Source organism: Emydura macquarii, unplaced genomic scaffold, assembly GCF_026122565.2.
Source record: "Emydura macquarii macquarii isolate MOO-44397 ecotype Brisbane River unplaced genomic scaffold, CSIRO-AGI_Emac_v2 contig_2481, whole genome shotgun sequence".
In the NCBI taxonomy this organism is placed as follows: Eukaryota; Metazoa; Chordata; order Testudines; family Chelidae; genus Emydura; species Emydura macquarii.
The window spans coordinates 491,034-563,122 of record NW_027132618.1 but is presented as its reverse complement, the minus strand read 5'-3'; the positions used below and the strand labels follow the sequence as shown (position 1 = coordinate 563,122).

At 41.3% G+C, this 72,089-nt stretch overlaps 1 protein-coding gene across 2 annotated transcripts; it reads left to right on the top strand.

Moving 5' to 3' along the window:
* The first annotated feature begins 35,363 nt into the window (after nucleotides 1-35,363).
* SERBP1 (SERPINE1 mRNA binding protein 1) lies at nucleotides 35,364-67,461 on the top strand. 2 transcript variants are annotated; one of them, XM_067563347.1, is made up of 10 exons: nucleotides 35,364-35,871; nucleotides 42,146-42,299; nucleotides 43,210-43,356; nucleotides 43,500-43,571; nucleotides 44,219-44,293; nucleotides 51,344-51,521; nucleotides 55,697-55,744; nucleotides 57,022-57,195; nucleotides 57,842-57,880; nucleotides 59,213-67,461. In XM_067563347.1, exons 1-10 carry the CDS (start codon nucleotides 35,478-35,480, stop codon nucleotides 59,267-59,269), a joined length of 1,338 nt encoding a protein of 445 aa, XP_067419448.1. In that variant the 5' UTR covers nucleotides 35,364-35,477; the 3' UTR covers nucleotides 59,270-67,461. The 2 variants fall into 2 exon arrangements, with proteins under 2 accessions (XP_067419448.1, XP_067419447.1); XM_067563346.1 differs by having other exon boundaries at nucleotides 43,476-43,571.
* Nucleotides 67,462-72,089: the final 4,628 nt, after the last annotated feature.

Here is a 72,089-nt window from a genome sequence, read left to right as displayed (position 1 = left end):
AAATATCGTGCTTTTAAAGGTGAGAGACTAATGGAGTAGCAGAGGCACATGCTAGTTTTATTGTCACATAAAACTAGAGTTGCTAACAATTTATAACCGCTAATTAATCTGAAGTTTGCCTCTTCTATTCATGAGCTGTCTGCCAGCAGACTGCAGTTTTTTCCAATTTATTTGAAATTACTCCTGTAACAATTATCATTATTGCAAGAGTAAGTTCAAATAAATCAGATAAAACTATATTCTTGTTTGTTTCGCCTTCCTCTGCAGCATGGGTCACTTGTTGGTGGAGTCTCTGTACCTTGAAGTCTTTAAATCATTGTTTGAGGACTTCAGTAACTCAGTCTTAGGTTAGGGGTCTGTAACAGGGGTGGGTGAAATTCTGTGGCCTGTGTCGTGCAGTAGGTTAGACTAGATCATAGTTTCTCAACCTGTGGTACACGTATCTCTGGGGGTATGCGAGACACAGGCAGGGGGTACGCAGCAAAAAACCCAGTAAAGGGAGGCAGGTGGTAGCCACCGGCTTCTGGGGGAAGCGGGCAGCAGCCTCCGGCTTCCTGCCGGGTCCCACCTCCTAGCTGGGAGGTAGACAGCAGCCGCCATACTCCTGGGAAACTGGGCAGCAGCAGCTGGCTTTTTGGGAAGCCGGGCGGCAGCCGCCCGCATCCTGCCCGGTCCCAGCTCCCAGGTGGGAGCCTCCTGTACCCGGTGAGGTGGGCTCACAGCTGGGTGGCTGCCACTCATTCCCCGGCTCTGAGCTGAGAGACAGCCTCCCATGCCCTGGCTTGAAGATGGGCAGCAGCTGCCTGCCGCCTGCCCACTTCCCCAGGTCCCAGCCTGCGCAGCCTCCTCTGCCCTACCTCAGAGCAGGTGGCAGTCGCCCACCTCCTGGGCTGGCAGCCAGGTGGCAGCCACTTGCAACTTGCCCAGGTGGCAGCTCCCATCCCTGACTCAAAGCCCAGTGCCCAGAAAGCCACGCAAAGAGACCAGCCGCTTGCCCGGTCCTGGAGCTGGGCTCTGCCCGCAGGCTTACTTGTCAATTGACAACTATGACAGCCCCAGATTTTACCAGTATAAAAATCTTAAGAGGGGCCCACACACTGTGATTAGCCCCAGGCCCGCACCCCCCTAGGGACGGCCATGGGGAGCGCTGCTATCCACTCTGGTGGGCTGCTAGTGCCTACTCATACCTCACAAGTTCCCGCCTGTGTGAGGAGACGCACGTGACCCCTCCATCAAGCCATAGTGATTAGCTGGCATTGACCTTTGCTCCTATATGGAGGAAGGGGAGAGGGAAGGGGGGGGGGAGAAACAACAGGGGGTTTTGTGATCTGCCACAGCCACACAGCATTGCAGAACTCAGAACTCTCCTGCTTTACGAGAAATACAGTCATCCAGCGGTAAAGGGGGAAAAGATTGTATTTCTCAGAGTGGAAAACGGAGTGTTGGGGTACTTATTACAATTTTCAGAAGTTGGGGTACTTGCTACTTAAAAGGTTGAGAAACACTGGACTAGATGATCATAATGGTCCCTTCTGACCTTAGAGTCTGTGAGTCTATGAGTGCAAGCAGAGGCCCCAGGTGGGATTATGGACCCATTGTGCTAGACATTCTACAAGTATATCGTTTCAGTCCATTTTTGGTCTGTAACTTGTTCATGAGCATTTAGTTGTAAGTGTTTGATATCTGCTATTCAGACTCTCTTGAATAGATACATAGGTCACATAGAATGTTTCTCTTACCTTACTGGATGAGTGCATTTGAAAATTCAACATTTACTTCCTGCAAATATTCTCCAATATTAAAAAACTTGTTTTTTTCACAATCATTCTTGCCACTAACCATGTTTGCTAGAATATTTGCCGAAAGCAAACCTAAAATGGGGCAAATACAGTTGTAACATATGTGGTTTAAAAACTCAAGCAAATATTACATTTTTTTCATTATTGGTCCAGCTCATCTTATTTCAGTAGTTAAACATATGTGCACACTTGTGTGCACGAGTGTACACACACAAAATCGGCAGAAGGAGGAAAGCAGAGGGTTAGAAACTATGGCCCTAATTCAGCACAAAGTTAAACACATAGTTAACTTTAAATAAATTGATAATGGCTAACTGGCTTCAATGGGACTACATGTTTTGATGAATCAGGTTCTACAGCAGAAATTATTGTCCTGCAGGTGAAAAAAGAGCTGACAATGAGGGCAACTGCTTGAAGTCATAGACTGAGGGCTTTACTGCCAATCATAGATTCCTTTCTAAACTCAAGAAATAAAAGTTTGGGTGATAAATTAGAACAATGATCCTACCTAATATTTTTTTTCCTACCACTATGCAGTTAATATGGGCTGGATATTTAAAAGTATTAGGTACCTGTGTGCCTATATGAAGGCCCATTGCCAGAGAATTCCCTCCAGCATTTTTACCTCCTCTGTCAGCCTTTTTACAGAAGTGTCACATCTTATCACTTAGTCGTTTGATTTAAGGATAATAATATAGTATTAATAATACTTTGTACTTAGTTACTTTCATCTGAGGAACTCAAAGCATTTATAAGCAGCAATAAGTTCTTACAAGACATCTCTAATGAAGGCAAGCATTATTCTTCCTAATTTACAGATATGTGAACTCAAGCAGGGTGAAGTTGTGATTTGCCCAAGGTCTCACAGCAGGTTAGAAGCAGAACTAGGCATAAACCCCAGTAATCCTAGTTCCCAGTGCTGTGTTCTAAGCCATGGACCACAGTTCTAACAAGCAGGTATTTTAGTTGGTACCTCCCAACCCAAGTGGCAGCAGATGGGTGCTTAGGGTTTTGAGAATTATTTTTAAGTGAGATTTGTTGGATCTCTGCCCATTTCTCATATATTCCAGTATTGTAATATGCACTGGATGAAATCCTGGCTCCATTGAAATCAATGGCACAGCTTCCCTAGATTTCAATGGGACCAGGACTTCACACATTTTCTTTATGTCATTTCAGCCAGAAAACAGCATCTAAGCCTGATTCTTCCCCCAGTCCTAAAAAGTCTCTTGTTTAATGATTCCATGCGCTAACATGGTTAATTGGAACATGTCTCAGCTGGTTTGTCCAAAACTATATTACTCAATGTGAAGTAATGGATAAGCCCACTGTTACATTTGTCCCCTTATCAAAGAAAGCAGGTCTGGAAGCCTTACGTTATTATTCGTTCTCATTATAAATAAGATTCTTTAGGGATCTGCTGCACTAATATTTCTTGTATCATCTTATCTAAACCAGCAGCCACTTCAGTTTTCCACTTATTTGTCTCTTTATCTAAACTAGCAGCAACTGTGACCTTAAAGCACACTCAAACTGCTGTGTTAAAGTAATATTAAGATTATGATGGAAAACAAAATAAGGGAGTTTGTGTGCAAAGCTGAAAATTCATATGTAAGTGCAAAATGTATTGGCTGCCTCCCCAGTATTTATGTACAGCAGGGCAGTGATGGGGATACATAATTCTGGCTAGAGCTTCCTGTATTCGTCTTATTTGGTCAACATTTTTTATACCCAACTCAGGCCAAGTTTGGGATAAACTAGCATAGCAGATGCGGTGCATATGCACAGCAGGTTGCAAAGGGAGCCAGATTGTTCTCCTTCCATGGTAAAACCTGCAGGAAAGGATTGCAGGGGTGGAGAATTCACTGGTCTGACTTTGGAGGATACGTCCATACACTCAGTAGTGAAGGGTTTTTCAGTCCCCCATATGCAAAAGACAGAGTCTGATCTTTGGATAACTCCTCCCACTGATGGGCCCCTCCAGAATTTTCTCTGACTTCAAAGTGAAGCCGATTAAGAGCCAGGTTCTCCATAGACTGTCCATAACCTGATAATTTTTTCTTCTCCCCCTTTTTTTCCACCCGCAGGACCTGTTCCCTCATCTCCCCACTCTTTCAAGTTCAGGGCTACTGACTTTTTAATAGGCAGGCCATTTGTCTGGTTTTAAACTGGACAGTCCTCTTTTTGTCCAGTGCTTTGTCCCCTATCCAATAATGAGACAAAACCGAATGTAGTTTTGTCCGGTATTGGATGGGGGATGCCATTTTGAAGAGCTCACTGCTCCGCCCCTACTGGCATGATCTTGCAAACACAGTATGTGGGAAGTCACTCTGGCAGGGGTGGAGCGGCACTGTCTGCAAAATGGCATGTTCGGTGCAGTGTGACCTTGTTTGCACCATCCATGTGAGGTTATGCTGGTGATGGTGGGGTCACACTGGAGGGGTGAGCCCACACCATTCCTGGAAATACTGGACTGTCCAGTATTCTGGGAATTGCATGAGGGCCCATCCTACTTTTTAAAGGCTGTTTAAATTTGCTCTGCTGACCTCTGGGCAATTGCAGGGAATTCACCAAGTTCTCTCCTCACATTAGTCCCTGGTAATAGCTGAAAGTGCAAAAAAAGAAGGGGAAGGGCAAAGCCATTTGCTTCCCTAACCTTGATGCCACTGTGGTGGGAAAGCAGGCTGCTGGCTCACCCCAGTGGGACATCACGGTAGTGGCTATGGAGAAACAAGGGGCCCTGATGAAAAGGGGCTCAGGACAGGGGGGGCTCACTCTGCAGCCACTGATGCAGACCAGGCCCCATCACCAAGTGTCCCACCCCCAAGGGGTGGACTGTGGAGACCCCAGGAACTCCAGTCAACAGAATCTGTGCAGGGTAGTTCCTTGGGGCTTCAGTTAGCTTCCCTCCCCCTCTCCACCTGTCAGAGCACTGCAACAGGGGGCTGCACATGTTGCCAGGAACTGCCCGTGCTTCCTGCCAGCAGGGGTGCTGTAGTCAGGGCACCCACTCCATTTCTCAGAGGTCCTGAGAATTGCTGAACCAGTGGGTCTGCCACAGCGCCACCTCTTCATTGCAGGGTCATGACAGCCTTTTTGGAGCTGGGAGCATGAGCTCCTCAGAGGGTGGCCATTTTAGAATAGGCTGCTGACACAGCCTCTTGGTGGCCATCTTAGAGTCCTCATCTTGTAGAAAAAATGGGGCATAGGAGGAGACATAGAGGCCATTCCTCTTCCAGTTTCTCCTCTCTGGAGCCCAGAAAAGGGGAAAAGAGACCTAAAAGCAGGCACAAAGCACAGAAAACTTCTAAGATTAAACACCCCTCCTCAAAACAAGATTAACTTTCAGAATCCAAGGCAGAGGAAACCCAAGGGGATCTGCAGGAACTCTTATTCTCCGCACAGTTTTGCAAGTCTATTTTGAGAAAGGCAATTGCCTTCTTGGGTATCTCCCCTCAGCATTCAGCCAAAAAGGATAATAAGGACGTGAGGAGGAGGAGAAGGTCAAAGAGACAGGTAGTACCCGGAAGTATTTTCCAACAAACTCTAACAGTGACCCTGTCATTCCCATCCTGGCTGCCATGCTTAAGGCCACAAAGGCAGATTGGGAAAACCCAGGAAGACAAAATGTCTAATCAAAAGAGTGCAAAAAAAAAAAAAAAAAATTCTAAGACGTCCACCAGTCAAAGGTGTTCTTGGGTGCTTTACCTACAATGGACATGGCCCTGTCAGCCATCATCAAGGACACTGTCCTCCCTGCTGAAGAGTGGAATCAACTCTCTGCAGGGGTTATGACGTGGCCTCAGCAGCTCTCAGAGCCTCTGCGGTGGCCATCTTTTTTGCCAGAGCATTACTGGCTTATACTGAGTCCCTGCTCTCTGACAATCCCATGAAGGTGAAAAGGACTATGGGGCTAGAGTCTTCCTTAAAGACAAACTCCCTAACATTTGCTCTAGTTTGACACCTCGCTTGATGACTTCAAGTTCTCTGCCAGTTAAAAGTGTCCAACACAGTGGCAAGACAGCTTCTTTGGCTATGGGCATGGAAAACAGAAACAGCTGTAAAACAGGTTTCAGTTTTTACTCAGGAGAGAAATATTCAGGGAACCAATAGAAAAAGCCACATCTGAAGCACAGGACAAAAACAATCTCTCCCTGTTAATGGTAACAGAATTCAGAAGAGATTGTTAAGACATCTTTCTAGTCTAGGCAGCCCATTCTAGGTTACGGAACTTCACAAAGGTATGGTAGGAGAGACAACAGATTCTCTAAGAATAGATGAGGGAAAGCTAGGATTATTAAACTTAGAGGTGACTCCTTCTCCAGGAATGCCCCTAAAAATAATGAATAACCATCTATCTCCCCAGGACAGTCTTCGGGGTGGGCAGAGCTTTCTGTCTCTTTGTTCCCACCTGATTTGCCTCCACCACAGACAAATGCGTGAGAGACATCATTTCCAAGGGTCATGTCATAGAACCCAAAAGAATCTTCTGCCCCAGATTTCTCCCCATTTCCCCAATTCATCCAAGAGGTACGCTATTTTCGGCAAATCGATCACCTCTAACGTGTGGTGATAGAGCCTGTCCAGACCAGGAACAGGGTCAGGACTGATACTCCATACTGTTCAAAGAAACCAGGAGCAGACAGGGCAGTCCTAGATTTCAAGGCTCTCAATGAGTCAATCCACTCCCACAAATTCAAAACGGAGACCACTCAGTCCACCATGGTGGCTATCATCCAAGGGTTTTCCTAATCTGTGTCGACCTAAAGGAGACATATCTCCACATCCCCATCCTTCCCACACACGGATGGTACCCCAGGTTTGCATATGGTATTCATCATATGCAGTGTAATGCCCTTTGTATTCACAAAGAATCTGGAGGGAATGATGGCATCCCTACATCAAAAAGAGGTATTCTTGTACCTTTGCCTCTCAATGACATACTAATAAGAGCCCACTCCCTACAGAAGTCCGTCAGGGACACGCAGCTGACAATACACACCCTTTGACAACATGGGCTTAGAATCAATCTGAAGAAAAGCCAACTCATAGGTACACAGACAGTAGAACACCTGGCAGGGGAGGGGAGGGGCTGGCTGAACACCAGGCTCCATAAGGCCTTCTTCTCTGGACACAGTCGGGCGCAGATTCTGGAGCAAATTTACAAGATCCTTCACAGTTCAGACTCCCATATGAGGGACTTGCTATGTCTACTGGGCACGTTCGTTTTCATGTATCTACCTACTCCTGTGGGAAACATTTCATCTCAGGTATTTGCAGTACTACCTGCTGAACTCCCCTGCTTACACTTGCTCTCATACTATAAGACTTCCCTCCACAGTAAAAAAGGGCCCTTGGCAGGTGATTGTATCCAAAGAATGACACCACAATGAAGAATGCCAGTTTGGAGGGATGGGAACTCACGCATGTGATACAAGGTCAGTGGTCTTGGACATAATCTCACTACACCAGAAACCATTTGGGGCTGCGGGCAATTTGCCTACCCCTTCAGGTACTCCTTCCCACCTTAGATTCCAGATAAAGACAACATCGCTGCCAGGGCTCACACAGACAGACAGGGGGCATGAGATCATTACAACTGGAACCTTCATCAGGTGGCCCAAGAGAAACATTCTGTCAGTCCAAAGAGAAACTGAATGCCACCGTGGATTGGCTTAGCTGCAGAAGAACCCTCCCTCCCCCTTGGGCTGCAGAGGGTCCTGAACCCATCAGGAGGCCAGATGCTGGGAGGCCATGTAGTGGTTCTGCACTGCTGTTCTTGTGTGCTGGGCTCTCAGGAGGCTCCCAATGACCTGTCCTGCAGGACGTTTTGATGGGTGGGATTGGTGGCCCACAACTATGCAGGTCCATCCGCCAAACCTCCTGGTGAGGGTGGAGTTGGGGGGCCACAGCAGAAGCTACAGTCCTAAGGAACAGCTCAACAGTAGGAGGATGAGGAAGAGTCCGTCACCTCTGATCCCTGTGGACTTATTCTGTGCCCTGTATTGACCTGGGCGGTGTGCTGGGGAGAAGGTACTAGCAATTTGTGGTTAGATACACTCAGGAAGAGGGTCACATGCTTAGGGCTGTAGCGGAGGCCTGCAAGTGGCACACTGGAAGCTGCAGCTCTTGAGACAAACCAGCCGATTTTATTTGGCTAACACAACTATTCCCTCCAAGTGGTTTTTGTTTTTGTGGGTGGCCTATTAACACACACAAGGTTTGTTTTAATCAAACATATCAAAGCAAATAAGAATTCCAGCTGACTGCATTGCTCCAGGGAAACTGCAGTAAATTCACCCTGTGTGTCATACACACCACAAGCCTTTCAGAAACGCTACAGAATTCTGCTCATACTTCCTTGGGGTTCTCCCAACAGGCAACACTGAACTGAAAATACCCTGGGGGAAATCCTGCCTTTTATCTATGCTTCACTTGACACCCCCCCCCACTCTAGTCCTTAAAGCTACAGAACTGTGAGATGTCTGAAGTTGTACTACAGCTTGTCTGTGCAGAGTCTGATTGTGTTCCCTTCATCATACTATACAAAGAGGCCATTTTGACCTCAAACACCCCTGCCTATTACAATCACAGACTATAAAGTCAGAAGGGACCAATATGATCATCTAGTCTGACCTCCTGTACAATGTAATAAACCTCTAACCTATGGTTGAGTTATTAAAGTCCTCAAATCATGGTTTAAAGACTTTAAGGTACAGAGAATCCACCAGCAAGTGAGCCATGCCTCATGCTACAGAGGAAGGTGAAAAACCCCTAGAGCCTCTGCCAATCTGCTCTGGGGGAAAATTCCTTCCCGACCCCAAATATGATGATCAGTTAAACTCTGAGCATGTGGGCAAGACTCACCAACCAGACACCCAAGAAAGAATTCTCAGTAATAACTCAGAACCCATCTCATCTAACATCTCTTCGTGGGCGATTGGCATATCTACCACTAGTAGTCAAAGATCAGTCAATTGCCAAACTAGGCTGTCCCATCATACCATCTCCTCCATATATGTATCAAGTTTGGAAGCCAGCTAGGTTTTTTGCTCTCACTGCTCCCCTTAGAAGGCTATTCCAGAACTTCACTCCTCTGATGGTTAGAAACCTGCGTCTAATTTCAAGTCTAAACTTCCTGATGGCCAGTTCATATCTGTTAGTTCTTGTGTCCACATTGGTGCTGAATTTAAATAATTCCTCTCCCTCCCTGGTATTTATCCCACTGATGTACTTATAGAGAGCAATCATATCTCTCCTCAATCCTCTAACCCAAATAATTTTCTTTTTAAATTACCTCTCAGGAGATCTCCTTCAAGGTCAAAGGAAGAGGTGAAGGTGAGGAGGCAGGAGGTTCAGCGGTCACGTGGGACATCAGTGTTTAAGCCACAAGGATTAAGATAGCAGACCGTGATGACAAGAATAGCGAGAACAAAGTGCTGAAGTCAGAGAGGAATGTGAATGGGAAGGTTGTAACTGGGGCTATATGCGCACTTCCACCAAGCTCCCACCTCATGCTACAGAATCTGTTTACTTAAAAAAAAAAGTCTGTAGCCATTATGGTGATGAAGAAAACCTTCAAAACATGAACTGAGTATAACTGGTGTTGTGATATCTGCCTGAGTCTGCAGACAGCCTGAAGCAGTTGCTCTAAGAGTTCTGATCTGGTCCTGTTCATCTCCATGTAGGTATTAACTGAATTGCGTCATAACAATAATTTAAATGTCAGCACTCTTTACTGCTGATTATACCACATAAGAAAGGAGAGAGAGGATCATACTATGTACAATCTAGTGAAGGACATCTCATTTCACTGCTACCAGTGTGGGTAGCACCAGGCAAAGTACATTTTTCCTGGTTGTGAAGGAGCCAATCCCAAGAAACCCAGCAAAGCCCAGGGGTGTCTTCATGCCCCAGTGAGGGGAAATTGAGCCCAGCAAGGCACTTGAGTTCCAACAAGGGGGAGCCAGCAGAGGATCCCAGCAGAGCCCACATTATTATATTAGCATAATTTACTGTCACTGCCACCTAATTGTGGTGCCAAATAGACAGAGCTTGTTTTGTGACCAAAGCTGGGGGGAATCTTTCTTCCCCCTCCTTCCCCATTTTGACCCAAGTTAAATACCAGCAAAATGAAAGGAGAGAGGAGAAGGAAAAATGAGAAGGAAAAGAGGGAGGAGCTGGAAATGGAAGGGGCAGAGAAGTCCAGCATCCCCCACCCCTTTCTTGCAGGAGAAGTTTCTGCAAGAGTGGCTGCCAAGGTGTGGAGATCTAGGTTCCAGTGCATGTGGGGAGATGAGGGAGTGAGAAATGACAGCAGATCACCATTTCTAAGATATGTTGGGCATTTCCAGGGAGCTGCTGGAGGGGAGAGAAGAGGGTGGGATGGGTCTGAGGTTGGGTGAGAAGGGGTAGGGGATGAAAGATAGGCCAGATTTGGATCCAATGGCACCATTAGGGGGGTTGAGCGGGAGGGGAGGGGAGGGGAGGGAAGGGGCGGATGTGGGTTTCTGTCAGAAGAGGAGGTGAGGGAGAACAAGGTAGATCTTGTGGGACCAGTAGCGGGGGAGAGGTAAAAGGGAGCAGATGGCTGAGGTGGGACTTAGGGATGGGGTGAGAAGGAGGAGTGTGGTGATGGTGGAAGGGGAGAAGTGGAAGACCAAAATTAAAAAATTGGTCAATGAATGTTTGGGGAAGAAATCAGTGGGCTGTAAATCAGGCAATCCACCAGTCAGGAGCAGATCAATTAGACCAGATGATTAAATAATAACTGCTCATCAATTGACTAAAGAACTCCAACAATTAAGCAGGTGGAGAATCAATTGAGCTGTGAATAAGTTGGTTGGGAAGGGTGGGAGCCAATTAGCAGTTAATAAGTATGTTAGGCTATGTCTCTGCTACAAGCAGCACAGCTGCAGTGCTGCAGGTATGCTGTTGAGTGTAGACACTTGTTATAGCAACGGAAGGGATTCTTCCATTGCTGTAGTAACTCCCTGCCCTCCTCAAGATTTGGTAGCGAGGAGAGAGGAATTCTTCTGTTGACCTAGCGCTGTCTATAGGGGAGCTTAGGTTGGCTTAATTACTTCTCTCAGGTGAGAATTTTTCATGCCCCTCAGTGACCTAGTTATGCTGACCTACGTTTTACATGTTATACCAGCCCAGGCAGTCAACTAGAGCTTGTCTTCAGGAGAGATTTTTTTTATCCCTAATCACTAGAGTAAAGCATAAACACTTGTAGCCTGGAGTAAATGTTTGGGGAGTGTCCACAAACTAACTACCTTGAAATAGGCGGTCTAGGAACATGAGGTAAAAACTCCCACTGCAGACATTCCCTTGGAGGGACTGACAGAGAATTCTATACAGGGAGGGTGAAGTTGCATCAATTAACCTGCAGAATTGCAAAAGTTCTTCTGGACTCCTCTGGCCAATGAGAGCAGGAAGAGATTATTCTTAAGAAAGGGTCTCTAACTGCCAAACAGGAGGTGTCCTGTCACAGGGGCCATCTTTGCTGTCAAGGCCTATTTTGCTGGAATAATTTAAGTTTACCACTTTCATGCCAATTGTTACCATTTGGGCAGTTCAGTATCCACCTTAGTTATTGACCCATTGTCTGTCTTTCCCTTTTCTGCCATCTCACACTCTATATCTGAGCAAACGCTCCATTTTTCTACCATTGATCCTTTCCTTGTAGTAAGATTACTGGAACAGAGCATTCCCTGTACCCCATTCCTACATGCTTGTTTACAACTTCCCTTCAGACTTCCATTAGTAATACTTCACTCTCAGGCCATGTCTACACTACAAACTTTGGTCTACACAAGCTCCAGTGGTATAGAGCCGCTGGTTTGTATAGCACTTGGTACATGCAAACTTGGCTGCTTGTGTCATGCTGCGCTTACTCACCTGGCATGTTTGTGTTGAGTGTAAAATGCGGTGCACCACAAGTAGGTATTCCAGTGTGCTATTGCCACCATGCAGCACAATGTCTTGTGGGACATGTTTGCAATGTTTTGTGGGATAGTAGTGACTCAACCTGGGATCTCAAGGTCAAGTTCCCAGCATGCAACTTTCTCCATCCCATAATGCATTCTATATCCCATAATTTTCACACCTTTTAAAAATATCCAGTAAACCAGCATGGCACTTTTCAGTGTTTGTTATCTCTGACAGAAGCATGGAGCCTACAGAACTCTGCACTATTCCCATGAATGTTGCAAATACAGGACACGCAATTTCCCTGTATTTGCAGACCTGTAGGAAGTACTGCAACAAACGGAGACATGAGGATTTCTTCGAGGACAGTTGGTGGTGGTGGCATTCACAGAGCATCTGCAAATGGTGAAGTATCTCTTCTGGGCCTGAGAATTGAACACTGACTGATGGGATCGCATCATAACGCAGGTCTGGGACAATGAGCAATGGCTGCAGAACGTTCAGGTGTGAAAGGCCACATTCCTTGATCTGTGTGCCGAGCTCACCCTACCCTCCAGTGCAGGGACACCAAAATGAGAGCTGTATTGACAGTGGAGACGGGAGAGCGGTGATTACACTCTGGAAGCTTGAAGTGTTGGATTGCTACCGGTCAGTGAGAAATCATTTTGGAGTTTGAAAATCCACCATGCGGGCTGTTGGTGTGCAAGTGTGTAGGGCCATTAATCATTTCCTGCTATGCAGGACTTTGACTCTCAGCAATGGGCAGGACATAGTGGATTGCTTTGTATCATTCGAGTTCCTAAACTGTGGTGGGGCAATAGATGGCACGCATATCCCTGTTTGGGCAACAGCCCATCTTGCCACAAAGTACATCAACAGAACGGGCTACTTTTCTACCGTTTATAAAAGCATTGGTGGATCACCAAAGACACTTCACCAATATCAGGTGTCGGCTGGTCAGGGAAGGTGCATGATGTTTACATCTTTAAGAACACAGGAGTGTTCAAAAAGCTGCAAGTGGAGATGTTCTCTCCTGACCAGGAGAGTACCATTGGTGATATTGAAATGCCAGTAGTGATTATGGGGAACCCTGCCTACCCTTTGCTTCCTTGGTTCATGAAGTTGTACACTGGCCACTTCAAGAGCATCAAGGAAAGATTCAACTACCAGTTCAGTAGGTGCAGAATGACAGTTGAATGTGCTTTTGGTAGATTGAAGGGACACTGGTGCTGTTTACTCACTAGATTGGATCTCAGTGAGAAAAATATCCCAATGGTTATAGCTGTCTGTTGCATCCTGCACAACATCTGTGAGACAAAGGGGGAAAAGGTGCTGCCAGGGTGGAGAGTGGAGGTAGAGTGTCTGTCTGCTGGCTTTGAACTCGAGGGCTACCACAAGAGCCCAATGTGGAGTTCTTTGGTTGAGGGAAACTTTGAAAGAGAACTTCAACAGTCAACCGCCATAATGTTCTGTGCTGGAGCTTTGGGTGCTGCTAGGAATTGTATGTTTGCTGTACATTTATAAATATGACTGGGTGTTTTCCTGAAGAAGCTATGAATTATGAGCTGCTTGATGTGCATGTAATAGTACTGTTTACTGTGACAACTCCTCTGCATTCTGCAATATTTGTTGTGAACTAATAAAGATAATTAGATTCTCCTAAAATAGAACTTTTACTGAGTAAAAAAAAGAAGTGCAGAAAATCATGGGCAAAAAAACAAAACAAAACACACAGAGGCAATTTTATACATATTTATAACATAAGCGAACAGGGTGAAAATTTAAAATGATAAAGGAAGTGAATATTTATGTCCATTTGAGTAAACAAATGTAGTCCATTGTGGCTACCCATACTCTAGTTGTGGTTGTCACAAGTCATTGTATGAAGGTTTTCCTTGCTATCCTCTGGTGTGGAGTGGTCAGGGTAATGATATGCCTAGTGATGCTTTGTGGGAGGATGGGAGGATGGGATAGGATTTTCTGTTACATGAAAATGTCAGTCCCTATTTCATGGCTACAAATAAAGGGCAATGGCACTGAATATTGGCACCATTTTCCACAGGTCATGGTGGTTTTAGCTGATATCTCACAGCTGAGTATCACAAAGGCACAGAGCTGCTTCTTGTGTGCTAAAGCCACTGCTAGCCTTTTTAACTGCAATGGGGCCAGCTACACACATCACAGAGAGCTGTGGGAAAGTGTCTTACTCTGGAGGAAGACATAAGGCAGCCATCCCTAGAAACCCTTGGGAGAGGATGCAGAATATCTCCATGAAAGTTTAACTGAGATCTCTCAGAAGGATGAAAGGGACATCCCTATGTATATAAAAAGTGTTCCACATGGCCCCCCTCTGCCCAACCCAACAGGGGAATGAAAAGCTAAGTCTACCTCTCCTCGTATGAATAAAACGATGAAAAGTTGATACCTTTGTTTTGTTAACTTTGGATGGGCCAGGCACCATCTTTAAATGTAAACATTGCTAGGAAAAATGTGTACACACACTTACTGGAGTTCCCTTCTCCTTCATCAGGCTCATCCGTGCCCACCTGATGCTGTTCCATGTTGTACCCCTTTGCGTGCATCCCCTGTCCAATCTGCTTGTAAATGTCCGTGTTTCTATGGCTGGTTCATAGCTCCGCTTACACAGCCTCTTCTCTCTCCAGACTCAGGAACTCCAGTACTTCCTGTCTACTCCAGGCAGGCGTGCATCCGGTACCCGTTTCATGGAACTGGCACGGTTGGTTGGCAGTTGCACACCACAAGGGTGAACTCCTAAGTATGCTCACCAAGTGGACAATCAGGAAAAGTCATTTTAAAAATACATGGGAAATTTTAAAGGGAGTGGGGATGGCTTCCAACCTCTGTGACCCCTGGGCAGTTGAGTTTGAAAAATGCAACCAGAGCAGTCACTGTCAGAGGGGCATTGAAGGACAGCTACTGGAGGACCATTGGGTTCAACACATGTCATGCAGTGTCTACACTTGCACTGCTTCAGCAGGTTAACAAGGGCTCTACCCTATTCAAGGAGGTGTTTCTTCCTGCATTACTGTACCAGGGCACATACATTGGCTTGAGACAAATTTGAGAGAAGACACACATACAAATAGGTTAATGCAAGATGACTGATATCAACCTAACTTTGCAGTGTAGCCCAGGCCACGGCTAGCTCCTTCTCAACACTACAGCTGTTCTGATGCCAGGGACCATGGGTCTTGAACCCTAGTCTGGAAGGTGCTTCAGCACTATAAGGCTCCAACCAGCCATCTGGTGGCCTGCTAAGGGTTGGCAGAATAGAAACTGAACTCTCACAGAGGATCCCAGTCATAGACGCTGATTGGCAGAATGCTAGGTGCCCTGATTGGTTCACAGCTTCTATATAAACCCAGCACAGGAACAGGAAGTTGCCTGTGTGGGTCTGCTTCCCTTGAGGTATTTATTCCTCCTGCTGGTTGTGTAGTAACTTGACCCTGCCTGTGGTTTGCCCTCTAGCCACTCTCAGATGCTGACCTCCTGGTATCTGAGCCAGCCTGACTCCTGCTCTGACCACTAGGTCAGATTGCCTATGTCCCAGTTGTGATGTCCTCAGAACATCTTTCTGATTCCCCAAATCTAATCCTATCTTCAATCTGTTTTTCACTAAATCTAACCATCTATTTCTCAATCTTTTTAGCAGCACCCAATAGCTCCTTGGCAGAAAGAGTGATGTCCTGCTGTGAGAACTGTGTGACTCAGCAGAGGTGCTATTGTAAGTATGTGTCAGAACATGTGCTTCATGTAGTTGAGTTGCAAAATTCCTTAGGGTTTGGATTAGCCCATCTTTATGATAAACTGCTGAAAGTGGCACAAAGAGCTAAAGTAACGATGTCTACTAGTAACTGGCTGTAGGGCAGGCTAGCACTTATCACTTAAGTTTTGCCATCATAGCTAGTTCAGTTAGGGGGGTGTGGAAAAATCACACCCCTAACAAACACCTGTGGTGTAGTCCTTTTGTTGGTAGAGCTTATTTTGTCTCAGGAACACGTACAAGCTATACCAGCAAAAGCACTCTTTTGCCTGTATAAATTGTCTCCAATAGGAGGATTTTGCTAGTATAGAATGTGTGTGTCTACACAAGCCAACCCTTTCTAGTGTAGACAAGGCCCAACTCCTTTGTAGTCAACTGTGTGAAGCACTCCCTTCTTGGAAGAAGTAACCAATGGTTCCTGCCAGTAGGAAGGAATAGACTAGTTCACCTACAATTATGGTAAGGACCTACCAAAAATATTGCTTTTCCTTTTAATGTGTGGAAATCACTTGTTTTGATTGTTGCATGTGGATATTATTCTCTGTGGGTGTGTATAAATAACATTATATTAGACAAACTTTGTCTGGAAGTCTAGGCCACTTCTGTTTTCCATCCTTTCCAATCCCAAAATGAACCCAGAAATGGCCTAGACTTTCAGACCAGATCAGACAGAGTGGTTTGTTAAAAATGAGGTGTGAATGAAGGCTCTCCTCACAGCAGAAGAGGGGCTTTGCTAAATTTCTTGCACCAACTTCTCATTTCTAGGGTCTTCTCTTCAGCTCATAGTGTGAGCGTTTCCTTTAGCTACCACATGTGAGCTTATGCTTATACACAATCCAAAGAATACAAATGATGTGACTCTCTGATATTTTAAGGATTTTCTGTTACTCCTACCTCCCAGAAGAAGCAGCGGCTACCTGAGTGTGTTTAAGAGCTACACTTAAACTGGGAACAGGGGCAGCCATGAAGGTCAACAACTGACACAGAAATATGTCCAAGAGTTTTAACAAAACCATCAACTCCACAGCCAGTTGCTCAATATCTCATGACACATGCAAGGTGAAGTGTTCTAGCCAGCCCCTCAACCTGCACTTCCTGCTCTTTCCTTGTTAGTTCCCCTTCCTGGATCTTAACAAAACAGCATGCTCAGCAGCCCTCTCTGCAAAGTCTTGCTCTGCTTTCTCTCAATCCTCTTCCACACCCTGAAACATCAGTCTCTCAAAGTTTGCTCCGTGCGTGCGTACAAACAGGAAGGGCTGGTTTTCACTGCAGAGATGGGCGTGGCATTGTACCAGTGCACAGCAGAAGAAGAGAACAAATTTCTACATGTTTCTTAATTGGATAAGAGAGTACCATGAAACAATCTTCCCTGAGGGAGCTATACTAAAAACTTGAACTCTAGAAGTAATATTAGCATAAGATATATAGTGTTTTAAGGGTTGTTTTCAGAGATGGATTTAAGCTACAAATTGATTTGATCCAAATTTTGAACAGGAAGTTCATGGGTGTTTGAATGTGGGGTTTTGGATCAGCCCATTGTAAAGATGTAGGACATTTGCACAATGTAGATCTGGGCTAGGGTTTTTAACAAACCCATTGCTTGGTGTGTTAGAAGGAAGGGGTCTTGGTTTGGGCCCAGCCCTAATTATTTTTACAGGGAAAATAACAATTTAGGGTTTTTGTATGCTTCGTACTTGGAAGACTTCACCATGTTGAGATTCATATTTGTATACTATTCGACACAGCGGAACCCTTGGTACAAATTTGAAAATGGAGCAGTTGCATGGATTGAAATTGGGAGTTGTAGTGGCGGCTGCAGTTACATTCACTAGCACAGGAAGTGGCACTAGTGGCTTTTATCTAAAGCAAAGTTAACTCTCTCACTGTTTTAAAAGAAGGAGGAAGAGAGGCAGGAAAAGTGTAATACTAAGTTGTCAGCAGTGAGCCATTTAAGGCGTGGATAGGCAATTTTAAGGTAATGAAAGACAACTAAAACCCTTTGGAAGGTCAAGGGGTTTGACATGAGAAGTACTGCGTGTCAGGTGCTGACCCTGGGGACTGTGAGTGGGAGAGGAGGGGTTTGGGTCCTGCCCCTGGGAGGTAGGTGGGTTGTTGGAGCTCAAGGGAGCTGGTTCTCCACACTCTAGCCATTGGCTTTCACCACAGCATCATGTGACACGTGCATCTGTGTGCAGGGAGCCCTCCCCCTCTCACTACCCTGCAATGCTCTGCCTTGCCCCTTCCTGGCCCTGATGCCACCAGATCGCCTGTCTCAAGCTGGGCTATGGCAGGCCAAATAAAATGATCTAGTGGGGCTGGATAGAGCTGTACTGGGCTGCCAGTTGCCAATCCCTGATACAAGGTCTGTTCCTGCTCCATTTGAGCTGGCTGACTAGGCCTACTCTACAGACCTATTGCAGTATAACTACGTTGCTGCACACCCCTGAGCAATGCAGTTATACCGACCTAACCCCTCATGCAGACAGTGCTATGTCAGTGGAAGGGCTTCTCCCGTCACATAGCTACTACCTTCTGGGGAAATAGACTAACTATGCCAACAGGAGAAGCTCTCCCATCAATGTCGGAGCTTCTTCTCTTAAGTGCTACAGTGGCGCTGATGCAGCACTTTAAGTGTAGACCTGCTGTAAGGCATGTACCTGCATTCTTCATACTGCTATGTTTCTCAAGATACTTCACATCCATTATTGAATTTATCCTCCTAATACCTTCATAAGTTAGGAAGCTGCTATTCACCTTCCACAGAAAATCTGGTCAGACCAACAACTGAATCCGACTCTTCTGAATCCCACAGCAGTACCTTGACCACAAAGCTATTCCTTCTCTCTGGTTGGCAGCACTGACTGCAGGAAGCGTATTATACCAGCCAGTTGTAATAGCTTCCTACTCCCTTCCAGATACAACATAGGATGGTGAGTGCTCTGTGTTATAGGACTGGCTCTGAGAGACACCTCTGTAAAGTGCCCTCTCTAGAGTTGAGGTTGGGACTTTTCACTGGTGACCTTTGCAGTTATATAACACTTTTGGGTTCTTTGAAAGGCATTTAGCTCTGGAACCACTGTCCCTCTAGGTCCAGCCACATCTAAATGTGTTGATATAGGGTAAGGCTCTTCTGTTTACTCAGGTGTTTGGGTTTTTTTGGGGGGGTGGAGGGAGGGGAGTAAAAGGATCTGTGTGAAGGATGGATAGAGATGTAAGAAAAGACCGGACTTTGAGATCCTCCGCTAACAATTCACCTTGCTTTATTTTTCACTCTCCAAACACGGACAAACCCAGTTTCTGTTGAGGAATCTGGGTCCTGTAGCACTGTAAATTTCTTCTAACATTAAGGCGTATATAATTAGAACTACCCCTACCGTTCCTATGTTACAGGATGAACCTTTTTAGTTGAAATTTGTTAATCAGATACATTGTTCATCTTTGTAAGTACACTGGGTGCTTTGGATAGGCACGCTTTATAAACCCATAATTAAATTCATATTAAATTTGTTATGTTACTGTGGCTAAATTTGTGCTAGCTGTGCTGCCATCCATTGCTCTGATCCTGCATGTTCCACACGCACACCTGTGCAGAACGCCACTGAAATAACTTAGTTTAAAAAAATTACGCATATGTCTATGTGGCTGTAAGATCAGTGCCTTACTCTTTAATTAACTTGTCTACTTATGAATGAAAGTTCATTGTATACTAGATTGAAGTTCATGTCTGGGCAGAGAGGTGTGCCTATGTACAGTCATGTATAGGATTGGAGCCAAGGCCACATCACTCAATCTGGGCCCTAAAGACTTTCTGGAGAGGGGAAATACTTGTTTGTTCACCGCTCCCTATACTCAGCTTCTCAACTCAAATGCTAGTGACAGTAAATAAAAATTCATTTGGAATGATTTTCATTGGAATTTCCTGCTTTGGGAATGCAGCCTGTATAACCAAGCAGACTTTGAGCCTCTTTAAAAATCCTCAGTAGGAGGCTAGCTTGCCCTTACGAAGCTTGTACAGAGGGCCCCAGAAAAGAGACAGGTTTAAAAGGGCCAAACAAAAATGATTATAAAAGTGGTTATGTGCATTTTACCTCCGTTTTTAAAATACTCAATATGTAAAGTCACCCTTTGTATCACCTGTATTGATCATTTTGTCTTCCTCTGTATGGAAGGAGTTGAAAGGTGTTTGATTTGCAGATTGCTGAGCATTCAAGAGACAGAGGTTAGAAAGGAATAAATTAATTTTACTTTATTTCCCAGCAAACGTGTATTGCTGCTTTGTAATTATGACTTATTTCAATTTTGTTGTGCACATTGATGTTGAAAGCCCTACAGCTAAGTCTGCCTTCATTATTTTATAATGATGTGGATGCTTAATGCAGATATATTGCAGTAATTCAAATGTTTAACCCTTGCCATAAGGAAATAATTGCTCTGGAAAAGTCTAGTCCTATGCTGAAATGGACAGTTGTATTGCAGGAAAGCTGTGATGGCAAAGCTGGGGCAGTTTGTGTAGGGCCTGCCTGGGTTATGCCTGCCTCCTAGGGGTTTCTCTGTTAGACTGATGATATGTGTAAGGGTTGAATAGCTCTAACTAGTGTTCACACTCTTCCTGTCGTGTGTTACAAACTCAGCACTGCACAATGGAAAAAAGGTAGTGAACAAATAAATGGTAAGTTTCCTTGGTTTCTTAGAACCCATTTAATTCACCAGGTGGACAATATCAGATAGTCTAGAACAAAGCAAACATTAGCCATCTCTGGCCTTTCTTATGCATGTGGTATTTATGTAAACTTCAAAAGCCAGCGTTTAGAATTGGATGTCTGTTCTTCTCGCAATAATTGTCTTATCTCAGAATCTACCAGCACTGAAAGCTTAATCTGTATCCTGTATTCTGAAAGAATAAGGTGCAAGGAATAGGTCATAGTATCACATTTTACTCTGTCAGCTGTCTTCATTCAACTTGTATTGAGGCTACTCCTGTAGAACAGCAGCCTTTGAATGCTTGTTGTTTTCATGAAGCAAATTTAAAGCCTATGAAAACACTCACCAGAACAAGCTGAGCTAAACAAATAAAATCCATTGGTCAATTAGTTAATTGTTTTGTTACATAGCTTACATATTGTTTCTCCTCTAAAACTTGTTGCATTTATTACCCACTTAACACTGCTTAATAAGCAGCCAGCAACAGTGAAGCATGTCACAAAGCTCTCAGCTCCTCTTTTGGTAAGGAGTGCAGGAGTAGTTCCTTTGATAGGTTATCTATAGGTCAGATTCAGCCAAGTAACATTGTTGCATGTTGCAGCTAAAAATAGCACCAGTGATCTGTTTCTGTGGATGGTGGAAGTGTTGGCTTTGCTGCAATGTTAAATGTTAACTGATAAACCTTTCCTATATGAAGCCCACAGCTGCATTAATGTATTCAGTATTTAAGAAATTTTAATGCCAATTCATTTATTGTCTACATAAAGTTCGTATTAGTACACAGTACTAATAAACTGACTAGTCTGAGGTCAATGTGTGCTAGTTCAATGCTTTCCAGGTATTAATACATTACTTAGAGCATTGACAAGGAAAAGTGCTAGATTAAAAACACTTGCCTATTTAACGCTCAAGCAAGGGCTATTCACAGATCAGATTTTCAGGATTGACTACAATTCTTTGTCACGGAATGTGCATGAATACATTTTTCTAGTAGAAAATCGGTTTTATTTCCCTGAATTAGCTGCTTATTTTGCTATGGGTCTGATAGTTAGGGCTTGTCTACACTGGCGCTTATGCCGGCAAAGCTTTTGTCGCTCAGAGGTTTGAAAAAAAACACCCCACTGAGTGATGGAAGTATTGCCGGCATAAGCACCAGTGCAGCCCCATTATGTTGGCAGGGAAGAGCTCTCCTGCCGATATAATAAAACCACTTAAACAAGGGGCAGTAGCTATGTCAGTGGGAGAGCTATGTTGCCAACACAGTGCTATCTACACTAGTGCACTGCTTATGCCGGCAATTTATGTCACTCAATGGGGTGTTTTTCATACCCTTGAATGACAAAAGTTTTGCCAGCATAAGCGCCAGTGTAGACACACCCTTAGATAGTAAAAAAGCCTAAGCCCCTATCACTTGTAAAAAGTAGCCGGGTTTGTTTCAATAGAGTTTAACTCAGGTTGGCTAACACACGTATACATACTTATCTAGACACTGCACAAACATTCTTTCCAAGATGTATGGAGCTGTAGAGTGCCTAGTGCAATGGGGACCCATTCTCCTTTGGCCCCTAGGCCCTACCATAGTAACCTTGGTTGAAAATGAATCATCGTGTACAAACATGGTGGCTAATTCAGGTTAATTGGCAATCAGTTAGCTCACACTAAAAACTTCTGGTGTAGACAAACCCTGAGATGATGAGGCAGTGTAGCCCAGTGGAGTGAGCACAAGGTTGGGAGCCAGAAATAGCTGAATGTAGAGGACCTCTCCCTCCACCCCCAATCATTTACAACAACATTTTGTAGAAAAATCAACTTCACTTGCTTACCTGACTGAAACCTGCTTTATGTTTCAGCTACAATCAAATTGTAACAAGCTGGACATAAAAATGGCATCTTAATTGAACCGTTATTCCCCTGACCCATGTACAAGTGTATTCTGCTAGTTGATGATTTTTTATTTGAATATTCCCTCTCTCCCCTAAAGAGACTGCCAAGTAGACAGTCCATTGGAGAAACAGGCAGAAGACAAGATTACGATTGGAAGAGGTTTGGAGCTATCATGAAATTGACAATCAGCCAAAGCTCTTTAACCTTTATGTATGGAGCTCAGAGCAGCAAAAAATGGACAGGGTAATAATGTAGACTTTGAGGACCTTCCAGCTGCCACATTGCTCCAGAGAGATGTTCTACAACAGTAAGTTACAATACTGAATTAGAATGGGGGAGGGATATCATAGGCAAATAAATATCCAGGTCATGATTTCTGCTACACCGCATCTGACATGGTCTGAAAGTGGGCAAAAGTTCTCAGATTAAAAATGTCACTCGGTGAGTTGGGTCTTCATGTTTAACTTAAAGCCTTCCATTTTACTGAAGTTGTTTTGTTCCATCATTGAAAGGTAAGATGACTGTCCACTCTATATCTGAGTCAAGATTTCTTCCTATGTTTTCATAGCAGATATAAAAAATTAGATGTAGGCTGTAAACACACCACTTCAGAATGTTAGAAATAGACACTATTTTTATGGCCAGTGCTAGTAGAAAACTGCAGGTGTCTGAAAACTGAATTCTGCAATTTATGGATTAATGTTTGGTTTTCTGTGGAATTTGATTTAAATATTGGTGTTTGACCTACATGGCTTAATGGAATACATCCTTAGTGTAAATACCAAGTACATGGACTTGCTGGAGTGCAACTAAAGTACAGTAGGTACATAGTCCAATGAGAAGTTAGAGAATTTAATCATAGATCTCAATATTTTGTTCCTTTTTATGAACAGAATAACAATGTATTAATCAGTGATCACATACAAATGATCTCCTGTGTTACTTTTAAGCTGATGTTATACAACAGGTCTAATCTAAGGCCTGTGCTACACACATCGAACTGGTTTAAACAAATGTGTGCCCTTAAACTAGATTTAGTCCATATCTACACTAGGAAAAAGTGCAGTTTGAACATGTTGGCTAACTCATTAACTTACCTTGTTCACCCTAGGAGTTATCATTTTAATTTGTTTGCTGATTGGGCACGAACTCCAGGTTTACTTCAATGAGGTTGAAAAGAATCAGAAGACCTTTGAGAACCAAAGCAGCAGGGTTTTACTTTATTCTAGGGGCTGGTCTACACTACAGAATTTTGTCAACAAAAGATGTACACACTGCAATGCTCCTCCCACTGATGTAACTCCCCTGCTATGCCAACATAATCATCTCAACCAGAGGTGTAGGGCTTATGTTGGTGTAGTTAGGGTGACTGTGTCAATGTACACACTGCGTTCCTTATATGGCTGTCATTCTTGTCAATTTCTGCTGGAGCCATGAAATTGACAAGAAAGCTGGGCAACTGGAGCCCAGTTGCCCTGTTTCCCTGGAGCTGAATGGCCATGCAGCTTCCCCTGGTGGAAAATGGGGAGGGGAGAAGCCCCGGGCGGCTTCCCCTGGCTGGGAACAGGATATGGGGGCACATCCCACTGCAAGCCTGTGGGGCAGCTGGGCTCCCACCAGGGAACTACCAGAGGGACCTGGGAGGCAGGGTTCTCAGCTCCCCACACTGGCCCTTAGGTCGATGGAAGTGCTCCTAGTGAGGACTTACACCACCAACCCAAGGAGGGCAGTGTGGAAATCAGCCACTCCAGTAATTAATGTGGTGGCTGTAAGTTGACCTAACATAGGTCAACTTATCTTTGTGGTGTAGACAAGGCATAGAACAGTGTGCTATGAATATTTTAATAAGGAGTGTCCACAGACTTCCCTCCTCACCTATGACAAACCCATGTACTATGGGTACTTGACTGTGGAATCTTTGTATAAACAAATGCCTTATCATACCCCTTCCCCCCCACCCCCGCCCCCCCCCCCCCCAAAAAAAAAAAAAAAAAAAAAAAGCTATCAATACCACTCAGCAAACAAGTACATTAAACATTTCCCATGAGATGCTTATACTTTGTTCCTGGAAAAATATGCTGAGTGTATTGATGTTTTAGCACAGTGTTTGACTTGTGTAATTTGAAGGGAGGATGGGATGGGCTGAATGCTTATCCAGGAGTATTTTTCCTTTTTTTTTTTTTTTTTTTTTTTTTTTTTTTACCTGCTATTTGGTGAAATCTGATCCATTCCAATAGCAAAATACTTGCTCTGGCAAAATATTTTTTGAGTACTGGGGATATCTCTGTGGTAACAATGAGTTAGTTCACACCATTCTCAGGATATTTCTTTCTTAAGAAGGACAATCATCCCAAACTTCCCTTCAGTTTAGTAGCAGCATTTTAATAGGGGACGCCTGAGAGCCACCTCCAGCACTTACCCATTCTAGAAAAGATCATTCAGCTAATGCAATGACACTTGGGCTGCTAAGATCTGAAAATAAAATAGTTTCAGCCTTGTCTAATTGAAAAAAAATGACTTGATTGCCTGCACATGGGGTTGCACCAATTTTATGCATTCTTAATATGCAGACATTTCATTAAATCAGTTTCTAAGGCAACTAGTTTAAACTGGTGCAATTTTTGTGAGTAGACAAGAAAAAAATGTTACTATTAACTGTCACTTGATCGGTTTTAAAATCTATTGTAAAAACAAAAGCTTTGCAACTGATTTGAAAGGCATAGAATAATGCATAGCCTGATATAGTTATAGCTAGAAGGGTATCTATACGTTAAGTGTAGGCTATGAAATACGTTCTGATATTTAAAATGTTATAATTGCATCAAGAGTGGTTGCACATATATGCAATACTAATTGTTCTTGTTTCAGACTCTTGTTGCTGGGCTTCATTCTAATTGATTGTATATATTGGCTGATTAAGGTAAAACAATTAGTTAATCTAAAATTCATTTACTTACTAATACATTGAGAGCATTTTTATTGTGGCTGTTAAACACTTGTAAGGCTATCTCTTTGAAACATTCAACACGTTTTATTGGTAACTGTAACAATGACTCTCCGATCTGGTTTCTTTGAGTAGAATATATTGAAGATGCTTTTAGTGGCGAAACACCTGAAAAAGCAACATTTAGATCATAAAGATCGGATGTTATTTTCTTCTAAATGTGAATGTTAATGCTAATGGAAAGTGCCACACTGATAGTGCCAGAGTGTAAAGTATTCTGTATATCCACAAAAAGTGCAACCTGGGCAGCAATAAAGCGAGTCGTATCACCAACATGTCTCTCTCCTGATAGAGGTGCCATTTCTATAGTTGAATATGTGGGGTAAAATATTGTTGGATGCCAATTAATTTTCAAAGTAAAATTAATAAAAGAAAACAATTATCAAAATATATAACAGGGAGGAAAATTAATTAGATGGAATTAATTGCTTCTCTTATGACTAATTCAGGAAAACCAACTCTAAAAATGGAATTATTGATTATGGTTATTGAGATTACATTCCAAGGGTAACCACATAAATTTAATCAAGAATTCTTCCCCTACACACTAAGGGATGCCCCCAAAATAAACAATTGAACTTGACTTTGAAATAAGCTGAAATAAATATCAGTACAGCAGTGCCGCTGTAAGACTGCTTGTATAGGTGCATTATGTCAGTAGGAGAGAGTGCTCCTGCTGATACAATAAAACCCCCTAAACGAGTGGCGGTAACATGTCGGTGGGAGACCGTCTCCTGATGACATAGTACTGTTCACACAAGTGCTTATGCTGGCAAAATTTGTCGCTCGGGGGGTTTCACACTCCTGAGCGACAAATGTTTTGCCAATTTAAGTGCTAGTGTGGACAAGGCCTTTAACTAAAGAATGAATTAGGATGAAACTAATAAATTGAATAGGAAATTTAATCGAAAGTGTTAAGTTAAACAAAATCTAGTAAAATCATTACTACTTTTTTACTTCTGTCTTAAGAAAATAGTATTTTGAGGCCTGGTCTACACTAGGAAATTAGGTTGGTATAGCTATGTCACTCATGGATGTGAAAAATCCACACCCCAATTGACACAGTTAAACTGACCTCTAACCCCCAGTGTAGACAGCACTACTAGCTACCATCTCTTGAGGAGATGGAGTACCTGTGCTGATCGGAGAACCCATTCCACTGGTGTAGGTAGTGTCTTCACTGAAGTGGTGTAGCTGTTTATGTGTAGACATACCCTGAATTTAAGCATGATTCTTAAAGCACCTTTACAGTCAGATGACCATTACAGCTCAAAATTAAGCTATATTTAGAACCTTGCTGGAAATGTTACAATAATGTATACAAAGCTGAAGTACCAGAATCACCCAGTGAGAGAGAGATACAGCAGTGCAGATCAGATAGGATTAGCTTTGATTTAGTGGAGTCAATAGTCAATTTATAACTGTAAATGTTTAGAAAGCAGTTTGATTAAGTAAGGTATTAAAATTAAAGTTAATTAAGCAGGTTGAGGGAGTGTTCTTAGAGTGCTGTTAAATCAACAGGGTATTGTAGGGAGATATTGGTGTCTGAGTTAATTGGTAGAAGAGATTATTAAAGGTAATGCCATGCACCAATGTTTAAACACTGCAATACTTTTCTATATTTAAACGTTACAAAGTACCCTACTTTTGATATTTAAAATAGACCAAAGTAATAGTCACTAGTTAAGTTGCCCCACCAAGATTGGAAAGAGGCCAGTGTGGAATATAAGGTATTAAATACATTAGATAACTCAGTAGTTTAAAAAAACACAATACAATTGAAGTTAGTGGGAAAATATTCTAAAGTTTATAACACACAAATAAAGATTGAAGTGATAATTTGAAGTAAGCTTCTCTCACTCACCCACACCCTGTACTGTTATATGGGAGAGAGATCCAAGGATAATTCTCTCACTGAGAGGTAACTTCTGTTATGGTGGTCTCAAGATATTAGAGAGAGGTGGGTGAGGTAATAGCTTTTATTGGACTCAACTTCTGTTGGTTAGAGAGGCAAGCTTTTGATCTTATACAGAGCTCTTTAGATCCAGGAAATGTATTCTGAGTGTCACAGCTAATACAAGGTGGAACAGATTATTTAGCATAAGTAGTTAATACATTTCAAGGGAGCATTGAAGGTGAAGTGGTCCATGAATACCACTCCAGTCATAGGGAAGAAATGGGGGGAAGGTCATGTGGGTTATAGATTGTTGTAATAAGACAAATTCAGTGTGTCTATCCAGTCCATGATTTTTAGTATCTAGTAAATTATGAATTTAAGCAGCCACTCCTCTTTTGAAGGTGTTGTACATTCTTTTGAGGATGAGAACTAATAGGTCAAATATAGAGTGGTTGCTTTGTGAAAAGTGTTCACTCACAGATTATATAGCGTTTTTGTCCATTACCATTTTTTGTGGGCGTTCATTTGAGAACATAGTTATTGTCTGGTTTCACCCACATTGTTATTTGGGGCATTTAGTGCACTGGATAAGATAGGCACGTGTAGGACCCATGGACCTTGAAAGATGTGTTGTGGACAATGTTGATCATTGTAGCTGTGGAGATATGTCTACAGGTTTTGCATCTGTTCTGGCAGGGTCTGGTACCATGTTGAGTTGGTGTGTCCTGGTCTGTGGGGAGCTTGCTTCCGATGATAAGCTTCGAGGTTGTTTGAAGGCCAGATGCGCGGGTATAGAAAGATTTTTTTCAGGATGGGGTCCTCATAGAGTATGGATTGTAACTGTTTGATACCCAGTAGGAATTTGTGTGGCATGGTAGGTGACAACTAGAAGTCTGCAGTCAGCAAGGGTTTTATTTCTGTATTGAAACAGGTTCTCCTAGGGTATTTGGGTGGCCCATCTCATGATGTGATCTATTTATCTGATGGCGTGTCCTTGTCTGGTGAAGGTAGCTTTAAGTGTGTTAAAGTATGTGGCTGTAGATAACAGATTTCTTGGTGTCTGGAAATCTACTGGAGCTATAAAGGTAGGTTACTGGATCTGTGAAGGTAGGTGTGGTAATTCATAGGTTTCCTGTATATAGTAGTCTGTAGGGTTCTATTGCTGAAGCTGATTATGGTGTCCAGGAAGTTGATACTAGTACGGGAGTGTTCCAAAGAGAGTTTAATGGATGGGTGGTGATGGTTGAAGTTGTGGTGGCAATTTATGAGGGAGTTTGTCTAAAGGATGAAAATATCATTGACATATCTCAGGTATATCATTGGTTTCATGGTGCATTTGTCCAGAAATTCTTCTTCAAGATGGCTTTGCTAGATACTGAAAATCATGGATTGAATAGAGACATTCAATGTGTGGCTTATTACAACAATCTATAAGCCATTTAAACCTCCCCTCTTTCAGATATTTTCCCTTCTTTCCCACCCCCCATGACAGGAGAGGTGTTAATGGACCTCTTCACCTTCAATGATCCCTTGAAATATATTTCAACTATTTATTCTAAACAATCCATTACACTTTGTATTTAGCTGTGACACTGAGTACATTTCCCAGACCTGAAGGAGAGCTCTGTGTAAACTCAAAAGCTTGTCTTCTAACCAAAAGAAGTTAATCCAATAAAAGATAGTACCTGAGACAAGGTAGGTGAGCTAACTTTCACTCACACGTGCAAGGCAGCAAAACTGCAGAGGATTGAATGTGCAAAATGCAGGACAAAGCAGAACAGTGATTTCACAAAGTTGCTAGTTCTTAGCACTTACAGTTAGGAACTAAGTTTGAAAGAAGAAAACAGAATTAACCATTAAAAATGAATTTCCACAAAGATATAACTCTTAAATGTACATATGTATTTACTTATCAAACCAAAGATTTGAAGGTTAGCTTTCTTAAGCGGTAAGCCTGATAATTTTGTAAACCAAGTGAAGTGAGCTCAGCACTAAACACCAGGTGTGAACAATAACTCTGGCAGTTACAGGCAAAAGCATTGACACCAAACCGGTTTTAGACACAATGTTTGATTTAAATCCTGTAACTTAGTCCAGTTACATTTGTAGGAGAATTTTCCCCAATCTTAAACTACTTTAAGGCTCTGTTTAATTTCCCTGTTTCTACTGTAATTCTTTGGCTTATTTGTAATCAGTATATCTTATCATATCTGTGGAAACTGTTATGCTCCTGACTTTGGTATTTTCCAATGAAGAGTTACTATCAGCCCAAGAATCTTGTTTTATGGAATAGGGCTGAAATCTAATGGGTTCAGTGTTCTAGGAGAACAATAATCATGTTTTCAAGGCCAAATTCTAACTTCCTTTGAAGTACAGAAATACCTCATGGAATTTTAGCAATAAGCATTGATTTCCTAAATGTTTCTGCACGTTGAAGCAAGTGGAATTTCTCACCCTTCCTTCTGTTTGGTGTGTAGTCTTTTTTTGTAGTGGGATTTAGGATTCTGTCTTCAGGGAAGTCTTTCCCCAAGATGCTGCTAATTGGGATTCTGGATATTAGTGTCCCAGGATATAAGATTCTTCTCAGAAGAGAATTCTTAGTCAAATAAAATCTCTCGTAGGGTTAAACACTTATTATGTGGAATGATGTAAGTTTTGCTGGATAAAAGTTTTGAACTTGACAATCCTTTCTATGTAGTATCTCCCCTTAGGTTGCATTGGAGAGCTTGGTCTACCTTCAGAAGCACATATTTGGCAATTTTCCTTTGCTCATTTTTTGTTTTGGAGAGGTGGTCGTTGATTAACTGGACAGGTCAAAGTGTCATGGGAAGTTACCTGCCCATCCAGTAGATGGCATTCAGGCCTCACACAAAGTTCCTTTCCAAGGGCTTCCAGCCTTTCCTTGGAATCCTTAATTTCTTCTTTAACACAATGCATATTTTAATAAACTAACAGAATTGTTTAGAGCCTTTTGGCTCACTTTGTTTCTAATTCTTGAACTGTTTAACTGTGGAATAAAATTCCAAAATGTTAGTTTCAATAATATAAGAAAACTTTATCTTCTTACTCTTAAAACTCTCCTCAAATTAAAGTTATTTCATCCCATTTCTAAATGTGGGAAGAAATTATTCCCAACTTGATTCTAATTTGAAAGAACTTCCAGGTTAACTATAAAATCAATATCCTAACTCAAATGGTTAGAATAGTTTAGCTAGTTTTAAGCATTGTCTTTGGTACTTCAAAACACGAGCAACACAACAAGAGTGCTCATTCTTTAATGGTTTCTAATGTAACTTCACGGTTGCGCCACTTAATCTTTTTTATACGTTTCTAGATTCTCATGTGAGCATACATTACAGTTTTATATACCAAAATGTTTTTGTTACATATGAAAATATTTTTTACTATGTTTGTGGTGGTGGTGTACCCTGGGACCAACCCGGCTATTAGAGAGGGTGGGTGAGGTGATATATTTTATTACAGTGGTTCCCAACCAGTAGTACACATACTCCTGAGGGTATGCAGAGATCTTACAGGGGGTACTCAACTCATCTAGATCAGTGTTTCTCAACCTAGGAGTTGTGACCCTTAAGGGAGTCATAGGACAGGTTTAGGGGGGTCATAAGTACAAGGCCGGCATTAGAAGTGGCAAGCAGGGCAATTGTGTGGCACCCCCCACCACAGGGGGCCCCACAAAGCTAAGTTACGTGCTTCAGCCATGGGCAGCGGGGCTCGGGCTTCAGATACAAGTGAAAAACAGGTTCAAGTACCATACTGGAATGTAAGTAGAAAATGTATATTCCAATTGATTTATAATTCTATGGTAATAATGAGAAAGTAAGCTCTTTTTTAGTAACAGCATGCTGTGACACTTTTTTGTATTTTTATCTGATTTTGTAAGCAAGTAGTTTTTAAATGAGGTGAAACTTGGGGCATGCAAGACAAATCAGACTCTTGAAAGGGATACAGTAGTTCGGAAAAGTTGAGAATGACTGTTTTATTGGATCACATTCTGGTGGTGAAAGAAGTTTTCAAGCGGCACAGAACTCTTTTTTTCAGGTCTAGGAGAGGTACTCAGTGTCACAGCTAAATACAAGGTGGATCAGATTGTTTAACAAAAGTAGTTAACACGCATTCTATGAGACAAGGTGGATGAGGTAATATTTTTTTATTGGGCCAACTTCTGTTGGTGAGAGACATGAGATTTCACAGAGAAGCTCGAAAGCTTCTCTCTCCAACAGAAGTTGGCCCAATAAAAGATATTACCTCACCCTCCTTTCCATATACATGTGAACTTATTCAATCATACAAAAACCTACTTTATTACCAAAAACTTTATTTGATCACTTTAAGCCTTAACCAACTAGTCATAATGTGATTTGGTCTTAGCCATTTAGGAAACCATAAAACTCTAAAACATTGGTGGTTTATTTTTGTTCATTTTATGAACTAGGGAATGTTGTGAGATTACTTAAATTAATTTTTCATTGCACATTGCTAAGAGTTGCATTAATGGTTGTGATGGAACCATCTAGTCTGTGCCAAGCAAAGAAATAAACACTTCCAAAATAATTTGAGATGATTTTAGAAACACTTAAGTTTATAATCCCCCTTTGCTGGAACCGTGACTCTTTAGCAAGGAGATCTTACCGAAATGGGGACAGAGAAAATAGATTGTAGCAACCTTTGTGTGTAGGTTTCTGTGTCACTTATGGGGAAATGAATTGAAACATTTGTTTTGCTACTAAGTATATTTTGAGACACCTTTGTCACATTACCTCTTATTTCAGACTTTATTAGTGATTTAATACAGGCTTATTCATGACGTTAAATAGAAATCTAGGTAAAAGACAGGGAGACAGGTCACTCTTAGAGGATCTTGAATGTGTGGAGACATGAAGGCCTGCTCTCCACTGCAAAGTTAGGCTGACGTAAGCTGACTTGATGTTGACCTAATTGTGCATGTCTGTGCTTAAATTTGTGTCCCACCATGTAAGTGCCCTGTTACAGCAACACAGTAAAAGCACCTCTGGAGCAGCACTGTGCCATGGTCAATGTACTGAGGTCAATGCAACGTAAGTGTAGATGCTGCAGCACTTATGTCAACCCTAACAGTCCTTTAGCAGCTGTCCCACAATGTCCAACACGGATCACTCTGATCACAGTTGTGAACTCCACTGCCCAGTTGTCAGAGACTAGAAGGCCCCCTCCTTTAAATTTATTATTTGTCTTTCCTGATTGCCCAGCTTGACGAGCACACCTTGCAGCTCTCCATTGTTGTGTCCAGCTGACCATGCCGGTGACCCGCTCTGGCTTGGCATAGACAGGAGATATTGGATCTCAGCCTGTGGGGAGAAGTGGCTGTGCAAACACAGCAACAGACCAGCCATAGAAGTGTGGACATCTACCAGCAGATTGCATGGGGGATGCAGAAGGGGTATGACAAGGACCTGCAACAGTGACGTGAATTGAAGGAACTGCATCAGGCATATCAGAAGGCCAGGGAGGCTAACACTGCAGTGTAGCCAGTGCCGAGCCCCAGACCTGCTGCTTTTACAAAGAACTGTGTGCCATGTTTAGTGAAGACCCCACCACTCTAAAGACAACAGTGGATAACACAGGCCCGTGGCAGGAACAGCAGGAGGAGGAGGATGTGGGATATGCAACTAAGGGGCCCAACTACGCCGCAAGCCAGAACCTGTTTGAGACACTACTGCTGTCCAATCAATCCCAGCAGCCAAGCATGGGTGAGCCCAATGCAGGGGAAGGAACCTCAGAAGTGTGTAATTGTATTTCCCATTACAATGATATACTGATGGAACCCCCAACTTAACAGGATGCAGCTATCAACTTTTCATTAACTTACTCGTACTAGAAGAGGTGGCAGTACAACAAAGAAAGGTAGAGTTACTTTTCATTCCCCTGTAGAGTTGGGCAAGAGGGGCCATGCAGAGCAGTTTGTTTATGAACATAGGGATGTCCCTTGAATCTTCTTGAGAAATCTTGTTGAAATTTAAATGGGGATACTCTGCACTCCTCTCCTGAAGGTTCTAGGGATGGCAGCCTTATTTCTTCATCTGCCGTAGGACACTTCCTCACACCAATCAGCAATAACTTCAGCAGGCACCATTGCAGTATGCAGGCTACCTGTATACAGGCCCAGGCAGTTTCAAGAAACCAGCAGCAGCTGTGCTCTGTGCCTTAGTCACCCTCAGAAGTGAGAGATCAGCTAAAATCACCACCACCTGTGGAAGATGGTGCTAGTATTCAATGCCATTGCCCTAGACTCAGTTTCATATAACCAAGCAATTTCCTCCTCATTTCCCTCACCCCTGGTGGGCCATATTCACCATGGCTGATGCTCTGAGTGGTGTCATGCACAAGCACTCTGAAGCAAAAGTGTCAATAAGCATGTCTTGTTTAAAACTTTAAAGGGAGCAAGGGAAGGGGGAGGGTTTGGAATCCTAAGTTTCACTTTCCATTGTGACTATATTGATGATAGTATATGTTTTATCTGCAGCTGCTGCTGTTGCAGCCTTGAGCAGTTCCCCCTCCACATCAATGGAATGTCTGAGCCAGATAAGGAGGAGAAATAAGAGGAGTTGGGCTGACATGTTATGCGAGATCTGCAAGCCAGTGCTGCATTAGACCATGAGCAAAGGGCCTGGAGGATGAATATTGCAGGCAGCCTGGAGAAGGAAAGAGTGGACAGAGTTCCAGCAGGAAAAGAAGAGGGAGGTGCATCAGGATATAATGGGGTTCCTCTAGCAGCAAAACCAGATGTTGCAGACTTGTGTGATCCTAACAGGGTCAACAAGCAGGTGAAGATGGCAGTGATCACACTAGCAGTATAGTAAGTACAGTTGATGTAGCTCAGATCACATTGTTAATGGATGTTACATTATTATATATATAATCTGCTGTGGAACCAATTTCGGGTTTAGTGCAAAATGCAGTTTCCACAGAATATCACTGATTTCAGGAGGGGTCTGTATGGGTGCAGAGTTCATTATAGGTGTTAATAACTAAAGCTCCAATCCTACAAATATTTAAATTGACTTTCATTGGTCATGCTGAGATGACTGAAAAGTAAAAAATCAAATATGGTAACAAGTAAAATGGAGACTTAAAAACGGTCAGTTTAAAAAATCAATTAATCTTAGCAGGTTTGGGAGTAGAAATATCTAAACAGCATAGTTTCACTTTGTACCTTTGAAAACTGTTAAATGTCTGTGTTACAAGGTGGGTGAGGTAATACCATCGTGGCATAGTCAGAGTTTTTGTTTTAAAGCAACTGTTTATATTGGCAGTAAAACAAACCTATGAGAGCACTTCTACTACCCTTTCTAAAAGCATGATTTGAAACAGGCCAAATGTATCCCTTAACTTTTATGAGTTTACAATCAGATTTTCCTGTTTTTAAAAGTTTGTCTTTCCCAACAGGTGAGGGAGAAACAAGGGCACTGTGAAACTGCTGCCAAAGTGCTCGCACCAGCACCTAGTAAACACACCACCTTCCTCCCCTTCACTCAGCCATAGTAACCTTCCTCGTTACAATGGTAACAATAGAAAACCTCTCTGGAACAAACCCTCACTTCTGCCTCTTCTTTAAAAGCTGGCCGAGGCCCGGGTCACTGGAGCCGTGTCTCCAAACACGAGAGGGGCAAGGACACGTTCTCGCCCAGCGTGGACCTGACCTGGCCGCAACCAAGCCCCCTGGGCTGAAACGTGCCTGTGTTTAACCCCCTCTATGACTACACATCACCGTGGGGGTTGTGAAGGTCGAACCCAGCGGTGCTGAACCGTAGCTCTGCTGAGCAGCGTGCGGGGGGAACGGCCTTTAAAAGCGATGGGGCTAGCATTACCCCCTGTAACGCAGGGGCCAGGCCGCCGCCGCAGTCGGGGAGCGGGGGTTGCGCCGGGTGGGTCTTGTTGCTTCCGCACCAGCGCAGTTACTGCCCCGCCCCTGGGAGCGGACGCGGGTGGCACGCTGCGCCGGGGCAAGCGGGGGGCCAGCCCGTGGCGCTGTGCTGCCGTGCTGCCCGCCCAGGCGGGAGTTAGGGCCGTGCTGGGAGGGTCAAGGGCGGCGGGAGCTCGCCTGCGTGAGACAGGTGCCAGGCCTGCTCTGCGGGAGGGGCAGCTAAGGGGGGTCATGGGTCTCCTCCCCCCGGTGAGACCAGAGCGCGCCTTCCCCCGCCAAAATACAGACACACACACACCCTCGGACAGGCCCCCCACGCGGACGCTGCATTGCATGTTGGGAATTGTAGTCCCCCCCTCCTCCACGCGCGCGGGCTCCCGTGGCTGCAGGCCGCCTCCAGTTCCCACGATGCTTTGCGCGCGGCAAACCCCGGCTGTTCCTGGCGCCGGAAGAGAAGCGGGTTTCTCTGGGGCCGGCCATCTTGTGTGGTATCGCGAGCAGGGGGCAGGGGCCTGGGCAGCATCGGAGGAGGATCCCGCCGAGAGGGGCCCATCATGCCCGGACACCTGCAAGAAGGGTTCGGTTGCGTCGTCACCAACCGCTTCGACCAGCTCTTTGACGACGAGTCGGACCCTTTCGAGGTGTTGCGGGCGGCCGAGAGCCGGAGGAAGGAGAGCGGCGGCGGCGGCGGGAGCCAAGGGGGCGGCGGCGGCGGGGCCCGCAGCGGGCAGGCGGCCCAGGCCAACTCCTCTGGCGGGGTCGGCAGCGGGGGCTCGGGACAGGCTGGGGGCGGCGGCAGCGGCAGCAGTAGCGCGGCCAAGCAGCTGCGCAGGGAGTCCCAGAAAGAGCGCAAGAACCCGCTGCCGCCCTTCGCCGTCTCGGCCGCAGGCGCTGGCGAGCGCAGGGAGGAAGGCAGCGGGCAGCCCGCCGCGCCGCTCAGGAAGGAAGGTGAGCGGGGAGGCGGCCCGCGCCCGAAACGCCAGGACCGGGGTGGGGAAGTTTCAGAGGCGCCACATGCGGCAGCTCCAGTGCCCCGGGGGTCGGGCCCTCCGGGCTCCCTCACCCCCTGCCGCGGGAGGCTGCTCCCTCCCATGCAGGGCCCTGGCCGGGGACCCCCCGCCGAGAAGGGTTCCGAGTTCTTAAGCCCCCCTGGGCGTGGAGATGTGGCGCTGGAAGCTGCGTATCCCTTTCCTGGCCTAGCGAGGGGAAGCTGCCGCCCGTGGGCTGTGACAGCCCCTCACCCCCACACGCGGCCCGGCAGCCGGGGCTGAACTTTGAAGTCTCTGCGGCCCCCAGGCGGGGCAGCCCCTGCTAGATCCCCGCAGAGGTACCACCTGCTCTTCGGGGGGCAGGGGTGGGGCACTAGGTGCTGTGCAGGCCGTGGCTTCTCTACGCACGTGGGGACTGGGGAGTGAGGCCTGGCTGTCGCACATGTGTATTGGGAAGGAGGGGGGTGGGTGGGGGACGGAAGGAGTTCCTAATAACTTTAGTTTCCTGGGGTGGGTGGACGAAGCTCGGGGTGCCCCAACTTATCCGGGGTTGGGAAGAGGATTGAGCAAGGCCTGTTGTATGTTAAGCACTATTTGTGGCCCCGGAGGAGCACTCCGAAAGAGGTTTAGGAGGTTGGATGATCCTGTTAACGATAAGGGGTTGGGTGGGATGGCAGCCCTCCTGTGAGGGAGGTCCAGCACACTTAGTGTTGGGACACACAGATTATCAGCCAAGTCTTTTTCTAAAGGGAGTTGCATCACTTTAAGTCTCCCTGAAAGCGCTGTAGTCTCCTGTTAGTGAAGTTGAGCTAATTATACCTGGGCCACGTGCGTTCAGAGTATGTTTTCTATCCCCATCCGTCTGCGCCACCTTCACCGGGTGGGAGGCTCAAAATGGAGCCTTTTAATTTGTGGTGCATCTGATGATGTCTTTATTTTTGTCTTTGCACCTAGTTACTGTAAAGTTTTCATTGTTAATGTGGGGTATTCTCAGAACTGGCAAGAGAGGCATGAGTAAGGAAAAACATTCCCGAATGTTAATTAGAGACTAATAATCAGTTTTTAAGCCTAAATTGCACCTGTAAGGACATAGCCCATTTAACAGTAAATTTAACACTTTTTTTTTCTGGGTTCTTTTCAGTATTAGTTTATAGCCTAAACAACTTTATGGAAAACAAATTTATGGACTGTAATAAAGTTTAATTTCCCTTATGAACAAGTGAAAAATATAGTGACATTAAATTAATGTCTTTGATTTACTTTTTTATGGCTTGATTATGCAAAAAACGCATGCTTAATTTAATGCATGTGTATGGTTCAGAAGCAGATAACATGGCACTTTTCATCATTAGATCTCAAAGAACTTTACAAAGGAAATCAGCGTCACTTTTCCGATTTTGGAAGTGGTGGAACTTAAGTACAGGAACGGAAGATACTTGCCCAAGGTCACCTAGCAGGCCAGTGACAGAGGGCTACTTATATGCATAAACTTCAGCACGTGCGTGATTGAAAGACTGTGGCCTAAATTTGTAGTGTTCGTCATATCATTTTTGTGTGTATTGAAAGTGCTCTGTAAAATTTGGGTAAAGAACTATTTGGCAAACTAATAAGATAATTATGACAACTAAAACTAAATGAGCTCATAAAATCTTACTCCCAATTGAAATAATTACAGTATTAAAAATTAACACATTGCATTTCTTTTTATGACAAAATACATTGCAATATGGTGGTCTGAGTGCTTCTTTTTGAACTTTTGGTAAGAGGGAGAATAGCTTTAACAAAATATTTGTCACTTTAACCAAGGAAATACTAAATAAAAGCATTTTTTAAAGAAAAATAGGGAAATACAAAGCAAAAATGTATTTGTGTTACTTGACCTATGGACAACTTGCACATCGAAGTGTGGTAGTTGGATTTTTTTTTTTTCTGAGCAGTGGAATGACAGGTGCAAAATATACCAACTGACCATTACTAAACCTGCTGGCTTTTTTGAAAGACCAGCCATCATAAACTTGCTCTGTCCTACCTCATGAAATAGATTTTTAAATATGGGTAATACTTCTGATTAAGCTATAAAACACTAAGATTTTGACCATTAAGACAACTATCATGGCTTGACCTTTTTGTTTTTGTTTTAGTTTTCTTCCGGCCACCATGAGTGTTTACCAGTTCTAAAAATTGTGTCCAAAAGTGAAAAGTGCCTAGATGGAAAGAAATAATTCAATATTTCAGGGATTTGCAGTAGAAATCTATTAGACGGGCGAGTCCATTCACTGGGACATAAAGATAGAGCGAGTTTTAAACTTGGCATACTGTGTTAAGGGAGAATTAATTCATAATTTTGTAAGCATGCCTGATTTTTGTATAAAACATAAATATTTTATTTCAGTTTTAATAGCATTCTTAATTTTATATGATTGGTACATGTGTAAATACACATGCCAGTTATAAATATTCATGATGTTGTCTAAACTACCCCACCATTGGTCTCAAAAGATAAGAGCTGATGAACTGCACCTTCAATGAACTGATCATAAAGGCTGTACTAGAAATGATGATTTTTGTGGTGAAAGCACTGGATTTGAACTTTGGAGATCTGAGTTCATCCAGGTTCTGCAACAGATGTCCTGAGGCAAGTCACTTAATTTCTCTTCCCCTCACCTGTGCATCTGTAAAATTGGGATAATACTTCCTTTCCTCCCAAGAGTTTCATTAGAGTAAATCTCAGGGAGTTTAAACTTTTCATATAGAAAAGGGTTTTTTAGCAAGAATTTTGGGTCTTGTAAACATGTTTGTAGGGTAAGGATATTATTGTTCTTTGGGTGTGTTTGGCTTGGATAGCACTATAAATGTGCTAGTTCTTATAGCTCCACCCAAATATGGCATTGCTTGTTCTGCAGGAGGTTGTTCAGTTGGCTTATTATTATAGAGATTGAAATTTGGCAGTTTTAAATTTGGGATCAAAGACAACATGGCTGAATTCTCAATCCTTGACTCTTATGAATAAGCCTACAGAACGGTATAGTGAGTTCAAAGGGAATATGGCTATAGTTTTCATAGTTGAATCATAAATTTTTTAAAAAGATTTTTTGGACAGTTTTGTTGGTTGTGTTGCTTGACTTTTTTCCAATATTGATGGAAATTTTTTTCCTGCTTGTTTTGGTTTTATGTTAAAGCAGTTGACATCTCCTGGAAATGTATTTTTAAAAAAACCCAGCTTTTGTAAATTTTTAGCATTTTGAACTGCATAATACAAAAGAGATTTGCTTAGAAGCAGGATTTTTTTCCTTGAGTTCTTTTGCCTTTCTGATCATAAACTTATGAAGTCATAATGCTTTTTATGACGTCATCTAGTTTTGAAGATATCAAATGACTTCATTGCACATGAGGAGTGAACAGCATGAGGATATTAATACCAGTAAACAAAGGTCCTTTTTCATGCAAGTAACATTAGTAGTGTAAAATAGGGAAAGGAAATATTTAAAATTCTCTAACTAGAATGTATTAAGAGAGAAGGTGTTCCTGTTGCTTTGAAATGATGTGGCTTATGAAAGATATTGGCAGCGTGGGAAACAAGTTTATAACAAATTTGTTCTGGTGAACTGACTGTTTCCATTATAAAGAGCAGTAAGTTAACTTTTTCTAAAAGACCAATACCATACAATTGTCCATTTAGTCCTCTAAACATGCCACAGTGGAAAAACTGTACCTCTGAGAGAATTCTGTGCCAAAAAATTAAAAATTCTGCACCTCTCAAAAAAAAAAAAAAAAAATACTGTGCACTATATTTTAAAATTCTGCAAATTTTATTTGCTAACTTATAAATATGGAGACTTCTGAATGTCAGTGGGGAGCACAGGCCAGTGGCTGTACAGAGGTGTGAGGTCACCTGCAAACCCACCCTATCCCCAGACATGGACCTTTGGGCAGGCCCGGCCCTTACCCTATGTCAGGGTCCCACTGGGTCGGAGGGGCTGCTGGATGATCTCCCACCTCCGTGTAGCCAGTGATCTCTGCTTCCCACTGCCATGCTGGAGCCTCCGCATTTATTCATTAACAAATACAGTTTGCAGAACTTAAAGATTCTGCACACAGTTTTTTAAATTTTATGGTGCAGAATTCCCTCAGGAGTGTAGCAGTCAAAGCAACTCGCCAGGGTTAGTAGCCCTACACCAGGTGTAGGCAGGCAGGCTCAGCTCAGCAGGATCCTAGCGTCGCGGGATCCAGGTGTGGGGTGAGAGGGTTTTGTGTGGGGCCCTCTGGGTATGGGCTGCTAAGTGTGAGGTATGGATGCAGGGGGAATCTGGGTGCACAGGAGCTTGTTAGTGGGATTCCAGGTTCAGGGGCAATGGGACTCTGCAGGGGGCCCAGGTTAGGGTGTGGGACTAGTGGGGTTTTGTGGGGTGGTGGTCAAGATGCATAGGGGGTGGGGATTTGAGTGCAGGCAGCTCAGTGGGGAGTGAGGCTCAGCGGGAGAGGGTCCAGGTGCGGTCTGGGTGTGCTGAGGGAAAGGGGTTTGGTGAGGGTCTGGATGGAGGGAGGTGAGGTACAGTGAGCTGGAGGTTACAGTGCAGGGTGTGAGGTTCTGGGTGCTAGGGCGTGAGGTGAGGTTAGGTTGCGGGGAGGTCTGGTTATGGGGGGGTTCTGGATGCACGGCAGTGGGTGGATAGGGGAGCAGCTCCTTGTACAGTGACCCCTTTCCCCTGCAACTGAGGAGTAATGGGGGCCAGGAGAAGTGGAGCCAGGAGAGATTTCTGGGGGTAGGTCTGACCCAGTCACTTTGTGCAGGGGCAGTGCGCTCCACCCACAGGCCAGCAGCTGTTGAGCCCAGTGCAGGGTAGGAGCCACCAGCCATGTCATCCCCAGCCTCTGGAGGAGGGGGAAATCCTAGTGTGGAGGGCTCCATATGTTGGGGGGTCAGGTGAGGTTTGACGGGATGGGGGTTCAGGTGTGGGGGGGCTTGGTGGAGGAGTTCGGGGGGGTCAGATGCACCGGGGTTGGACAAATGGGGTGGGTCTGAGCTGGTAGGCAATGGCCCCCTTCGCCCCCCCATCATGGTGATTCACCTGTGCTGGCTGCTCCAGGCGCCCGAAAGGATGTGCCTGTGCTGCTGGGTAGGGATGTGATTACTTTTGCGGCTTTCTTTTGCTTCCACATCGGAAAGTCATTTTTCTGCACAGAAGCAAAGAAATCTGCACAGGATATGAATTCTTCACGCATGCAGTGGTGCAGAATTCCCCCAGGAGTTAAAACTAGAAATGGCCCTTTAAAAGTGGCCTGCAGATTGGAGTGGGGAAGTAAGCTTGTGCAGAGAGGAAATAACTTACCCTTGTGAGACTCTGGTGGCACAAAGTGTTCTTAAAGCTTAGGAAGGTTTGGGTGAATCCTTGGCTGTCTCAGAGCCAAAGTAGCTGGTTCTGCACCATTTGGTGTGCAGAGGGAAAAGTTTATTCAGTACATATCACAGTGGGGTCCCTGTCTATTACTAAGGCTCCCAGGCACCACAGTAATACAAATAACAAACAGTGTCTTGGATAGGAGGATTTTTGGTTAGAGCTCTGGCAATCCCCAGCAAGTTTACCAATCCTCGGACAAGTGAGGATGAAGCAGAAAGGTGCTGTAAAGGCACTTTTGTCCATCCACACCTCAAAGCAGAGCTCTAGCGCATCTGTAACTTTCTTTACTGTGCACCAACACAGTGACATATCTGTATCTTTTGGTACTCTAGGCTATTTCTTTGTATCCCTTGAGGAATGTCAAGCACTTTTGATAAGTATTATGGCACTGAATTAATATAAAACTCATCTATAATATTAGTTTAAAAATCTGTTTTATCTCAGTGTTCAGATGCTTCTCTAAACAAAATCTGACCTATTTTCATAGCATGAGTTAACTAGCCATTTATTCCCATTGGTTTTCTTTTTTGTGTGCTGCACTGCTGTAATAGCTTAAGTTTCTTCTACAAAAGTAACAGAAGTGAGAAGTGCTGCCTAAGAAGAAAGATTGGAGTAAGAGAAGCTAAATAACATTTTTAACTGATAGTGGTAGTAAAAGGACAAAAAAATCACTTGTGAAAGGAAATCCTCCCAGACTGCTTGGCCATCAGAAGACTGGAAGGAAAACTGGAGTGTCAGTTCTGAATTGTGTTTTTGCTTTTGTGCTGGTAGGGTCACAGTTTCTTTTACTTGGCTGCTGAATATTTTGCTGATGTAGATTGTTTACTATTTTAGGGATAAGACGAATTGGCAGAAGGCCTGATCAGCAGCAGCCTCAGGGTGAAGGCAAGCCTATTGAAAGGAGACCAGAGAGACGACCTCCTCGTGAACGCCGATTTGATAAACCTGCTGAAGAGAAGGGTGAAGGAGGGGAATTTTCTGTGGATAAGTAAGACTTTTTCATCTTGCAAACAATCTTTGTGATTATTTGGGTCAGTACACTTATTTCCCTCTACTGGTGTACAAAAATATATAAAACCCTTGCTGGTTGGATCAGAATAATGTTAACTTCATCAGAAAATATTTGTAATCATGCAAAGTAGAATAGCTATCTTCATCATTATTGCATGACTTCGTTTATATACTTGACCCAGATTACTGTGCACCAAAAGCCTAGTGTAAACGCATAGTTGCACTGGTTTAAAGGTGTGGTTTTTTTTGAGCTGGTGAAGAACTCTGTGTGGACATGCTTATATAAGTCTAAACCAATTTAGCTTATGTCATTAAATTTACAGGCAAAAGCTAAATCTATAGATTAAGCTTTAAGCTGGTATTGGTGTGTCCATACAGGGAATTCTATCAGTTTAATTAGAGGTTTTAAAACTGATCTTAGCTAGACCAGTGCAACTTGTGTGTCGAGAAGGCCTAAGCTTATGTTGATTCCAGAATCAAGTGTTCTAAATTCAGTGCCACTAGGTATTATAGTTTTAAAGCAATTGTACCATAATTAAAATGTCATTACTTTTTAAAGAAATGAGAAGTCATTAAAGAGAGAATGTGGCATTTGTGATATTTGTTGTATTACATTCAAAAATACGGTTAATTACTAGATGAAATAAGGTGAGTAGTTGACTTATTTTAAAGCATTGTTTCAAGATTTTTAAACTCAGGCTGCATTTAAATTGGTATTCTTTTTTTAGATGGTAATATTCCTAAATCGAATTCCTAAATAATTCCTAAATGTTTATGTTCAACTAACTAAATACAGCACAGAGTTTAAAAACAAATATATTCAAAGGCTCTAAGCTGTGTTTTAGTTTTTGGAAGTGTAATATTTAATGGCTTCTGTTCTATGATAGGCCCATTATCGACCGACTTATGCGTGGTCGTGGTGGTCTGGGTGGAAGAGGTGGACGTGGAGGTCGTGGACGTGGAATGGGCAGAGGAGATGGCTTTGACTCCCGTGGCAAACGTGAATTTGACAGGCATAGTGGAAGTGATAGATCGTAAGTCTTAAATTTAAACTCTTCCTATTGTTTTTCACTAGCTTTTAATAGTATACACTTCTTAATTTGCCTTTGAATTTCTGTATCCAGACACTATTATGTTAACTCAGTTTTGTTAGTTCTCTCTCACATTCACATTTCAGTGGCCTAAAGCATGAGGATAAACGTGGCGGCAGTGGATCACACAACTGGGGAACCGTCAAAGATGAGCTAACGTTAGTAATCTGTAATTTCTTGAAATTCATTAACAGAAAAATTTAAACAGGTCTCCCTGTTTCCACTGTTTTATAAAAAATGTATTTGTCTCTCTGAAATTTGTAGGTTTTTTTTTTTTTTTTTTTTTTAAGTCTTCTGTGTTAGTGGAAACAACACCAGTTTAGCTGTTTTCTTAACATCAATTTTGAAGCCTTATTAACACTTGAAAAGCAAAAAGTTACCCATTAGCTCGTTGGTAACATTTGAAGTTACTTGACTTTGGCTCTAAGTGTAAACTGTTGTTTTTTTATGTTCTGTTCTGGAAAGTAGTGATTGTTACTTTACATCAGTTTACAGCAACGCTTTCTCATGTGCATTACTGTCTTTCTAGTCTTCAGTTTAATGCCTGGGTCAGTTTTGCATTTGAGGAAAGGGCAGGAGACTAGAAGCATCGGTATTGATGCAAAGAGCCATACAAGTCTTGGGAAAATTGCTCAGAAAATTGAGACAATTGGCTTTTCTTAAATCTCTAAAGAGACCCATGCTTTTCATGAAATAATGAGAAAAGCTGGATCTCCTGACTATTGAGTGAGTCTTGAGATTCAGTAACATCTTAGCAGTTTTAAACAGGTGCTGGTTTGAAGAAAAAAAAATCTTTTAATTACAGTGAGTTGGATCAGTCAAATGTGACTGAGGAAACACCAGAAGGAGAGGAACATCCACCTGCTGATTCTGAGAATAAGTGAGTACCATCCTTTTTACAACTTTCTCTGATTGCTTCACATACCATTTTTGAATTCCAGAGGGATAGCCATGTTAGTCTGTTTTTAGCAAAACAACAAGAGTCCTGTGGCACCTGCTTTCGTGGGCAGAAACCTACTGCATCCGATGAAGTGGGTTTCTGCCCACGAAAGCTTATGCCCAAATTTGTTAGTCTTTAAGGTGCCACAGGACTCTTGCATTTTTAGATTATTTTTCTCTTTAATTTCTTGGGTTCTTTGACCATGTGGCCATTGGCAGACCTCTTTCCCATGGGGCCATTGGCATTTCTTCCACAGATATGTAAGTGACCACAGTACTGTTGAAAGACTGGGGAGAAGAGGGGGGGTATCTTCAGAATTACCTTTATTTCTAGACATTTACATGTAATGAATGGTTCATCGGTACTCTGTAAACTACTAGGCCGCCTTCAGATTTAGTTTGTTATTTAATCAGTTAAATGATAGTTTAAATATGCTTCCAAAATAAGATTTTCAAAACAAAGTGAAAGCAGCCCTGCCACATTTGAGCAGAGTAACCAAGCAAAAGGATTCAATTCAAGTTGGTAGGCAGCACTTTTTTTCACTTTTGGGCTTCCAAAGTAGTTGTATTGATGATAATGGCCAGACTTCTGAGGAAAACATTATGTGTCTCCAGTTCTGTTGCTATGTGTATGAATGATTTGCTGAAAACTTGATTACCTTTAATTTGTGTTTCCAAGGAAGAGGGAACCAGAGAATTGGAAATCAGTGACTTTAACACCTATTGGATTAGTTGAATAAAAGCAAGTGGCTATAGGAAAACAAGATAATCAGTAATGGCACATAAGGTTCATGAAAACTTAATGTGAAACTTTGGTAAGATAAGTGTAGTGGATGAATTAAATGCAGATTGTGTCAACTTTAGTAAGGTATGTGATATGGTTCCATACGGCAATGTCATAAGAAAATGTCAATTGGATTAGAGGGTATCTCATAGTATACATTTCTCTAAGAAAATTCTAACAATGGACCTAGTACCAGTCAGTTTTCTCATTAGTGACTTTGTGGATAGTCAGAAAGAGGAGGGCAAAGTTTTATTATTAAGTGAAGTCAAGAAATTTATGTTGAGTATTAAACGCCAAATTCTGCCCCTCCAAGGCTGTGGAAGAATCTGGGACAGCAGAAATGATGCATTTTCCCCCATGTCCCATGTAGCTCTATTGTGGGACCTTTTAGTATGTAAGTGAGCAGAAGTCGGGTCATTGAATCCATCAACAGATTTCCCCTGCATTAGCCTCCAGAGCCTAAGGGTATGTGATGCATTTGCAGGGATTTCTGGCTCAGTCTAACCACATGCTGTGTACTGGTGTTTGAGATCTGGCCCCTAAAACAACAAAACAATAACACACACAGCTGCCATGGAACATTTTTGAATCATCTCTAGACTTATTCAAGGTTAGAGTAGAGATCCACCCAACAGGGAGGATTTATAAATAACTAAATTTTCCACAGTGTAGTGGGATGGAATATATGATCCACTAGATTCCTACTACCCAAAATGATAAATCAGTTCTTAATATAAAAATGTTCTTTAAAACAGATTTTCTCTGAAACGCTTGATATGAAGTTGGGTGGATGAAATTGAATGTTTCTGTTTGTGGCTTTAATAGCAATCCTTTTTAAACATTAATATTTTGTTTACCCAGATGTAGCTCTGACATCACCCAAAATGCCCAACTAATAAGTCAGAACACAGATTTGGAAAAATCATCATTAAGAGCAATAATATGATAAGCATTACTGATAGAATATTTAAAATAATTACATTGATGTAATTGGAGTTTTGGTACTGAGTCTATTACTACTTGTTACAGCTGTTTAGGCAATTTGTCTGGTTCATGTTGAAAATCATTTTTTACAGTACGAGTCACATGGAAGTCTTGCATTTGCCTCCCAAAGTTGCATCCAGTATATAGTTTTATAGGAAAACAATTATGTTAAACTAAAACCACTTAATTCAATAATTGAAATATTAATTTTTTTACTGGACACATTAGAAACTTATGGTTTGGCAGTATTAAAGAGTGTGTTAAAAATGAAGTGTTTCAAACTAAAACAGCTTATATTACTACTTAAATATGTTTAATAGTTGATCAAACAATTTTCACTTTCCCTGGAAGTTATTGGAGTAATATTCTATTCCAGCATGCACCTGAGTAGAGTATTAGTGCGAATCTCAGGTAAGTTGCATTTAGTGAAACCTCAGTTTTCCCGTACAGCATAGAGCAGCTCAGGCACCTTTGAAGCACATCTGGAGTGTAGATTGCTAAAGTAGGAGAAAAGTCTAGTAATTTTGATTTAAAGGTTAAGTTTAGGTAAAAGATGGGTGTGATAGAAAATAAGAAAGGAAGGTTTGCAAGCTTAGACTGCCTTGTCAACTAAAGCCTATATTTTAAGTGGAAATCCATATTTCCATTACAGAACAAGATTTAAAAGTGGAAATTGAGAGTTGTTGAAAAAAGTAAACATCAGTTGAAAACAAGCTAGCTGGTCCTTTTAAAAATAAGTTGTCTCATGGTGAATATCTAGGTATGCCAGATTCACTGTACTTTTTGTGCTGTCATCTGGCTGTTGTAGATTTTATTGTGGCATGTGACCAGGTATCTGCCTGCTACATACAAACCTTTTGTCACTGTCTGCAGACAAGAAGCTATGCAACAAACTCTTTCAGATTTTTTGGACCAAATTTGGCATATCATCTTAACGTGCATTATCACAAAAACATGGTATGCTGCACACATTGCTTTAGGTCTTCAAAGAGCAGTATGTACATTAATTAATGTTCTTATTAAGCTAGGAAGTTTTCTATTGAACCATGGGTGGATTTCATAAAATTCCACCCTAAATTGCTACAGCAATTTGTAGTCTCTTTAAATGGCACTGTGGGACTCTTCACATTAGTAAAATATGCAAAGTGCCAACAGAAGGGATGTCCTCAACCAAATAGGGACACATAGGTAGAAGATAACTCAGGCACTGATCTGTACTGTTTAAGTGTGGGATGTTAGTTTACTTAAGTTTCATGGAACAGGTTGCAAGGGAAATTGTCCATTGGGAGGCGGCCCCCACCAGAGGAGATAGCATAGAAATCATGGAAACTGGGAATTGGGCAAAAAAGATAAGAAGTGGTTGTTGATCAAAGAGGCTTGAAGGGGAGGGAGAGCATAAGATAACTATCTGGATGAAAATGGAAATGATGTTGGATAAGTGGGGATTGATTTGTGCTCTTATGTAAATAGGGCTTCTGTTTGTACAGAGTTACGTATATCTTGCACCAAATTTATTTATTTACTTTAGATTTATTTTAAATGTTTGTTCAGCACTCTGGAAGCATTATCACACACTTCAACATTTTCCTTGAAAATGTTGGTTGAACTATCAAATTAAAATTATTTAGCCTAGTGAATGAGACAGGTTTATAAGTTAATAGAAAGCTCTGAAGTTTTAAAAATTTTATAATGAGATACTTGATAAACTTCCTGTTGGAAATGGAGATGAAGGAGGCAAAACGAAACAAATCCTAGCTACTTTCCCACTAATTTATTATTTATTCATTCCTTTAGTTGTAAATGAAGACTTTTGAATTCAGTTTTCTCCTTCTGATTGATCTCATATTGAAGCCACTATGGCTTTACAATATTAAGAAATTAATTGTTATAACTGATGATTTCACTGTAGCATGAACTGACAGGAGAAAATAAGACTTAAGAGATAAAATCCTGGCTTGAGGGCTAATAACTTCTAAAGTCCCACTTTAGGCACATCATGACTGACCAGTATTTGTTAGAAAGGGTCAGTGCAGTGTCTTTTACTGAAGTTTTTTTTGTATTTATAGAAATTTTTCCAGTGCTGAAGAAAGAGACTAGTCTCTTTCATGTATATTTGATTTGAGGCATAAAGCTGTCTGATTCAATGGCAATATATATTGTATCCAAAAACACTGCACTAAAAGAACATTAAGGTCACAAAATCAGGCACGTGAAATTGAAAAAATGGCAGAATCAAGGCTGCCCATGGAACCTTAATTTGGCTCTCTTCTGTGTATGCATTATGAAATAGTGCTTAATTACAAGATCACATATAGTACAGTGTTTTCCACGTGACCCTTGCCTCATTCAGTGTACAGGACAGACTACTCTGGGGGATGAATCAGGGTTGAGTAGTTAGTAATATGGGGAAAAAGTGTGTGTTCATGTAATTAAGACCCATATCATAATGTATATGCACAGGGGCGGCGGGGGGAATTCATGCTGTACAAGCAAGCTTAATTTTGACATGTCCTAACCTTTGATTGCTTGACTTTGCAATGTTAATGCTCTTTTAACATGATTTTTGAATGCAGTTTCCCACTTTTTTTAAAGCTTAAAACTTGAAATTAAAAATCACGTGGAACTATATTGACACTCCCGCCCATTGGTCATCAGCAGAGTTGGGATCTTTAGATTCACAGTAATCCTCTACTGCTTGATCTAATAGAGCAGTGTTTCTCAATTATATTTCACTGCGGCACCCTTGCGCGGCCATGCGATACCCTCCGCCGACAAGTCCAGGAAATCTTTCCCTTTTCGGCGGCGCAGTTCCATTTTTTCGCGGAACCCTTCAACTGGTTCCGCGGAACACTATTTGAGAAACACTGTAATAGAGTAACTGGTAACCGGAGAAGATTGTTAGCTCCTTGGTTAGAAAGCGATGGGGAGACACTTTGCTATTTGGCTTCACAGCTGTTTGCTAGACAGCAATAGAAAGTTGACTCAGGAATAATGAATTCTAGGTTCTCTAAGGGCTTGTCTGCACTACAAAGTTGTCAGCCTATGTTAGGTCGATTTGGTCACCGCGGTAATTACAGTAAAAACTGGTTTTTCATGTCCACACTGCCCTCCTGTTGATAGTGCATGTCCTCACCAGCAGCGCTTGCAGTGACTTAAGAGGGGCAGTTGGGGGAGAGGGGGGTTGAGAGCCCAGGTTCTTAGTTTGTCTCTCTCTTCCCCCCCCCCCTCCCCCCCCCCCATTTCAAAACAGCAATGAATTTGACATTTTTGTCATTTTCACAACTCCTGCTGTCAGCCAGCCTGAAGCCAACAGAAGATGCAAGTAACAGTGTCTGTACAGACACTGCGTTAACTACGTCAACCTAAACCATACACCTCTCATCAAGGTGGCATAACAGGCGAGTTACAGTGGTGGGAGGAACACTATGCTTACATAATTAGGTCGCTGTAAGCTGCCTTACATTGACTTGACTTTGTAGTATAGACACGCCGTAAGAGAGATACTTTAGTGGTTATACACCCTTTTGCCCTTGTTCCCCTAGCATCTCCCTGTCACATCTGTTCCTGTCCCCTCCCCTGCTGCTCCTCCCCTTTGTTAGCTCTAGTCCTCTTCCCCTCTGCTTTGTTCCTATTTGCCCAGCATCAATTACTTCCCCTATCTTCCTCCTCTTTTTCCTTTTTCATCCATGCTGCCTGGGCACAGAAGGAGCAGCATTGAGAATGCAGGACAGACATTCTTCCTTCTCCAGTGCCAAAAGTAATTTGACAACCAGGAGGAGCAATTGTAAGGAAAACCTTGCTCAGCCCCCTATGTGCCTAGATGGGGTGTGCTCCGTTCATTTGAGAGGGTGGCACATGCACAGTTTGATCTCAGATAGGACCTGTATGGAGAAAATGAAGCATGCTAAGTGAATATGGTATGTTTGGAGAATTTAGCTGGCAAACTGTAACAAGTCTCTGCTAAACGTGTGCAAGCTGAGATATTTTTGGAGGCTTATAACTTGGCCAAATGTATGCAAATTTTCATGGAGATGGCAAAAGGCACATTCGTGAGACCAAGGTGATCTCCTTGCCAAATTTCAAATCTTTTCTCCAAAGCATGGAATAGTAGAGCTTCTCAGAAGAATAGCTGAAAACAAACGTTTTAACATGGCCAAATATTTTTCCTAGCTGTGTTCTTTGAAACAGCTGAACTGTTCAGCTGAGGACTTAAGTCTGCTTCGTTGTTTAACATAGAAAAAATATATTTCCGTTATTACACCAAAAATTATGGTTACCAGATAACAAGAATCTCTTCCTCATATAGTTGTTGCCTTTATTGTATCTTACATATATATATGCCTGTGTTCACTATTCTCCCAGGAAGTAACAATGAAATGTAAATATTGAATGTTAGTGTTATCATTTGCCCCATATAAACATATTAGGTAATAGGCACAGAATTTTAGTGTTCTCAGTATGGGTATTTAGTGCGCAATCTGTTGTTGAACACAGTGACCAAGTGTTTAAGTTACAAAACAGGATTTTTTTGGGAGGGATCAGAGACACTTAGCAAGTGAAACTGCAAAACTTAGGAATCAGATCTTAAGTTGTTTGCAGTTACTGTTTCAAGCCAGGTGAAACTGTCAACCGTGTTCAACTAGTGGAGGTGTAAACCAACTTGTGCATTTGAGAGTGGAAATTGAATGAAGAAACAAAAGTATTAAAACATATACATACATAATTTGAAAAAATTGCTAGGACTGAGAACAGCATATGATACTGTCCCTCACTTAATTTGCTCTTGCCATCCCAGTCTTCTTTTCATCATGTACTAAGAGACATCTGAAAAACTGATTCCATGGCAAATGATTCTCATTTGCAGTGAAAAATAGCATTAATGGGTATAAGGATACCTTGGGACACCACTAACTTGAAGCTGTTTACTGTGCTATACTCTCATTTTGTTGTTCAGAGGAACCGTGCTCTGTTGTTCAGTTTTTGGTTGGTTAGGGTGGATATCCCATCTTACTTTTGAAAAACTTATAAAAGAAAGCGACACATCCTTTCTGTAGGGCAGCATTCTGAAGACTCTACTCTGTATCCTAATAACTACTAAGTCTTTGACATAATGAATTCCCCTATATTCTGACACTGATGCACTGTTTTTAGATTTGCTATACATTGTTGTTTGAAATATTAATGAATAGAAATGCAGTAATCATAATAATGAATTTCATTCAGAGAGAATGAGGTTGAAGAGGTCAAGGAAGAAGGCCCTAAAGAAATGACCCTGGATGAATGGAAAGCTATTCAGAATAAGGATCGTGCAAAAGTTGAATTCAACATCCGTAAACCAAATGAGGGTGCTGATGGGCAATGGAAAAAAGGATTTGTTCTCCATAAGTCAAAGAGCGAGGAGGTAAAGTAAAACTTAATGGTATTCCAGAGTACCTAGATCTGTACTGTTAAAATATATGTATTGTTTGACTTGCAGCTTTTACTTCTTGACATCTGAAGATTATGCCAGTAAAATTGCTGTTTAAAAGCAGGAATAGGGTGTTTTAAAACAAATTATAGTTTACATTTTGAAAAGGCATTGATCAAGTATCAAATACATTCAGTAATTTTTTATTGTTACTGTCATGCCCAAAGGTATCAGTCAGGATATGGGCTCCTTGTACTAATCTATGTACAAATGTGTAGGAACATATAGGCCCCATCTCAAACATCTTAAAATCTAATGTAACATCTAATTTCATGTCGGTACCCTGATATTTTGCAGTATAACTTTGCATGGCTACCTAGAGTGCCTGTAAAGAATATTAAATTCAAGAAACCACAGAGTACATGCTATTTTTCTGTAACGTTCAGTCTAGTAACTGTTACATGAATCAGAAGCAGGGAAATCTTGTGTTGTGAAGAATCACAGTATCCAATCTCCACAATATCTAGCAAATTATCAGACCTGGTGTGTTAGAAGCTTCACAGAGGCAAATTCCTCTAAGTTTCAGAAGAGGAAGCAAATTAAGCATAATTTTTAATGCAACTTTGCTAGTGGTTTAAAACAGCATTACAAAGAGCTGTTAAGGGGCTTTTTAGTTGGTCTTTGTTTTAAATATTAGCTTAAAAAAAATGAATGATGTGGTCTGTGACAAGCCAAGGATCTAAAACTTAGTTCCACAATTAGCACTAACTCCACTAAGCCAGTAAATTGTCATTTCTCTCCCTAGTTGGATAAATTGATGCTCTCAACTTTTTACATCTTCACTTTTGTTAAATACACATACCCAGTTTATTTTTCATAGAACTTATGTATGGATAGATGAGCAACTCTAGCCTCATTCTGTCATCTATAAAATTAGGGTACTAATACTAGCCTCTTGTTGGGAGGTACTTATCCAAAATCACAGTATTATCCAAGTGCTTAGGTCTGTGTGGTGTTTGTTATACCCTCAGTACTTTCCATTTTACTTAAACTAATGAATATTTAAAATTTGTCAAAACATCTTAATGTGTAAGGCATCAGTAGAAAATAAGGTTTTAATTTTTAGTTTAAATTTTGCCTAGCAGTATAGAAATAAGCAAATTCACTCTTCTGAAAAGTCTTTTGGAATGACATCACTGGAAGACAGTATTTTATGGGGAAAATAAATTGTAAGCGCTTTGGGGCAGTGACTATCTTTTTGTTCTGTTTGTACACTGCCTAGAACAATGGGGTTCTCCTAGTCTATCACTAGGGCTCCTCTATGCTACAATAATACAAATAAAAAATAATAATTTCCTGAGTTAATTGGTTTCTGTAATAAGACCCAGCTCTTGCTTGAAAGGCTAATCGGAGAACGATCTGAGATTATACTAGGAAAAACAGACTTCCGAGGCCAGCCGATCCCTTCAGAGCTAGTGGCAGATGAAGACAGAATTTTCTAATGGCAATTAGAGGATTTATTTTTATTTACCTATAAGAATAATAGAATATTAGGGTTGGAAGGGACCTCAGGTGGTCATCTAGTCCAACCCCCTGTTCAAAGCAGGACCAACCTGAACTAAATCAGCCGAGCCAGGGCTTTGTCAAGCCAGGCCTTAAAAACCTCTGTTTGTGTGTTAAGGCAATCTAATATGATTTTGGAAGTTTAGCAGCTCTTGAAGTCATGTAGACATTCTGGAACCTTTTTCCCTAAATCAGATTGGTTTGGTATCTGGCCAGGGAGACTTGAATTTTATTGTCATGTCTAGAAATAAAATAATGGTAAAATAGGGCAGCAATACTGTTAAATCATTTTATCAGCATGGGCAAAGTTACATGTATATCTCGTTACATATCTTTTATCTTAATTTGTAGCTATTTTGTTTTCTGAAATTGCAGTTAGTTTAATTACAATAGTTGCTCCTCCATTATTGAAATAAAAGCCTGTCTTGACAAGTGGACATAATTATTAGATTCTTCAATTTTAATTAAAAAAGCTATTAATTTAATAGCTCCTTTATGGAAATGAATATTGAAATATTCTAAATAACCGTAGGACTTTGCAGAAGAGGGGAGCAAGCAACACTTCTACTCCAATTAAGAAAATTTGGCTTTCCCTTACTAGTTCAGCATAGAGTGCATCTATTAAAATAGACTATCCTGAAACTTCAGTAATTTTTTTTTCAATTTTTTAAAGTTTATATAAAGACACTTAGTATTTCAGCCCAACAAACATCTCTTCCCCACCTCCCATGTTGATTTGTCATTGATTCCAAGAAGGAAGATACATTTTTGTTGGTTAAGTACAGAAGAGGAACTTTTCATAATACAGAAGTCCAGAACGAGCTCTCTGCCAACAGACTGAGAAGTACAATAATCCAAAAGAGAGAAAACAATATCCAGAAATCAATATTTCCTGCTGTTTCCATTCTTGCTGTTCTCTCATACTACCTGATCAACCACGAAAGCATGAAAACTGTTGATGTGGTATGGAATAATCCATATTTAGGCCACTAGTGCAAACCTTGCTCTGGTCAATAGCAATCAGAAGTAGTCACCAGGCATCAGTGGTTTGACTTTATATGTATGTATGTATGTATATAATATATATATGTGTGTGTGTGTGTGGTTACAGTTCAGATCCTTCTGGACTGTTGTGTACACTACAAATTATCACAGCATGCCCCAGTTGATAGTTTCAACAGAGAAACCAGGGATTGAATGGGCTTGGTGCCTGAACTATTTTCAACTCTTCAGATACATTTTGAGGTAATTGGTGCGCATATGCAACCCAAAATCTCTAAGGACAGAGAGGACTTAAGTGTCCAGTTCTCTCCATCTGCCTTAAAGAATTGTCCCCTTACGCTAGCTTGTATTTTCTTTTTTGCTGTTTTAAGGAGTGTGACAGGGTGCTGGCTGAGAACTGAAGGCTAAGCCAGCCCTCTGTCCCTGGAATCCTAATTAAAGGGTGAGTGGAGCTGGTGAGCGAGTCTATGGGAACTGGGATAACAGGGAGCAGCTATTATGCTCATTAGACTGGCCTTATAAAGGCTCACAGGAAGGAGTTGAAGGGGGCTCACCAGAGACTCTCAGCAGGGAGGTAGCAGGACCAGAAGGAAGGAAGGGGCGAATGGTCAGCTTGGGAGGGAGAAGCCTCAGTTGGAGGGGAGCTGCCCTGAGTGAGGGGCTGAGACTGTGTGGTCCCTGAGTCTGGACTGTACTTGTAAATAGTTAGTGGTGAGAAAAGTCTGTCAATAAAGAGCACCCGTGGGAGCACAAAGCTGTGATCTGCGTGTGGTTTGTGGGAGCAGAGGCACAGAGCATCAGGGGATTGGTGTGAACCTGCTACAAGGAGTTACAGCCAAACACCTATCTGAGCTGCTTTGTCCTTTTCACATTCTCCATAGTTGTCCAGTAAAATTCACTCATAAATGTCTCACATAGTTACAGATTTAAGATGAGATCTGTTGAATTTTGACAGTCTTCATCCAAATATAAAATCCTTTTCACAGACATATTAAATTGGATTGTGTGACATACAGCAAATCTCAGATGTTTTCCTTCAGATTTGTTTTATTGAGTCAAATGCGCACATTCTTTCAACATAACTGAAAAATCAAAATGTTAGGTGGCATTGCAAAAAGACTTTAAAGTTTCAGGTTTAAATAGTTTTATTGGTGAAAGACTTGCTAGCTGGCAAATCAGTTCATACCATACACATTTGCTATACAAATCCTGTTTGCTATGCTTCGAAGCTTTTTTGCCTGTCCTAATTTTCACAGAGAGATATGGGTGTGGAATTTACCACAGGTTCTTACACTGTGCCGATCTGTGTGGTAGCTGAGAACCTGAGATATGAAATTGCACCTTTGTTTCCTCACTGAATTTGCAGTTGTGGTTTTTAAATTGGCCACTGTTGAATCAAGATACTTCACCCATAAAACCTGTAGTTGTACACCATCCTTTTCTCTTTGTGGGTACTTGCATAGCTCTTTCTTGTTTCATGTACTCAGTGACATATGTATTCAGTAGTTAAGTTAATCTTAGTGCCTGGTATTTCTGTATTTAGTGGAGCCTCATTTCTTCCTTTTGTTTTTATATCTTGGGTGTGGACACACAATTTGCATCAGACAAAGGGGATGACAGAAATGCAGGGGAGTCCGCTGGAATCAAACGAGGTACCTGACTTTTTATATCTGTAATTAGTGATATATGTTTTGATGTGATCTCCTTAGTTAGCTAATTTTTCGATGAAAACCTTTATATGTAAAGAAATTAATAACATTACAGTATATAAATAGATGATTTAGAATTACAGAGTTGGAAGGGACCTCAGGAGGTCATCTAGTCCAACCCCCTGCTCAAAACAGGACTAACCTCAGCTAAATCATCCCAGCCAGGGCTTTGTCAAGCCACAGCTTAAAAACCTCTAAAGACGGAGATTCCACCACCTCCCTAGGTGCATAGCTCTTGTTCATGCCTGTTCTCCTACTGTGTATCGTGTATGACCATTTCACAACTAGCGTGTTTGCTTCCTACCCTACTAAGTTACAACCCTTTGCTTCATAAGTGTCTGCTTCTTTCATAAGTCCTTTCACTTTTTTCATACCACACCTCACACATGGAAGCCACTTCCTTGAGAGAGCATATAGTTCTTTTTCACAATCCACTTCAGGACCCACTTCTGCTGTGATGCCTACAGGAAATCATCAGCTGATAATGGCTAGATAGTGCTAGTGACAATTGATGATGTTTGTTCATACTTAGAATAGCTTTCAAAATGATGTGGAATCATCAAGCCATGCATATCATGTGCCTATAAAATCATATGTTCTTATTACTGTTACCTTCATCCTCATTTCCCTCCTGTTGTTTTACTCTTTTGTTGCTTTGTCTTAAATTAGATTAAGTTCTTTTGAGCAGGGACAGTATCTTGTGTAGAGCCTAGCACAATGAGGCAGGCCTTCCTTGATCTTAATTGGAGCTTTTATGTGCTACCAGAGTTTAATAAAAACAGATTTGCTTTCTGATGTGTTATGCAGCCTCTGTGATTTTTCAAGCCATAATGTGCATTTCATAGTTTAACAAAAAAAAATTCAGAGCAGAAAATGGTTGGTCTGAATATGACAAGCATTTACTTTTAACTTCAGCCAAAAGAGAGGGACTATGTTCTCTTTTAAATTAATTCAGACTATTTAATGTAATGCTAACTGACAGTTGCTTTTTATGGCTCTTTATTCTGATAAAATCTGCTTTAGTGGAGTTTCTGTATTCAAACAAAGTTGATATATTTCACACAAGGAGAAGTACCCACTAGTTTCTTGATCTTAGACTCTGAACCTAGCATACTTATGTACTTACTTAAAGCTAAGCTCAGACATAAGTGTTTGTAAGAGCAGGGCCTAAAATTGGTAATTTTTTTAAGAGGTGCTAGATTCTTTCATTTTAATTTCAGGCTCATGCCGAAGACTCTGTAATGGATCATCACTTCCGTAAACCAGCAAATGATATTACATCCCAGCTGGAGATCAATTTTGGAGACCTTGGTCGCCCCGGACGCGGTGGCAGAGGTGGCCGAGGTGGCCGGGGGCGTGGTGGAAGGCCCAGCCGTGGAAGCAGAACTGACAAGGTAAGTAATCTGTGCTTAGATCCATAAATGATTTTCTTCTTACTCTGGATCATTTACGAAGTCTCTTTTCCAGCAAGTTGGGTTGTTAAATCACCAAAGCTTTTCCAGAAACCTTTACCATTTTTAGAAAAGCCATTATTTTTAACAATGAAAGTAGTTAAACACTGCAACTGTTTACCCGGAGTCACAGTGGATTCTCCATCACTGACCATGACAATTTTAAAATCAAGATTTTATGTTTTTCTAAAAGATATTCTCTAGGAATTATGTTTGAGAAGTTCTGTGGCCTGGGTTGTACAGGAGGCCAGACTTAGATGATCACAGTGGTCCATTCTGGCCTTGGAATCTGTGATTTATGTATATTCTTTTTATAGAGATTGTTGTTTTAGTCCATCCTTTTTCCTCCTGCTAGAGTGGAAAAAGTGCAGGTCATAGTTAGGAAACACATAATCAGCACTTTTGAGGTACTTACATGCTAACTGTTGGGTTTTTCTTTCCTTATAAACATGCCCAAAATCCAGATATTTTTTGTTGAGCTTGGCTCTCCAATATGACATCTAGTTTCACTGACTGGTTTTGTGATGGCATTCTTAATGGCTTTCAGATCTACAGCTGTTTTGTGTTGACTTTGTTTGTTTCCTTCCAGTTGGTTAAGGAGTTTGACGTGATCCACACACCCAATCAGGTTGGTAATTTATAATGATAGTGTTTGTTTATTTTACCTTTGAATTAGGCTAACCCTATTGTGGAGGCAACTGGTTTCTACATGGATTGGCTTTTTTTAGTTTTGATGGAATAGAAAAAGGGGAGTGCTAGAGACCAGTTATAGCAGATCCTTGCCCCACTAATGTCCATACTCCCAGAGTGTGTGTCTGAAGTAGGGGATTGATTTCTTAGCTCAGTCTTGTATTTGGATTTTGGGATTTCTGTCTTTTCTATTTGTTTGAAATTGCAATTAGGACTCTTGGAATATTGGGTTGAGTAATATTAAATAAATGGTAATCTGTATTGTAGTGCTATATCTAAACCGCTTTGTTCTTGGTGAGTGAGTATGCCCCTTTCTCCTGTAACACTTCTCTCCATATCCACCCTCTTCCCACAATATCAAGAGGTTATATAGAAGCCTCTTCATTTAATTTAGTCATTCCATCCATATTCAGGTGCAGTGTAGCAACTTTTGTAAAAGATGGTTGAATATGTGCTTAAGTGACTTTTTTAGTTGTTTAGCTTTAGCTTGCTGATTATTACTTGGTGTATTTCAACTCTAGTATATGTTAGCAGAAGTTTCCACTTGAACTCAGACTTGGATTTAACAGAGTTCTGTTCCTGAAAAACTAATCTTGTTTAAATTCTGTGAACTCCCAAGGAACTTATTTCCCCCCAGTTCTGTTGTATATCTCTCAGTATTGGCATGAATAGTTACACATTTTAAAGTGACAAAATATTTACATATTCAGCTATGAATAAAAACTATACAGTCAACAATGCTGTTGTGACTCATGCCTTCGTGCCATGACAAGATACAGAATTTGTGTCACTTTATGGCCACATCACAGGTTTTGTCACTTTGTTCATGTCTAACGTTGTACTTCTAATAGAATGGGATCAGCCATACATAAGATACTAAACACAAAGAGTTAACTGTTTTATATCTTTTGGAAAAACACATGGCGCTATGAGAGAGAGGTACTATAGTGAGGCGTGGACATGGTTAATAGATGCCCAGAATAGTGGAATAGCAGCAGTAAAATGTTAGTGAGAGTTGTGACAGTACTTAAAATAATTCTCTGTGAGATTTACTGTGGGGGAAAAAATCTTAGGAAATTTCAATCTTATTTTGACTATTAATATGCCTTTGAAAACCCATTGTTTGGCATTTTAGCCACTTTTCTTAACTTTAAGTTTCCAACTCACTAACACAAATGTATCATGCATAACAATAAAAAAGGTTAAAAGTGTAAAGATTAAACACTTTGTGGTTCTTCAGATAACTTCTATAATATGCTTTTTCTTTCAGTCAAGTGCTTCTGCTCCTGATGTAGATGACCCAGAGGCTTTCCCAGCTCTGTCCTAAACTGGATGTCATAAGCCAACTCTGTCCCCGTGTTGGGCCCTCCTCTACGAGGCTTGCATGCTTAAGGATCCTAAACAACTAAGAAATTTAAAAAAGGAGACTGTCATTCATACCATTCACACCTAAAGACTGAATTTTATCTGTTTTGAAAATGAACTTCTCTCGCTACACAGAAGCAACAATATGGTAGTCAGTTTTGTATTTAGAAATGTAATGGTAGCAGGGATGTTTTCATAATTTTTTCAGAGATTATGCATTCTTCATGGATACTTTTTTGTATTGCTGCTTGAAAATATGCGTTTCCAAACTTGAAATATAGGTGTGAACAGTGTGTACCCGTTAAAGTTTTCACTTCATTTGTGTTTTTTTAATTCGGGATTTTAGACGTTTTCCCCAGACTACAAACTGTTTTTTAAAAATGGCACACTATTTCTGTTTCCTTTAATACCTACTTAGCAGATTTTTATCAACCCACGGTCAGTTGTGAGAGGTGGAATTTAATTTGGCAAATTGTTAGTACAATGTGGAATACTATTCTGGAATATTTTAATTTAGTTTTAAGTACTTAATTTCAAACTTAGAAAAACAGTCATTTTTCACCTATCTTTGGTATTTGTTGTGTATGCAGAATCTTTATACAGAGTTGATATCAAATACTTGAAAAATAGTCAGAGCACATTGGGTTGTATAGACAAACTCGATCCAGCAGTGATGTGCAGATGATTGGTCTAAAACGTTTTTTAAAATTATATTACCTTTCACTCACCGTTTTTACCTTTATTCCCTTCTATCAACAAAACTAGATACTTTATTGGGAAAAGTTGTTTATGCTCTTAATATTATTCATTGGGACAGCATCCTGTAGACTGGGGGTAATTCTGTCTGTTCTACAGGACTGGGAGATGGAAAAGGGAGCATCATCTATTTCTAATAGTCTATTTAAATTCCATGTGGAATATGGAATTTTGGCAGTGCAGTATGTTTATATAAATACATCACCATCTGATGTATTTACACACTGTTCCATTAGCTGCAATCCTTGTTCTGAAGAGGAAAACAAAGGATACCATCTAGGTCTGGAATGAGGAATATTTGACCCATTTAAGTCTGAGAACAAATCCCTTCAAAAGGGGACATCTGTGGTCAGCATGGGATACAAACCAAAAAACCACTTACCTTTTGATCTAAATATTGTTCTGAATATTTGCTCCATTTCTTCACCCTTTTGGTCTCTGATTACTAGCTGACAAATGAATGTTTTTCAGAGGGTGATTGAAGAAGACCTGCTACCCCCCAGTAGAAATTCCTTCTAGGCTAATTTAATACCTGTGAACAGGAACATTACCACTTTCAAAACATGAAAGGACTTGAGAGAATGACTAATAAAAAAGATTTCTTAGGGGTTTTTTTGTCTGCAGCATTTGTTAGGAGACTAGAAACAGGTTGCTCATTTTATTTAATGTTTTACTCTTAGAGCAGCTTATAAAATATTTGTAGTTTCTTAACCAGGTAGAGAGAAAACAAATAGTAATGCCCTATTTTTTTAAAAGCTGTATAGGACAGGCAAAAAATACTGAAGAACTTCGCATATGAAAATTGTCCTGTTTAGCTAGCTTGCTTTATCTAAACTATTTTCTACCAAAAAAACCAAAAGTCTTGTGCTAATTTAAACAAATGTTAATGCCACTGGATTAGACTTTTAGTGCACTCACTTATCAGTTTAAAATACTAGGCTGTGTGAAGGCATAAAGTTTTCCAAACAGTGGATGGTAACATGTTTTGTTCTTGGTTCAGATCTACTGACACTCACCACATTTTACACAGGTGTTTAGCATTGGGGTAGTCCAGTTCCTGGAACCCAGGGGTTAAACCTTCAGTAATTACTTTACTCACTTTGTGATTGCACATTCCACACCATGGAATATGTTGAGGGCTATGATGGTATCTGTCAATTAGGAACATCCTGATAATACAGTTGTGCAAACACCTTAATTTCCAGAATCACTTTAATTGAAAAGCTTTTGCTGTAATAGAACACCTCCACCCAAACTATATATATGCTCTTTCCACCATGAATCTTAACTCTTTATCCAGACTACTCCTGTGCCAGTCAAGCATTTTGGGCCTTGCTACCCTGACTTTGTCACAGAAGTTGTCTCCCTCTTCGCATATCTGAGTATAGAGCAATACCTTGAATAACATGTCAGATACACCTTTTCAAGACAGCCTGTATATAAAGTTGGTCCATCTGCTGTTCTTCTGATAGATGTAAATTTGCCTCTTTCAGTCCGTTTGTGTCAAGAACTAAAACTGTGAATTTCTCTCTCTAATATTAGTGGGTGTTAACTGACATACAGATTTATTTTCATGCTCTTTTTAAAAATGTCATGAAAACAGATTGACATAAGAATCCACTTAGGTTCAGCCGTCTCTTCTAGTTTCTGTCCCATGTGTTCTAAATCTTACGGTGGTAGTGCCTTAGCATATCCGTTGCCAGCAATGGACATTGCTTTGGGAAAACATCTCCCTCCACTGAGTAGTTCCTATGTTTGCTATTGATGGAGCTGCTCTTCAGTAACTTGTCTTGTCCTCTTTCTTGCTTATCATGCTAGGACCAGAGCTTGTTCATTTAAATATGAACAAGCTGGAAAAAATGTCAACAGAAAATTTCACTCAATGTTTGTAGAGGGAAATGGACAGAATCACACAATACAAATTGGCTTATGATTGTACTAATTCAAAGGCTTGAGCATGAAGGTTCATCTTCTAAACTGGATACCATTGATCCTGGTAGAAAATATTAAAACTGATAGATAAATGCAAGTGTTGGCCTCATGGAAAAGGGCATAAACTATTTTAAGGAAAATTAAACAAGGATAAAAAGCCTGTGTGGATATGGTGTTTGCACCTGTTACTTTCAAAGAGACGAGATTACTATCATTTGACCTAATACCTTTTGCCCATTGACATTGATTTGTATACCCATGTCCCTTAATAAATGCAGTACATATGCTTAGGGGCTGACACTTCCAAGCTTTTTCTAACCTATTTTATGATTGATGAAAGTGATGGTGTCAACCTCATTTAACCTCCGTATCCCTCCCAAATGTACATTTATTTACACTTGGAAAATTGCTAGTTGTAAAGTTAAAAGCTACTACTTCTGTGTGATGTGTCAACACGCACAATGCAAGTCTCCATGATGCTCTGTACCAGCACTAATAGATACGCAGATTCCTGCTGATGTCTTACGATCCCGGTACACTGATCCATAAACCAAGACAGCTGTGTTGGCTTCTGCAATAAAAATGGCAAAGTAACATTCTTGCTAGTGGAATAAAGAAAAGTTGGGGAAAGAAATGCTGTAGTCTCACTTATGAGCATTTATACAGACTGGAATTTAAGTATATCTGGGTCTGAATGGGGGATTTTATGATTGGTGCCAATCAATTTTTCAAGCTTGAAATGAGGCTTTTAAGCAAGTTTCACATTGAAACTGACTACTGGGTCAACAGACGTCATAGATTTTAAATTCTGTAATAGCATAGAATATATGAACTGCTTCATTACAGTGATTTATGCTGAACTTCTAGAATCAGCTAGCTGTACATGCAGTGACGTGCAGAGTATGTAAAGCCTATGTAGTGAGTGCTGGGAGAATGGTTGTCAAATAAAACAGCTGGTTTTAGACTCCCATTCTCAAATGATTTCTCAGACAATCATCTAATTTGGTTGTGGGATGACGCCCATAGCTTCTAATTTTTCTTTGATGTGCCCACTTGGATTTCATAGCCAAATATATTGTGGTGTCTGACTGTAGTCTAAAAAGAAACCATTGGTTGCACAGAACTGAAGACCTTTGCATGTATTCCATGTTGCTAACAGTTGTAGAGCAATAAGGTGCTGGGGCCTGAAAATGAAGCAGATAGGCTAAAAAGCTGGCAGTATTTCCTTAGGGAGAAAAAATACTTTGTTTTGCCCACCACTTTCATTAGGAAGTGGCCCTGTATAAAGCTAGGACAAAATTCCAATACAGTATTTGGCTGCCTGCAAGGCTGCCTGAAGCCAGTGTGGCGTAACTATTTAAATCTACTTTGTTCACAGGTGAATTTTCAGTTCCACGGTAACATTGCTGTTTGTTTCTTCAGAACAAATCTGTTGTGACTTAAAGCTATTTTCATTTTGTCTTCAGCAAGCTCTCACTTTTACGTACAATAAGAGTAAAGGAGTGGTGATCTCTCTTGTTACTAGTGAAATAGTTGTTGTGCTCACTGCTCTTACAAACAATTGGCCATCTGCTCAGAGACCTAGAGCTCTTCAGTGGCAAGGTACTTTGGCAGTCAGAAGGGGCTTGCAGAATACCACAACACCTGCTCTACTTGGTTTAGTTAAGGACACAAAAAAACGGTGGTCGCACGTTGGCTTTCTGTAACCTCATAGGCCACATTTACACGTGAGAAGTCAGTTCTGTCTTATTCCCATTCCCTGCTGACTGGAAATTCAGTGGAAGCAGCAGGTATTCAACATTTCTGACCATGCATTTTAGGCACCCAAGTATGAGAATTCTGGCCTCAAATTTGAGGCTTATAGACTACCAGGATTCCAGGCAGCTAGGTCAGCTGCTTTTCAACAATCAAAGTACTATTTATTGGCTGCTGTGTTTTTGAGGTGAAAGAAACATTTTTAATGCCATGTGTCCTCATATACCTGTCTTTAAAATGTATTTACAGGGACTGCGAAACAGTGCTGTTGTTCATGTCTGAACAGTTTAAAATGAAATAAGGCCACCCTTTATTGGATATAATGAGACAAAGCCACGCCAATTCTGTGTCTGAGAAAATTTGTCTATGCTCCAAATTCTGTAAACATACTTGAAATAATTTTGGCTCTGAGCCTTAGTACCATTATGCTGCTTAATAGTGCCAAGTATGGGTGGTTTTACTCGTGGCAATGTTAGCAGTCTTACTGTCAGAAACATTGTGAATTGTCCCATTTTTTTAATTGTGGGGAGTTTAACATGGGATTGGTCACAGTATAATATTGCAGTTGAGTTAATTAACGTGATCAGTATATTAAGTAGCCTTTAAGATGTGCAATTCAGAGAGTTCACATTTCCTGTTGTAATTTACTCTTCTTTATACAGAACACTGACTAAAAATAAAGACTTCATTGTTCTCTCTGTGATCACAAGAACAGAAGTGCCCAGTTTTTAAAGTCAAGTTGATTAAATCCAAAATGAAATTCTGGAGTCAGAAGATCAAACGGCAAAGAGAGGTACTACACCTTCAGCAAAAGGGTAGCAATGAAACTTATATTGCTACATAATAGATTAACTTTCTAACCATAGATATTTAAGACAATGAAGAAGTAAAGAGTGAATTGTCCAATGCTGATAGTAATATAAAATAAACATGCAATTTCTTTAAAAAACAAAAAAACAAAAAAAAAAAAACTTCAAGTTCTTTCCTCCAAATATCACCAAAAGTGACCATCTTTTTGTTCTGTGTCTGTATAACAGAATGGGATCCTGGTCCATGACTAAGTTTCCTAGGTGATAATACAAGTAAGTTCCAGAGTTCAGATAGCTTTATGTTGTTCTCAAGAGAAAATAAGCTTCATCAGTAGCAGCACAAACATGATGGTGGTATTCTCTCATTGCAAACTTCTGTGAAACTTCACTGTGCAAGCAAATTCTTTGGGAATGAAATGACCAGTTTATTGCTGTATGCGTTTTTAATTGCTATGGGCTTGTGTACACTCTCGCTTATGCTGGCAAAACTTGTCACTCAGGGGTCTGAAAAAACGCTGCTAAACAACACATTTTGCTGGCATAAGCGCGAATGTAGACAAGCCCTTTGAATGTCTTCATCCTTAGCTGTGGTTTGGCCATGCCAACTGCAACAGTAAAATTAACACTGAAAGTGATCTTAGAGATCTTAAAATACTTGCTAATCATGACTCCCAGGATCAAGTAGTTTTTCTTGGGGGGTAGAGGGAGAAGAGATAGGGTTCCTCCCACTGATATCTCGGGTGTGGTGGGGATTAGAGGGAATGTTCTAATCAATGCTAATGGGTTTTGTGCTTAAATATCCTGCATGTCAATGGGAGTATACACCCCAAAATACAAGTGGTGTGCTAGATATACGTAGATATATTGGCATGAGTGGGGAAACTTGTTTTTTGCCTTTCCTTAATCTGTATACAGTATTGTGGATAATTTCTACACGATGTTTTATGACAATTACAGTGTGAAGTTTTTGACAAGGGTAAGTATCATCTGTCATCAAAGGATCACAATACACTTTACAGGTATCAATAGCTTTCACAATAGTCGTGATGAGTAGAATTAATACTCCTATTTTACCATGCAGAAACAGGCTAAGGGAATTGGCCACGGTGACGCAGTGAGTTTGGGATAGAACTTGTCTCCTGACTCCCAGAATTGCTTTATATTAAGTTATAGTAATAACAGATTGAAACTGAAGTCCTTGACACACACAATTGTAGTTCCTCTGCTTAAGGCTTGTGATTGTAAATGAGCCCGAGAGCACTGAGATTTTTGTATTGGAGTGGTGGTGATGGAGCCACTACAAATCTTTGTGAAAATTACCCTAGCAATAAAGCACATTGCTTTTATTTCCAAATTAAAAAGCAGACTGGAAGAATTGTTTAAAACTCCCTTCTCATTTGCATTGCAGAGCAGCCTAAAAAATACATAGTAAAGACTTTTAACCTTGTATGATTTGAATGGCTTTGAACTTTTTGCTGATGGCAATTATCTGTGAAGTAATAAAAACTAGGCTCATTTATATGAATTTTTTTTGTCCTCCCCGCTATCCCAGTGTGCCTTTTTGTAGTACAGTAATTTTGCGAAAAAGTTTCTGAAGCTTCTAATTTTGCGTAATCCATTCTCCTGCTCCCAGATTCCAGCTTTGAAACATTGCCTCTGCAAATGAAGCATCACATTACATACAACCCTACCTCTTAAAGGCCAGCAGACTCCAGACCTCCCAAATGCTAGTTCAAGCTGGAATGAGGTACAGAAGGGAGACAATGAGGACAAGGTTACTTATTTTTGTTTCAATGGCAACTGGCAGACGTTCAAAAATAGACTTTAGATCTGCTAGATAAGCTTTGTGGTATACTTGATTCAGTCACCATTCATTGATCAGATATTGAAACCTTAGGTCACATGTCTTAAAGTGATTGTAATCTTTTCTAGGTATAAAGGGGGACAAGAACCAATGACCAATTCTAAGTTTGAAGTTCAGTGACTTATTTTATTGCAGAATAGCAGAAATGTGTAGCACTGAAATAGTAATGTTTGAGAAGGGATTGGTTACTATTATACAATTTCAAGGTGGAAAACGCAATCATTTACGCCATCCACTGCAAAGGTAGGTTATAGACAGGATAAGATATTAAGCTGATGCTATGCCTGATGTTGGCCAAAAGGCCAAGGAGGAGCAATTAATTGTTGAGGTAGTTAATTTGGTCATGCTAAACCATGTCTACACAAGGAAATTACTGATTTAGTTAAATTGGGGCAACTCCCTTGTACAGGCACTTTTATTTCAGTTAGAGTACAGACCTTAGGCTTAATGCTGCAGCTTCCTATTAGTATTACACCATCTGGAACAAGATGTATAATAGCAATTAGTGTACATTTTTGTCAGTTTCCTTCCTCCCTCAGGCTTACAGTTGTTATAGACTTGTTTTATACCAAAGCACTTCTTTTAAATATCAGTTTTACCACCCAAATTCAAAGCTAAGTGTACTAAAACAGATAAATATGATGGAAATAGTAGATTTTCTTCAGAAATGTAGAACTGTATAAATGACAACTGGCTAGATTTACTTTGTGTGTATTGTAACTTATTTTGATTAACCTAAATTACATTCTTGTTCATTAAGTTGCCATGATTGGTTGTATGAAGGTAGCATATGCACATTTCTAATTGTATGAAAGAGAAAGGAATATGATGCAATATTCTTAACTGAGTCTTATTTTCAGCCCAGGAATAAAGAGGAACAAGATGACATAATTTTTTTAGAAGGGATTTATTTAAAAGCAAAATGTATTTGAAACCTCTCAGGAACCATTTCAGAGGTGCTCATAATTTGGCTATTTTAATTCTCAGACTGAAATCTGCTTTAAAATGTTTTGGAATAAATATTTGTACAAAATTTAACTCAGCCTTTTTTATAATCTGGAACATGGAAAATAAAATAGTGTCTTAAACCAGGTCCTATATATTGTGTGTGTGCATGCACAAACAACCTCCCCCCGCACCCCGTAAAACAAGTGTGTGTATGTGTGTGTGTATATATACATATATATGTGTGTATATATATATAGACAGACAATATCCTCTACTTGAATACAATAATTTACTTAAAAGAAATCTTGCAGGCACAGAAACCTGATCCTGCTGTTAATCTATCTTCATAGCAACCTGAAGAGTGCTCCACCTGAGAAGTGGCCGCAGGCTCAGTACCATGGACCTTAGTTTGAACTTCTCAACTTTTTTCCAATTAAAAAAAAAAAGTCAAATAACTTCATATTGAAAATTAGCTATTTCACATGCACAGTAACTACCTTCATAAAAGGTCTCCTGTATACAAACTATCAAAATATTAGACTGATTTAAGACCATAAGATAGTATTTTGTTATTGCTAATTATCTTTTACTGTTTTGACTCTTGATTACAGGAATGACATGACAGTATAAGAGAACAGATGTGATGGAAAGCAAGTGAATTAATTTTAATGTAACTTACCATTATGGACCATCTGTTGACAAAGAGGTAATAGTTGGAATAAAAAGGCTTTTGGAACCTGCAGACAAATAAAAGGTTTCCTTCCTGACCTGCAAGAGTTACATGTTTGTCCTTCGCTTCTGAGTACAGATGCTATGTTGGTATCAGTGGAAAAAGCTATGGACTAAATGCAGCAGGCTTTTGCAATAATGGTGTATTTCTGTTACTTGGGGAGGTAAAGGGAAATTTACCTCTGTATCATTGATTTGGGAGCATAGACACCTGTAGATTCACTAAGCATTGTTGCATCAGGAAGTTAGAAAATACTATTTCAACAGAGGCCATTTGAAATAGTATTGAAATAATTGCAATGCAACTAGCTAAAAGCTTAATTCACTTACTAAAGCACTTGTTTTACCTGCCTTGAAAGGAGAGATGCTGTCATTAATGCTGACTAAAGGTGGTCAAAGCCACACATTAAAGGTAAGACCAAAATCTGAACTACTTCAGATCTGTTTGTAATGTCTACATTTTTAAAAACAAATACCTCATAATAACTATTCAATCTGCGGCTGCAGCCCAGAACCTGTTACCAATGGTACAGTAGCTAACAAGTCAATACCCAATGGAAAAGAAGATTGTGAACAAAACAATTGTTTTCAAATTTCCAAGACTATATTAAGTGAATTAAAATCATAGAATGTATAGAAAATATTTTAAAATATGTATTTAGACTTTTAATAAAATCAAAGATCTTGCTCTTGCAAATTATTGTTGCCTGTTTCGTCATTCCTGGCAACTATTCCTTCTACCTTCCTATTTTCCTGTCCTTGTTTCACCCAAAAGGGCAGGCCCACTTTGCTTAGTGATTCATATAACCCTGCTGCAAAAATGTAGTAGGATGCCCTTTCTCCAGTTACCCATGTACAGATCTGTAATATAGTGGGAAAACAGCACCATTATAGTTAAGCGGTACGCTAGTCTCAACTTTAATGGAGGGGGGAGAGAGGAAAAAATCAGCGAAGTGCTCTAAAATTCCCATGCATAATTAGATTGCCTTGAATTGAACTGTGCCTCAGCAGGACTCAAGGTAGAGCCTGATCTGTCAAAATGAGGGGCTCTGAGGAGTACAGATCCCAGCACAGCTCTGTGCAGCAGCATTAGGGTAGGACCTGCATTGCTGACCACACTGGCCCCCAAACAGTGCAGGGGGGAGAGCTAGGGCTGAAGGGTTTCTAGGAGCCCAGCTCTCCGCCCTGATCCTCAGGCACACAGCTCCTGGCTGTTGCAGGAGAAGCTGGGCTGTTCACAGCTATCAGAGGCTCTTCTCTCCCTATCCCCACCCCCAAACCTGACACAGAGGGGCCAGAAGATGAGAAGTGAAGTGGAAAGCTATGAGGCAGACTGAAGGTTGCAGGGCTCTGAGTTCAGTACTCAGCCATGGCTTTAATAGATGATGAAGAAAGTCTTGTGTTTATCTATAAAAAATACAGGTAATTTATGGTCTGAGTTTGATGTACCTTTACTTATTGCACTGCCTGTGGTAGCAGCAGTTGACACTGAAGTTATAGATATTGCAGACGATGGACATTTATAATCCTCTGAAACAAAATGGCAAAAAAAGACACTCACTCATTGAGTCTTACTTAAGTACACTGCTTTTTTTTAAAAAATTGTAAATGAAAGATTCCTCCTACTGCAACTGTCTGTACCACAGCTTAATGCTTCTGAAGAGCATTTTTGGTAATGTTTCATTCTGACAGCCAGGCTTTGCATCTGTGCGCTGCACTGTTTACATTTGGCACGTGTTTCTTTTTTTACCTATAGGAATTTCTTGAAAACATTCCCATACATGGTCTTTTTTTATCACCTGCCAACCCTGAGGTTTTTTCCCTGCAGTTCCCAGGTGTTGAAATCAATACTAGAGGTTGCACTCTAAAGAACGTTGCCCCTTCTTCCCACTGTCCTGCTCCAGCATTGCTCCTTTCTAGTTGCACACTCTGCTGCTTCTCCCTTGTGCTTGTTACATAACTCCTCTGCCCCATCCCCATCTGTACCCCCAGAAAAACAAAAGAACTAAGACTTCTGCTGCGGAACCCACATGCCTTTTGCATGGCAGTATTTTATTTGTTTAGAGAGAGGGGAGGTAGTTGTGAAAATAATGGATTTCTGTTTATATCTCCGTCCATGTACACGTGCAAGGAGACAGAAGTGCCCACAGCCATCCAGAAGCAAGGGCTGGTAGTTATTGGGCAGATCAGTATTTTTCCATGAGCTGGAGTGTACGTTTCCACGGTGGATGGAGTCATAATTGGAGAACTGAGCCAATCAACACTCAGGTAGAGAAGTTATAAACTAGGAGTATGAGACCACTCAGAATGAGACCGCTCTATGGATGATCCTGTTGAGGGGATACATGATGGTGTCTCCTGGAGTCCGAGGCCAGGTCCCAATTCCTGTGATGACTTTGCCAGGGTCTTGTGGGTCCTCCACAGGATCAAGTCCTTAATACAGTACGTGACCTATTGTGCCATATTTATAAAGCTTGACATCAAAAGTTAGATCGGGGAAAATATCCTTGATATAGAAAAGCAGCCTTTAACTCAAAAGTTTTAGAGAGAGCTCCATTATGGCTTCAACAGATTTATTATTTACATGTTTTAAGAGATTACAAGTTTAGGCTTTAACATAATTGGTATTAAATTTAGATTTCATTTTAAACTGTTTATTAAAAAAAAAATTAAATAAAATCCAGCTGAAATAATCTTTTTGATTTCTTTTCCCCAGAAATTGATTTTTTTAAAATCCTCTAGCAGGGGTGGTTCTGCATTCTGTCCTTACGGCTGTGCCCAGTAGATATGTAGCCCCTTTGGTGATGCTCCCTTATTCGAATAAGGCACAGTCCTCAAAAGGGAGAAGAGACACGCCAAGGGTGAGGGAAGAGCTGTCGCACCAGGGATGTTTCTGGGACTGCAGGAGCAGGGATGAGATGGAATCTAGAACTCCTTCCCCTGAAACTCCCTGTGTCACATTCTGGGGTGGAATCCAGACCACCTGCCTTGCACCACAATGCATTGCTACTGTAATTCTCAACCTGGGCCATTACCAGCATGCAGGACACACCCTGAGTATCTGGGTATAGCTGCAGTCCTGGTCCAGCAGCTCCGACCTCCACAGCCTGTCAGCAACACTCCAGTCACGCTCTGGCTTCCACCAGCCTTGGTTACTACCTGCCGTGTGCCCCCACATCCCCAGTCCTAGATTCTCCAAAAACCTGTGTTCTGCAATGTTCAGCCCTCTCCTGGAGAGTTCAGATACTATGGTTTATTGCCCTTATAAAGAGTCAATATTCAACCGTTTGATAACTCCAGTTAAATTAACAGTTCTATTTACACACAGCACTGGATTAGTTTAGATTAAAAATAAAGCAAAGTTTATTAACAAAGGAAGATAGGATTTTTAGGTGAATTCCAGTATGAGACCGTTAGAAATCATTACCAGTAAATAAAAGTGAAACCACATATCTAAAAATCTGAAACTTAATCTAGCAAATTTTAGTTCATGGCTTTGTCTTAAGGTGGCCTTTCTCACCCTCTGTCTTCCAGCAACACGACTGGACCCTTTCCTTAGTTAGGGTCTCTTGTAGAGGCCCAAAGGTGCTGGTGCCTTTGTTTTCTTGGGTGAAAAAGAGAGAGTTTGGGCTTCTTTGCACCATTCTTTTACTGGCCAGTGAACCTTTGAAGTGCTTTCATCTGAGGGTCACTCTTCAAAGTAAAATTTATTCAATCAGTAAAAAAGGTGCCATAGAGTCTGGGGTGAAAGAGGCACCCTGCTTTCTTCCCCTACTTGTGTTTGAATCATAGATTAGGATTGGCAGGGACCTCAGGAGGTCATCTAGTCCAACTCCCTGCTCAAAGCAGGACCAACTCCCACTAAAATATCCCAGTTTGCTGACATCCAAATTGTTCTGTTTCCTGCCATCTCCTCCCCCTACGGTCTTTAGAACCAAGTTTACCTCTTATATTTAAACTGAGGTTAAATTCTCACTTCTTTACTTAAG

Bases quoted from the DNA above. Each gene is read 5' to 3' on its own strand.
- SERBP1 (XM_067563346.1), top strand. From the start codon at position 35,478: ATGCCCGGACACCTGCAAGAAGGGTTCGGTTGCGTCGTCACCAACCGC. The intron at 42,300-43,209 runs GTAAGACTTTTT...GTTCTATGATAG, and splicing joins GGGGAATTTTCTGTGGATAA to GCCCATTATCGACCGACTTA. The intron at 57,881-59,212 runs GTTGGTAATTTA...TTTTTCTTTCAG, and splicing joins TGATCCACACACCCAATCAG to TCAAGTGCTTCTGCTCCTGA.